Below are 72089 nucleotides of genomic sequence, written 5' to 3' on the forward strand. Positions count from 1 at the left end.
GAAATGAGCATACTTATGTTTTTCCTTCTTTATTCTGTTATTATTCTGAATTGCATTGATTCTGTTCCTTTCTGTTTTTCTTCTTGAAGTATAATTTACATTCAGTAAATTTAACCATTTCAGTGTAGAGTTCTATTATTTTTGATGAATGGTTCTAGTCATCTAACTATCACTATAATAAAAAAAAGAAAAATTGCATTAGCTAAATTATCTTCGCAGACTTTTTAGCAATACCTCTCACAGTCCCAGGTCCTGGCAGATGCTATTGTATTAGTTACTATGATTTTTTTTTTTTTGACTATATCATCTAAATGAAAGCATATAGAATGTAGTCATATGAGACTGGTATTTTTCACTTAGCATAATTCATTTATGATTCCTCTATGTTGCTGTGTATAACAGTATGGTTTCTTCTTTTCTTTTTCCTCCTTATTGCCAAGTAGTGTTTCCATGAATGGACATGCCAGAGATTTTTTATGCATTCAGCAGTTGAAGGAATTAAGGGTTCTGTCTAGTTTTTTATGCTTATGAATAAAGCTCCTAAAAACTTTTGCAAACTTTTTTGCATGAACTTAAGTTTTCATTTCTCTTGGGCACATACCTAGAAGTCTAATTGCTAAACCTAAGTTGTATACTAAGGATTTTCCAACTTTTCAAGAAACCTCCAAACTGTTTTTCAAAGTCTCTGCATCATTTCGAATTCCAATCAGCATTGATTGAAAGGTCCGGATGCTCTGTATCCTTGTCAGCACATGGTACTGTAAGGTAAGGTTTTTGCAATTTGTTTGTTTGCTTGTTTTGTGATCTTTCCTAATAGGTGTGTAGCAGTAGTTTTAATTTCTATTTTCAGAATTAATCATGAAGCTCATTGTGATTTGAATTTCTGTTTTAATAATTACTCATGGAGTTGAGCATTTTTTCATGTGCTTATTTGCTATCTATGGCTCTACTTTGATGAAGTATCTGAAACTTTGTTTTCACACTTTAGATACAAATCTTTTTAGATATATATTTGCAAATATTTTGTCTGTCAGTTCATGGACTTTTCATTTTCTTAAAGTATCTTTTGAAGGGCAGAAGTTTTAATTTTAATGACCTACAATTTATTATATTTTACTTGTATGGATTGTCATTTTGTGTCATTTCTAAGAAATTTTTGCCTGGATGTTCTGCTATGATTTCTTCTAAAATATTTATGGATTTAAGTCTATGATCCATTACTGAGTAACTGTTTGCATGTGGTGCAAGGTATGGGTTACTATGTTATTATTTGTTTCTGTTTTTGTTTTGCATATGGAGATCCAATTCTTCCAGCACAATGATTGGATTATCCATTCTCAAGTGAGTTGTCTTTATAAATTTGTCAAAAGTCATTTGACTAAAACTTCCAGTTCTCTCTCTGGCCCCATCCCAGATTTCAGGTTTCAGTGAATAGACTCCACATTTTGGTTGGAAGAACTACAAAGTGACATAGAACAATGGTACGCCCACAGGAATGGGAGGAAATTTTGGCCATTTCGGCACTCTACCATATATACATCTATACACACATACGTATATAGCCTTGCATACACATCTTCACACTATGTGCATTCATATGTATGCTTACACTGATGATATATTAAATGTGTGTTTTCTTCCTTCAAATTAATGCCTCTATTATCAAATTGTTGCAACTTAAAAACTTTATTTCCTAGACTTTTATGCCACTTTCTAGATATGGATTGTCCATTCATTACTTCACAAGTTAATTTAAAAGTTAAACTTATTGAAATGCAACATGTCTTCCAAATCCAAATGTATATTTTCCTCTAATTTTAGCACCCTATTTTGTCTGTGTTGTTCAACAATCATAAACTTAGGAAGATGTAAGATTTTGTGAGACTTTTAAAATAATAAAAATTGAATTTTTAAAAACTGTGATCTTTAGTTGGAAAACATTATTCTCTAATAGTTATATAGATCTGACTATCTGAAGGATTTCTATTTATTTTCATTATCATTAATGAGGTCTTATATTTTGTATTATTGAGTTTGTGTTTATTTTTAATTTTGAAAATTACCCATTCAACAAGCAAACTCGAATAGATGAAAGTATAAAAAGATCACCAATGGCTAAGAAATACAAAGACACTTCAATTTCTAAGCAACAAAATCTTATATTTCTCTCAGTTAATACCCTGCAACCCTTGTTTCCTATTGGTATGGTTATATTCATAACACATTTTAACCAGAATTATTGAAAAGCTCTTTATTTACAGCTAGCCTTGAAAGCCATTTTAAAGCTTCTGCTGTTAAGAATATTCCATAAAGAAGTTAGCTAAGAAAATTTGGAAAGAAAGAAAGTGGAAATTAGCAGTGTTTTAGATTTTTTAAACCAAAATGCATACAATAAATAGCTCTTCTAAGCACATAAATAAATGATGCTATATGGATACTGAGAGTACGCATCATCTACTGAAAATTATGTGTTCTCAAATGTATGTGACCAGATATAATTATGTAGCATAATGCTTTTGACTGAACTATGTTTAAATGAAAGCTCCTGAATGGCCATATGTTTATAGACAGTTCTAGCTAGCTATAGTTATGAATTCGTACCATGAAATAAGTATTAAAACAACCACAGTCACACATAAATACATTGCCTAAGGAGTGTGGCTATGAAAAGGAATTCAATCCTGCAAAACAAAGGAAATACTCTGAAATGTTTTCTTTTATCAAAATTTTTAATACTAGGATCTGATTTCCAATAAATTTAGGTAACATCAGAAAAAGGGAATTGTACTTCCTGTGCTATGTTCACTTACAAATCATCAAACAATTTCTTAAATTTTAAAATATTTTGTTACAGTTTATAGAAATGGAATGGAATGTAGTATGAGAGTTTAGCAGTACTCCAGAAATTAAAGCAGGGGGCTGGCCCCGAGACCCAGTGGTTAAGTTTTCACGCTCCAATTTGGCGGCGCAGGGTTGGCCGGTTCAGATCCTGGGCACAGACCTAGCACCACACACCAGGCTGTGCTGAGGCAGTGTCCCACACAGCAGAAGGAGAAGGACCTACAACTAGAATACACCACTATGTACTGGGGGGCTTTGGGAGAAGAAGAAAAAGAAGAAAATTGGCAACAGATGTTAACTCAGGTGCCAATCTTTAAAAGAAAAAATTAAAGCTAAGGCTCAAATTTGAGGTGGAGTAAAAGGCTGAATGCTTCATATTCTAAGTTCAGAGTGTGTCTTTTGTGTTTTTATTAATTAACAGGTTAATTTATTTAGGTGATAATTAAGAAAAAAGATGTTCACATCTTGTTCAAATTGGTGCTCAACAAGGACAAAATATATAGATTAGCAAGTTCTGCAATGGAAGTGCTGTCTTCTAGTTGGGTTAACAATGAGTACTCTGACTTCTATAAGAAATTTGAAGAAATCATGGAGAAATCTTTGAAAGTTCCATAAGTCAAGCATTACTTGTATTAAGGATTCTGTGGCATCTGGGCCACATAAATTTATATATTTTTTAAAAAATTAGAATTATACTGCACACTCTAATTTAATTTGCTTTCTTGTAGTCAAATATGTATTTTTCACATATTATTAACAATCATAGTAGATGATTTTGGTAGCAGAATTGGAGCCTTTTCTGAAATTCTGTACAAATCAACATTTGTTTGTGCATTTATGTGATGTAATTATTTTGCTGTTGTTATAACTTCCTTAAAGAAAAACTTTTATTTTTTTTCTTAGGAAGTAATAGAAGTAAAAATAATTTTTAAAGAATATAAATTGTCTTCATATTCTTAAACAGGATGAAAATATAAATATGGGTTAATGAATGAGCCATAAATCAAAAGACAGTAGAAATTAAGGAATAGATTTCATTGAATATTATATGTCTGCTTTTACTGGCCATCATTGACTTTTGCCATAATTTTAAGATTTCCAAGATTATTTGTTAATAAATAAACTTCGTTTCAGAATGTATTTATATAAATATATTTTAGATGTTTCTCTTTTCTTCAGAGTAGTCTTACCACTCAATGTTTAAATAGCCCAAATGGATCATGAGTACATTTAGAAGAACAGACGCAATGTTGAAAATCTCATCTTCTTTGGGAAAAAATGGTCAAAAATCTAAAGAAATGAGGGCCATATCAGCAAAATTTCTATAATTTGTCAAAGTTTTTAAAATGATAATTTGTATTTTATTGGGTGGTTATTACTTTTGCTTAATATCATTAATTTTTAAAAGGTAAAATGTTCCAGACAGATAAAAAAGACAAGTTTCATACCATCCAATTGACCATCCATCCTCTGTGAATGCCTATTATTGTTTCTTCTCTGCTTTCCCTGGAATTTTCTATTAATTTTGAAGTGTGTGTATGTTTGTGGTTAATTAGGATTATATCCTGAATATTTTGCTACAGCTTAGAAAGCTTTCTTTGACTTTAGCAAACTTTGTTTACTAAATTTCCATTTGTATTTGTGGTCTGGAGCAGGATTTAATTCCATTTGTTAGACCTCTGCCTATCCCCAATTCATCCTAAACACTTTGATGAGAGCAGTTTTATAATAATTTGATATCTTACCATGATAATATTTTAACTACTTCCCAAGACAAGTCAACACTTCTTTTCCTTTCCCAAATCTTAATTACTTAATCCAATCTTTTAAAAATAGAAGCATATTCAAGTATTTGAAAAAAAAAACAGTAGAATAGTTACTGTTTTTCCTGTATAGTTTTTTCCACAAACTGTTATCTTACATAGTGTATTTGGCACTCTGCTTATGTGACTTCAAAACCCTGAGGACAATATATCTTTTTTTCTCTTCCTCTTTTATTTTTTTCCAGTCTCCAAGCAGTTTTATGCTTCCCACTTTCGGTAGGGAATGGCATGGGAGATTCTACCTGTTACAAAGTGGCTGATTTATACCACCTGCAAAAGATGATTGGCAGTGTCGTGTCAGGGCGGGGAAAATCCCCTTTCTTCCCTCCTTGTGTTGTTATGGCTGAAACTAATAATAAAATTCACACAAGACTAGATTATCAGGAGAAAAATCCAATGTAATTACACACACTTGGGAGAATCGTGAAGATGATGCTCAGAAAGTGAACAAAGCAGGCACTATATATATCTTTTACATAAAGAAAGAATAAATGTGAGAAAAATTGACAGGGTAAAGAAACTTAGATTTGGGGTATGTAATTAGTGAGAAATTTAGAAGAGTTTAGGCTCGGGGTAGTTAATTAGAAGGTTTGTTTATTCAGGTTTCTTGGCCCTGAATTCCCCCGCTCTGGTGATAATGATGCAAGGAGAGCATCTTCCCCATGGCAGATTATTTTCTGCTTTCAGTGGAACAGAGACAGGAGGGGCAGAATGGTTGTTATCCTTCTCAAGAAACTTCAGTTCAAAATAACCAATATGCTATTGTGGGATATTTGGGGATGGCCTTTCCTGGGCCCCAACATTTGCAACTCAGTCTTCAATTACCTTCTTTGACATGGTTCCATACTCAAGTTCATCTCTATTCTTTATTGGCAACAGTAAATATCAATAAGCAAAATATTGGACTGTTAGAAATTATTTTTAACTGAAGGTTTTTGGGCATCTATAAAGCAAATGTAAAATCCTGGAAAAAGTGCCCATAGATCATGCAGAACTTTTGTGGAAATTGTCAACCATTTTATTCCCCTGAGAAAGAATATCTCCCTGTGAGAAGTGTCACAGGGCTTCTACTGTCCTCCCCTGCTCACTGAAAAGTGTGACTAAGGGGGTCTTAGCAAAGGAAGAGAAACAATTTCTCATGGTTTTTCAAAAACTTCCTAAAATTTTATGCAACCACATTTCTGAATTCTTTAATTGTTTTTAAAATATTTTCTGTTTTTTGGTTAATTTTTCAATACTTATTTTTTGCAAATGATGAAAACATTGTCTCCTCTCCTTTTATGTTTGCAACTCATGTCTTTTCTTGTCTAATTGCGGTGTCCACAACTTCTAGAACAATGCGAAATAGCAGTGATAGTAGACACTCATATTAGTCAGTTTAGATTAAGTTGTGCTGTGATAACAACAACAAAACTTTAGTGGTCTGTGTGTTTACTTCTTATATTCGTGTCCATCTTATTTCAGCTGAGCATCCTCTATATCTGCTGGGACAAAGCTAAAGCTACAGGAATACCCCCTGTCTGGGTAAAATTGGGCTCATGGAAGAGCGAAAATTACAATAACAGAGCCACAGGATAAGTGTAAAAACTACATTCTACTTGGAAATGGCACAATCATTGCCACTCACATATCATTAGTAATAGCAAGTTACTTGGCCAAATTAGTGGTGGGGCGGAGTGGGGGGGTGGCTGGAAAGAGGGGAAGCAAATATTTTGACAATAATGCAACCTGTCACATCATTCTTTCTTCTATATTTAAAGAAATTATACTGTATCTTTCAATATTAAGGACGATGGCTACTGGTTTGACACACTCACATATGAACATGCACACATGCACACACACATATTATCTATTGATATAGAGTAAAATATAAGTATATCCACTGATATAAATATAGATATGTATTTATATATACATATGCGAAATGGTACGCTACCTCTTCTTTTTTATTAAGAGTTTTGATTTTTTAATATAGGAATCAAAATGAACATCTCTAACCTCTATTCATAATCCAGTCATATGGTAATGCATTTTCTCTTATTTCACATGATCTAAGTTCTATTACTATATTTCTCAATTGTAATTATTTGCGTTCTTGGAATAATGTTTCATCGGCTCCCTCTCACTATTCTTTTTTATTGTTTATTTTTACTAGATTATATTTGTGAATATTTTACTTAAGATATTTTCTTGATATAAATGAGGCTAAACTATATTTTGAAGTGTTTATTTTCTTAAGAAGCATTTTACTTTCTCAGGCTTTCTCTGACAGATTTTGGTACTCATGCTGCTTTGATTAAAGATTTTGGAAACTTTACAAGAACAGATAAAATAGCTGTTAAATTATCTTTTTTTAGAAGTAAAAAATAATTCACTGTGAATCTATGTAGGTTAACAACTTTTGTGTAGAGTGTGGAGACTTCTCAACATTTCTAATATGACTTCTGTAGTAGTGTATTTGTTTTATATATTTTTAAAAATAATTTATCCATGTTTTCTAATTTCTTTAAAGTTAAAGAAAATATAGCATTATGGTTTTTCTAATTTCTTCTGTACTTGTCTTTATATCTCCATTATTATTTTTGGCATTATAAGTTGTGTCAATTTTTTTTCATTAGTTTAGCTAGTTATTTATTAAACTTCCAAAAGGCCCAAATTTTTAATTCATTATCTAGGAGTTCATTTTTTCCAGGTGTTAATCAGTTATTCTCCTTATTTATTAGCATTGAAAATAATTTTATATGGGTTAGTTCGGTTATACTGTTGAGTTACAAACTTACTAAGCAAGATTCTTTGTCTTTCTTTTGTATTTTAGTGTATTTTTACATTAAATATATGCTGTAGCTCAGAGTAGTTTTAGTATGTTTATTTAGGATGTGATTCTAATTTCCTGATTCTAGACCTACCAGTTATTAACTGGAATGTCGGGCGTTTTCCCAAGCTCCAATTACTTATGTATTATTTGTTTTTTAACAGATGAGGATAAAACCACTTCATCATGAAGATTAAATGACATATTGTGATATTGTAGAGCAATCATTTGATACTGTGTTTTTGGAACACAATAAACACTCTTAAATGACTGCTATTATATTTTTATACCTACAAATACAGATTTTGCATAAGGTATGTAATGCTATCATTTAAACGTCTTTAATAAACAGGTGAGAAATAGTAGACTCTCCTCCATTTTCAATCAGAACTAAGGCCCAAATCACCAAATACAAGAATTTAGATTTATTTGTTTGTAGTCATTGATTCAACTGTTTATTTACACTACATCAGGTGCATGCATTTTGTTCTCAATTCTCATATCAGCAGGGCATTGATGGCATGTGTGTTTGTCTAACAGCAAAGCTGAGGATTAGCTTTTGATAACATCTTAACTAACTTGGCATTTCTATGTACGTTTAAGTGTGTAGACCAACACTTTCCAATACAACTTCTTCGGATGCTGGAAATGCTTTTCATCTATGCTATGAAATACGCTAACCATAATCCACATGTGGCTTTTGAGAACCTGAAATGTGACTACTGTAACTGAACAACTGAATTTTTTATTTTATTTCATCATAATTAATTTAAATATAAATGTAAATAGCCACAGGTGGCTAGTGGCTACTGTATCAGACAATGTAAATCTAGGCTAAAATCATTGGTATCTAGGTAGATCAAACAATTCACAGAAGTTTCCCAATTGCTCCTATTCTTTTTAACCAACGTCAATGCGTAGGCTCTGCCACTTTATCACTCTAAACTTTTGAGTTGTTATGCATTTTTTAAGGGTTTTTTGTTTGTTTGTTTTTGGTGAAGAAGATTGGCCCTGAGCTAACATCTCTTGCCAATCTTCTTCTTCCTTTTTTTTTTCTTTTTTCTCCCCACAGCCCCAGCACATAGTTGCATATCCTAGTTGTAAGTCCCTCTAGTTCTATGTGGGACACCACCACAGCATGGCTGGATGAGCAGTGTGTAGGTCGGTGCCCAAGATTCGAACTGGCAAACGCTGGGCCACCAAAGCAGCGTGCAAACTTAACTACTATGCCTCCTGGCCAGCCCCAAGTTGTCACTCATTTTTTACTCTAAAATTTATCTTCGCATATAACATTGTGCCAAAAAAATTCACCTAAAGCTAATGGTAAAATCATTGTCATTTTAAAGTTTTTCTTAAACTCTTTGATATAGTTCAATAAATAATGTGTTTTTAGTGTAATCTCCATGTCTTGATTTTATTATCTGTAAGATGCTGATAACACTAGGAAGACCTACTTCATATGATTTTGAATTAGCCAACTGAAGTAACGCATACATCATATCATATCATGCTTTATAAAGCATGAAGTCTGGATAATGAGGTGGCTAAGAGCATGAGCTTGGAGGTCAAACCAGTCTGGGCTCAATGATAGCCCTGCCATTTAATAATTGTATTACACTGAACACACTGTTTAACTGCTCTAACTTTCAGATTCATCATCTGTAAAATATCGGTAATAATGCCGAACTTCAAAGATGTTTGTGTAGATTAAGCAAGACAATGTTGATAAAGCCCTTGGCACAGAGAGCAGACAGCTTGGCAAGAAGCAATAGCTCAATGAAGTGGCTGTGTTAGTGTGATTGCTATTGTTCTTATAAAAACATTATAAACACATCGTCTTTCTCCAAGGATATTTTTGAGGGACTGTTTGCAAGTTAAAACACATATTCTCCAATATGTGAATTAAAAACAATTTGAGTATGCTTTGCTTGAATTATAAAACAAGTACAAAACTCAGCAGTGATTGGGTGTCAGAATTGGATGACTTCTGGCTGCATCGAGGCATTCATGCAGTGCATTTTGTAGCAATCTGCAGGTTCAGAGCCCCCCTTAGGCAATGAGAGTAAGGACTACAGTCTGCTGATCCTAGAAATTATGATTAGTGGCCTGACATCACGATCATTTCTGTAGCCTGCTGTTTGTCCAAATTGCACATGGCAAGGGTCCTAAATAGGCAAACTTTGGTGAATGCTCTAATGACAATTAACTAAGTGGCTGGCTAAGTCACTTGGAACTTTGTGCAAGGAACAGACACGTTCTCAGATGACTTCGATTTTTAGAGTTGCTCTAAGGATATATGGGAAAGTAAAAGAATACAAAGTTTTCTCACTTGGAATAGTTTTAATCACTGCTTAGCCAGACATAAAATGCTCTGGCGTTTTCCAGGAACTTGAAGGTTATTGAAAAAAAAAACCAAACGCAGCTCTAGGTAACCTCCAGACTCCAGTCTGTGGTTGCTTCCCTGAGCATCCACAGTGAAGTTGACTCAGCTTTCAGTCCCTCCAAAGTTCTCCTTACATTTCTCTTTATTTCATGGAGTCTGATGAGTAATGGCTTCCGCTAACTTTCTTCTCTCCACGGCTGCATTACCGTGTCATCTACTTTCTTCCCTGTCTGAGATTTAAGCTCCTTTATGATCTGGTTATTTTTTATATAGCGTAGGATGATTTTATAATCGAATATATACAAGAAATTGATTAGACCACTTCTTAGCCGTAGATCAGTTGCTTTGGAATGTCCTTGCCACTCTTTGCTGGTTCAGCTATGGCTAAAGTGACAGGGTTACATGCTAGAAAGAATATTTTAGGAATGAAGATGCCTCCAGAGCAATACAATTAGCTAGCATTGTTCATGCCCTTTGCAGTTCAAATACCTTTTTCTTTTTGATAGGACAAAATATCACAGTTTATTTATAGTTTGCTTAGACTCCAGTCTAAGAATTTGTTTGTTACATATCTAAAAACATGTACCTATTTGGTGATATAAACTCCTATGTGTGTGTTAACGATATGTCAAATATTACCCGTAATTCTGTTAAACCAACTCTTTAATTTTTAATCTACTATTTTAAGAAAAGTATGTAAAAGATGAATAGTTATTTTTATAAAGAATTAACTGGTGGGGCTGGACTGGTGGCATAGTGGTTAAGTTCGCACATTCTGCTTTGGCGGCCTGAGGTTGGCCAGTTCAGATCCTGAGCGCGGACCTAGCAATGCTTGTCAAGCCATGCTGAGGTGGTGTCCCACTCAGAAGAAATAGAAGGACCTACAACTCGGATATACAACTATGTAATGGGGCTTTGGGGAGAAAAAGAAAAAGAAAAAAAAAAGAGGAAGATTGGCAACAGATGTTAGCTCAGGGCCAATCTTCCTTGCCAGAAAGCATACCTTTACAATAACCAAAAACTAGAAACAGTCCAAGCAAATATCAATATATAAAAGGATAAATAAGTTGTGGTATATCCATATTCAGCAGTACAATGGGATGAACTATTCATTTGTGCAGTTTGGATGAATGACAAGATAATTATGCTCAGTGAAGGAAGCCAGGTAAAAAAAGAATACGTATGGTATGATGCCATTTATACAAAATTATAGAAAATGCAAACAAACTTGCAGTGACAGAAAGTGGAACAGTGATCACCTGGGATGTGGGAGAGAGGTAGGGAGAGATGAGAGGAAGGAATTGCTAAGGGTCCTGGGGATATGTAGTGGGTGATGGATATATTCGTTTACTTGATTGTGGTTTTTCTTCCATGGAGCAGACATTCTGAAACATATATACTTTAAATTTGTGCACTTCAATTTCTGCCATTTCATACAAAACATGTTTTTTTTTTTGAGAAAGATTAGCCCTGAGCTAACATCTGCTGCCAATCCTCCTCTTTTTGCTGAGGAAGACTGCCCCTGAGCTAACATCTCTGCCCATCTTCCTCTACTTTATATGTGTACGCCTACCACAACATGGCTTGCCAAGCGGTGCCATGTCCACACCCCAAACTGGCGAACCCGGGGCCGCCAAAGTGGAACATGCGCACTTAACCGCTGCGCCACTGGGCAGGCCCCAAAACATAGGTATTTTGATCCTAATCTCTTTTTTTTTTTGGTTTCTGCCCAATAACCCTTTTGGAAAGAAACTCATTTGAAGTGTTATCTAGACCCCCTGTTTCAACTTCCTCTTTTCCCACAAACCCCTTTAATCAATTTCAACATTCTCTCATAGCCTTCAATCAAAACTTCACTCTTCAAAATCACCAATGACATCATAGACTAAATACAAGAATTCCTAGTTCTCATCTTACTTGACCTAACGGTAGGATTTAATGCAGTTGATAATACCCTTTTCCAAAGGCATATTTTCCCTTTGAGTTTGGCACACCATGCTCAACTGATTTTCCTCACAAGTCTCTTCTCAGTTTTTCACAGCCTCATTTTCTAATTACTTCTTATTACTAAGACCTTGAAACACTGGAGAGCCCCAGAGTTCAGGCAGGACATCATCACTTATATATCTACATTCACTTAATTGGCACATGGCTTTCAATGCCATCTGTGACCTACTGTCTCCCAAACTCATTTCTCCACTCCAGATTCTCTCTCCTGGGCTTCAGGCTTCAAGGCACAACCCCCTAGTTGGCATCTCAAACTCAACGTTTACAAACTGATCTTCTGCTCTGCTTGACAGCCTTAAGGCTGCTCATCCACATCGTCTCCATCAGGAAATGAAAACTTCATTGTTTCATTTACTCAGGCCCAAAATCTCTGGTGTCATGCCTAACTTCTCTTCTCCCTTACCTCCAGCCACTCAGTAATCTGCATCAGCTCTAGTTTCAATGCATGTGTAGAATCTGACCAGCCCCCTTACCTTCACTGGCTTCACTTTGGTGAAAGTCAAAATCATTTGTCCTTGCAATATTACAAAAACTTCCTAACTGTTTTTCACAACCTTTTTTCTTATCACTCTATAGTTTGTTTTCCACTGAGGAATACTTTAGAAACCTAATCCAGCTATTAAAATATCCTTTGTTCAAATCCTTGGATGGCATTTTCCTTTTTCTCTCACAGAGAACAAATGTCAAGGCACCTTGTAATGCCCTTGAACTCCCATGTAACCCAGACCCTGTTATCTTTCTTACCTCTTCTCGCTGTCCCCAGCCTACTGGCTTGCTGGTTTGTTCCTGATAATATCATGTCCAATTCTGCCTCAGAGCCTTTGCACATGCTATTCCTTCTCCTTGCATTTAATGTGAATCAAAAACGGGATAATTTAAAAAGAATTATTTTTAAATGATATAGAAATATTTATTGCACTACTTTTAGATTGTTAAAAGATTACATTAAAATTTTTGAATTTAAAAATATTTAAATTATTCAAATTGTCATTCAAAATATGATAATGAGATACGGAGTTGAAAAATGGACATTATGCTATAGGTTCTATGTCCTGCTCTGAGAATATATAGTTTAATATGAAGAAAGTCAATTAATTTCCTTAGTACTTTCTTTCCTTATCTATAAATACCATTTCCTTTCATTCTGTTATTCATCACATATGGTAAATTAATGACCCACACAGAGTCGGTAAATCAGATGCATTCTTTCAGTATGACATAACACAAATGATTAATAAAATACATATCGAGACATATTATACTCTATTTTACAAACTAAAATTCAAATATATATGGATATATTATCTTTCATGACAAGGGGCTCAATTATATATAGAAAGATAAAATTAAGTTTATATTCCCTTTTAAAGTGGCAGTCAATGTAAGTTTTAATTATGAGGACATTTATATTATTCATTTACCTATTTCACTATTTTAAGACATCTTGAAACAAAGAGAAAAAGAAAAAAGAAACCATATTTATTAAAATATATTGTCTTACAAAAAATATTTCGACTCTACTGCTGCCCTTTATCAGGACCTATGCTATTTAAATATTATTTTAAAGGATTTATAAATGAAGATTAAATACTTTTCAAGTATAGTTTGTAAAGAAAATAAAAAGTCACACCTTGTTCTTGCTGTTCCTTTCATACCCTGAATTTATAGCTAATTTTCACGAGTTATAAAGTTCTGGATTACACATCCCCCCACCCACAACACCTCCCAGCTTTTAAAAGAGCTTAACAATTTATTATAGCAATTTAGCAAAAGCACTGCTGCTGCTGCTTGCTGTCAGAATTTACTGGCATCTTTGCTCACAAACTGGGCGTAAAGTACGTCAATGTGACCCTGATCAGTATCCCCAATGCATGACATTGGTGGCACATTGCCTCTGGTCTGATTTTACCTGCTTCTTTGCTAGATCAGACACACCTGCAACACCTTTACATTTCCAGAATAAAATCTTAGAACTTGCAGAAAACAAATTCCTATTAGAAGAATAATACAGAGAAACAAACAGAAAATCTTAGGGACAATTTATATAACCTGGTAAAAGACAGCAAATATTAACCTGCATTTAATGATCACAGCCCACTTTAAACTCAAGTTATTTATTATTACAGTAAAGTATACAACAGAACGAGTCAGATTGCTTCTTCAAAGAAAAATGATTCGTGTGCTCTCGTTCTCTAGTCGGCCTTGTATTTCTGTAGCTAAATTCTCTATGAATAAGATCAGTACTTTCTCTTCATTCCTCCCTTTCATCTCTTTTTCACATGCAAAGATGTGGGCCCCAATGGGAAATAATGTTTAAGTCCACCAACACCTTAATAATTTGTTCCCAATACTGTAAATGAAAACTGTTTTCCAGATAACATTAACATCTGTGCCCATCACCTTTGTGTCATCATTTGCACGATCTTTATAAGATTTAGAAGGTCCAGAAGGTGGCTGTTACTTTATTTCTCTGTGTAAGAGCCTCATGTGATATTAATATCAATGGTCTTCACTATTTGCATGCCAATAAAACCCATATATCAGGAAGTTTATGCTCTCAATAAAATATTGTGACAAATAAAATTGATTTGATAGAATGGAAAGCAAAATTTTTAAAGTAATGAGGAATGTATCTTAACCATTTATTCTTTATTTTGAAAGCAAACATTTTTACAGGGATTCGATATTTTTATCTGAAAATTTTTAAATAAACTTTATTAAAATAAAAGTGTTAAATTTTTCTTATATCGTTTAGTTGTGTAGGCTAATGTCAGGGGTGAAAGCTTAAACTAATACAGAACAAATGCAGTTCAAATATGATAAGAATGCCAGCTTGTCTGAGGGAAGCATCTATACAAAAGAAATATCTATACCAGGGCATACGTTTACACACATACATGTATTCATATACATATTCATATGCACACATATGTGCATATATATGCATGACAGTGTGCCTTGAAACACATTTCTCCTAGAGACTGATTTTATTTAAAATCTGAAATTATTTGAGTCATAAATGTGACAAAGTTTAAACCTTGTAGAGTGCTGATAAAATTGCACGTTATAAAAGGCATGCAGTATATTATATGACGAGTCAATCGTTCCATCGTGAGGTTGGCAGTATTTATTTTTCTTACTGAGACTTGCGTTCTCATTAAATAGGAATCTCATTTCTACAGAGGGGCAATGCCCTGCCAAGAGCACACACACGGAGGATGCTCTCAGACTGTGAGGCCCTGTTCACTCTAAGCAGGGAGGAGGGCTTTGTTCCTCACACGTCGTTGTCTTGTTCTTGTTTGTATTCCATACTATCCCCCAAAGTGACTATGAGAAGTTCACTTTTCATGCTCTTCCTTGGTTCTCACATATATGTATCAAAAAGTGACTTTAGTTTTTAAAGTATAATTGCATGCTATCTTTCTATCTTGACTCCTACAGGACCACCTTGGTCCATGTGCTTGTCCTGTTGCAGACAGAATGGGATAAACATCCTCTCTCTGGACTAAATGCTCATCACCACTGCTCTTCAAGCATTATTTTTCTTAAATAATTTTCCTTAATTAGAAGCTATCTAACTTACATTAACTATGTATCTTGTCAACTTAACTGCATCTCTTTCAAGTGAAAAATTAAGTATTTGCCTTCTGTTATCAAGAATTATATGAAAGAAAGGCATATTTTTTAAAAAACTTAGAAGAAATTGGAAACATCCTAAAGTTACTACTTTAACAAAATAGACTCTGTCCATATTGTGTGAAGATTTCTTCCAAATTTCACAGAATATGTATTTAAATGTCAGCAATTTTACTTTAGAACTGAGAAAATATTTGAGGCCTCCAACATCAAAATATATAGTAGCAGAGCTAAACTATTGAATAAACAGCAGAATCAAACAGAAAAAAAGGATTCTATGGACCAATCTAACCAAGAGCAGAGGTACAAATTCCTGATTCAATGATCAGCAAGTCAAATTCGATAATATAGAGTATGAAAACCCAGAAAGGTCAAGTAAGATTTCTTATGCTTGACTGAAATCATGAATTGAGAGTAAGAAATCTAGAAATTTAACATATCAAAGACTTTATGAGGAAATTATACTGCTAATGTTGCATTATTTGGCAAGCTATTCAATGGAACACAAGGGTATTTTAAAAGCAGTTGCTAGGGAGCTGGCCCAGTGGTGTAGTTGTTAAGTTCATGTGCTCTCCTTGGTGGCCCAGGGTTTGTAGCTTTGGATGCTGGGCAGGGACCTACACACCTCTCATCAGGCCTTGCTGTGGTGGTGTCCCACATACAAAACAGAGGAATCTTGGCACAGATGTTAGCTCAGGGACAATCTTCCTCACCAAAAACAATACAAAAACAGGTGCTAGTACATTTTAAAATTTTATCATTGAAGTGGATTCGTTAAAAAAAATTGAGAAAATCAAGAATGGCTTTAAAAAGGATTTTTCTTCAATATTCACGGGAAGTACTGGTCTGTCATTTATTTTTACATGATTTGCATTTGAAGGTGAAGTTATTTCATGTGGAAGGGTAAATTCAGTTACTATTATTCCAATTTGGCCAGAAGCAGAAGTCAGTATGATGTGTTGATGACATTAAGATTTCAAATTTTAAATCATAGTAAGATAAAAAAAATGGGAAATACTATTTACATTTTACTTTGCTATTTTTTGGGAAAATTAATCTTCTAAATTGAATTAAACAGGTTAATTTTTAGGATAATAAGCAACCCATACAAATGATGTCATCTGCTCCTATATAGGAAGCAAGGACATTCTTGGTAACTAAAATATATTGTATTGTAAAATTCACCTAAAAAGTATGAAAATGCCCAAAGTGTGCCTGTAAAATATACCTAGATTAGTATTTAGAAAAGAAAATCCTTATACCTAACATTTTTTCTGGCAATATATATCTTTATTTTGACCTTGATCTGAATATACATTACACATTTTATTCAAAAAAGTTGTTATAATAAATGTGATAGGTTACTATAATTTTATTCCATTGAGGCCTTCAGAAACTATATGAGAATAGCACATTTAATTGTTAAACTTATAATAACAATAAAATTAGAATGAGAGAAATATAAGTGAAAATAAAGGATCAAAACATGTAAGGAAAAAGGCAATGTGGGCATCTAGCTATCTAATCTTGAGGACCAACATCATTGTTATAGTTGATCATCCAATTTTGCTCTCCTTCTGCTGTCAGCAAAAATGAACAAATATATTCACTTAGTTCAACAATTCATAAAAAAAGAGAAAAGAAAATGAAAATTCAAGGTCAATGTCCCAATGTACAGATTATTTTTTGATGTTAGGTATCCATTTCAGAGCCACCAGTAGGGTTTAATAAATGTGAACAGATATGATAGGCAGTTTCAAGCACAAGGCAGAAGAGTAGGAAAAATAAAAGGAAATATTGGGAAAAGGCAAAGTTGAAAGTCAGAAGTAAAAAAAAAAGAGAAAATATATGATTATCAGAAAAACCTGTTTTTCACAACATTTGTGTCATGTGTCTTAAATTGACCATGTTAATATAAAGCTTACTCTATGATAATGGAAGCAAATCCATATGTATGGTGTCCCAAATTAATTAATTTTACAGTGTATATTTAGTGCTTACTATGTGCTAGACATTATATTTAGTGCAGAACATAGAACAATAAAGAAGGAAGGCATAATGCTATCTATCCTCATGGAGCTTCCAGTCCATTGAGGAAGACCGGCATTGAGCAGGTGACTAGAATAAATGAGAATGAGTACCGAGAGAGGAGCATAACGCTGTGAGAGAAAGTTGTATGTGCTGATTTTAGTGAATATTTTTATTGCCACTCCAGATCCTTCTCCAACAGACTTCAGAGCTTCCTTTAGAAAAGCACTTCCGTAGCAAACCACATCCAGCTTTTCGGGTTGATTCCAGTTCATGTGGGTCAATTAGCATGGGGCACTTCTGGGCCCCAGCCATTGGACCCACTTTCAGCCAGAGCACTATAGAGGCGCTGTCTAAGATTCCCGGGTTCTAGGGTTCCAATGAATTGGATGATTTGCAGCTGCTAAAGGAGGACCTGGAGCAGCCACAGAGTATAAACCTATGGATGAAGACAGTACCAAAGAGAAAGAAAGTGAGAAAGAGAGAAAACGAATCTTGGTCTTAAGGCCCTTGTTTTAGTTTCTGGAACTCTACAGCGTTAACTGCACATTTCTTAATTTTGTGATATGAGTAACATTTATTAAAACATTTATTTGTTTTCGGCTTTTGAATTAGGTTTCTTATAGCTCACCACAGAAAGCCTCGCTAAGTCAGATGGGTGGTTAACAGGACATTTCAGGGAGAACGTCCTGTGTGAGAGAAAGCTCAGCAGAAAGGAAAAGATTTGCTCCCTCAAGGAACAGAAGTGCACAGTGTGGCATCTTTAATAATTCCTCCTCCCTATCATACTTTACAGATTGCACATTATTTATTCACTAATTGAACGGAAAGCTGAGTATTATTATTTCCTTTTGCAGAAAGAAACATGAGTATTTTGAGCTTAAGTGACTTGGTTATGATCATACCTGAGAAAATGGCAGGTTAAGGCAAGGGGACAGGTGTTCTTCTCAATCCAGGCCCTCTTTCTCTACCATTCCCCCCCACTAGGTTTGCCTTCTTGTTTTTGCTTTATTCTGCTATAGTACTTTGTGTTTACATAATTACATATATAAATATCATCTTATCACATATGCTAATATTACCTATGAAATGCAAAATATTGGAAACTAAATTCTGACCAAACATAAACCCCTAAAATTCTCATTTTTCACCTGAGAAATAGCTGGGATGAAATGCCCTCAATGTAGTTTGAGTGACCATCATACCTACTTACCAAACTTATTTTATATTGTCTATTTCATTAGACCAAAATGAATTATTCTTCATTTGTCTTTCCTTTTCCAGAACTTACCTATTAATTCCTTCAACATCTAGTCTTTGAGAGCAGGACTGGCCTTCAATATGCATTTTTAAAATGTATGTGATTGGAAAGCTGCCATACTAAGCCATTCACCCAAAATAACAGAGGACAAGCATTTGGCTAGTAGACTAAACTTATCACACATCCTCATTACTAAGAATATTTTAAAAATTTGTTTAATTCTTTCTGATATGAAAAAACTGGGTGGAGTTAGAAAGGATCTCATGAGGTTATTTTCAAAAGATGATCACTTTCCTAAATTACAATTTCTATATAGGAACCATTACTAATCCTTAGAGTAGAATTAGATGAATTATGAACAACGCTAACAATCATGTAATCACCACTCCAATTAAGATACAGAGTATTTTCATTATGAGAAAAGTTCCCAAGTGGTATTTTGTGTTAATCCCCACTCCATATACTGAGCTTCCACTCTCTATGAGTATATTTTTGCCTTTTTTTATAATTTCATATAAATGAAGTCATATAATATAATGAAAATAATTTTTCTGCTTTCTTTTAATTAACATACTACTTTTACCAGTCATCCATATTTTGCATATCTTAGCCATTGGCTCCTTTCTTTACTAAGAATGTACCATTTAAGGATGAACTACAAGTTTATCTATTCACCACTTGATAGACATTCAGGTTCCTTCTAGATTTTTGGGTCCTACAGATTAAGCTGTTATGAGTATTCAAGTCTCTGTGGGTGGATATCGCAAGTCTCTCCATGGATAAGTGTTTCCATTTCTTCTGAATAATGACCTAGGAGTGGGATTCTATGGTCCTATTACTTGGCTTTGTAAGAAACGGCCAAACTGTTCCCCAAAGGGCTTGTGCCACATTACATTCTCATAAACAAAATATGAGAGTTCCAGTTGTGTCCCCTCCTTGCCAATATTGGTATTGCCACTCTCACTTCAGCTGTTCTATTGGTGTGTCATAGTAAGTTATTGGGGGTTTAGTTTGCATTTCCCTAATGACTAATGACATGGAGCATCCTTTTCCTGTGCTTAATTGCATTTAAAGGTATTTTTCGGTGAAGTGCCTTCAAGTCTTTTGCCCCCTTTTTTAAAGGTTTGTTTGAAACATTTATTTGTGGAACATAGACAAATTTTTCTGTGGCACTATTTCAGTGATTTAATATGCTAATGAAAGGTTAATTGATGAGATATCATATACAAATACTTTATAGCTGCTCAATGTTTTAAAGCATGGGATTTCTTTATTCCCCTTTTATTTTGTATCTATTTCTCCCTCTCTCTTCCCCTCTCCTCTCTCTCCTCTCCTCCTCTTTCCCCTCCTCCCTCCCATCTTCTACTTCCCCCTTTTCTTCTAAAAGATCATCCTGCAAGAATGTCTCCTACAGAACATGCTTTGGGTTTCTTTGGATTCTGACAGAATTCTCTGCTTCCAAAAATACTATTCTATAGCAGCTGAGGGAAGTGAACTGCCAAATCTTAAAAATAATTCACTTTTTAACTATTCCTGGATAAAATGATCTCCCTCATAATCTCAAAGTCAAACGGGAAAATTTTGTGTCTTAAAGGAAGATTGGGGAAACTAAAAACATTGCCCTTCACCGGCAATTATTACTGAAGCTTCTTTCTGAGATTTTTTTTAAACCAAACTTTACCACATCATAAATTCTCCTTACTCTCTTGCAACTCTTCGTGTTTGATATCACGTCTACAAAGGCTACACGTGGGAATCTTGTAAATAACTTTCACGTTTTAAATCTTAGATTGTGAAGCGAAACGTCAACATTTCTTTCAATTTCAGAAAAAAAATATTTTCCAAGAATTGAGATATAATAAGCTTTGGTTAAAATTATATTGTAACTTTAATCAAAAGTTGCATTTGTGGGGCCTGCCCTGTGGCACACCGTTGAGTTCTCACTTTCTGCTTTGGAGGCCCGGGTTTGCTGGGGTTCAGATCCTGGGTGTAGACATACACACCGTCATCAAGCCATGCTGTGGGAGGCGTCCCACATATAAAGTAGAGGAGGATGGGCACAGATGTTAGCTCAGGGCCAATCTTCCTCAGCAAAAAGAGGAGGATTGGTGGCGGATATTAGCTCAGAGTTAATCTTCCTCAAAAAAAAAAAACAAAACCCTGCATTTGTTTTGTAAGGTATAAATAATCCTTGGTAACTAAACCTATTCCTGATTCAATCATTAGTGTTGAATTATTTGGCCTTAATATTTTATGTATTTTTCCAATTCTCTGAAGTATTAATGAAAACTGATTCTTGCAGAGAATTTTTTCATTCTATAAAGATATTCCTCCTCAACAAGTACAACACAGAGAAATTTTAAAGGGCTGTGAACGTTTCACAGAATTTATATTGGACTTTAGGCAACCCAAATTATATGAGTAATATAAAATAATACATCCTTAGTTACATGAAGTTAAAAATTGTTCTTTTATTTTGAGGAACATTAGCCCTGAGCTAACTACTACCAATCCTCCTCTTTTTGCTGAGGAAGACTGGCCCTGAGCTAACATCTGTGCCCATCTTCCTCTACTTTATATGTGGGACGCCTACCACAGCATGGCTTGCCAAGTGGTGCCGTGTCCACACCCGGGATCCGAACCCGGGAACCCCAGGCCATCCACCGAAGTGGAATGTGGGCACTTAACCGTTGTGTCACTGGGCTGGCCCTAAATTGTTCTTTTATATTTATGAAAGTGATAGTGTTACAAAAATAATGACATAGTTGTGCTCTCTTTAACACAATGCTATTCAGGAACAGAGAATATTTGCTATACAGGTTTATGTTCCTACTCATTAGGTACTGGTTGCTTGTAATTTATTTCGCCTGACATTTTCTACACTTCACATCTCATTAAAATGCATTTGTTACTGTGTATAAATAGTATGATAATGGAAAACAAAATCTGTATTGCATATCACAGAAGAGAGAAATTTATACTTGGCATGATATTCCTCAAACCTAAAGGAAAATAGTTCTTTGTCTATGAGTATCAGCAATGACCAGTTTTGGTGAATTAACGCTCATGTCTTAGGTACCACGCCACAGCCATTTCCCTGTGTTTCCCTTTATCTTAATAACCTTATGAGATTTTTCCATTGCATCCTTTGCTTTGCATATATTTCTTTTCATTTGCATAATATATTTTAATGTGTTTTATGGACTAAAACATTGAAATATTATCAGTTCTCAAGACTGTATTTCACTGACCTACAATGTGAATGTCTCCTGTCAATTAAATTAAAATAAATAGCTCATATGAGCTTTCTTTTCCCCAGTTTAATAACAGTTGCTTTGTTTCCAAGCTGATGACATCCTAGGATCAAATAACAAATATCTCAGCAGTAAGACAATTTCATGCCTAGTCTTAGTTAATACTACCAGACTGAGATAGAAGCAGGTTCTTCAAGAGAAAGCTCTGTTTTCAATGAATTACTGGATATATAAAGAAAATATTCACTTGCATTTTGAAAGTAGTTTTGCTGATTTCCTAGTCACATTTCTTCAAAACATAGTGTATTCAAAAACTTGAAATATAGGCAGAACTCCACATATAAGCAATCTTTATATATATCATTGAAATATGCAATATACAATTGAAACAAAGATTTCTCAGTTTTGAATCATTTCTATTATTTTTCTTATCTTATATTAATATGGCAATGAGCTGTTACTAATGGGATGGATATCTAGGGGTCATAAAATGAAAAGTATAGTTTATTAACAATAGGTTGGAAATATTCAGTTACAAAAATCAAATCAATGATGATTTAAATTTGACAATAAGTTTAAAGTACTTTGTAAAATCTAAAGGATCATATAAATGAATACACTGTATTTCATGATAGCTCTATTGTCAGAAACCTCCTAGGATTAGCTAGCTAGTGTACTGCCAAGAAATAATATATTGTTTTTTAGACTGGCCCTGAGCTAACACCTATGGCCAGTCTTCCACTTTTTGCTTTAGGAAGATTGTTGCTGAGCTAACATCTGTGCCAATCTTTCTCTATTTTATGTGGGATGCTGCCACAGTGTCGCCTGACGAGCAGTGCTAGGGGTACACCCCTGATCTGACCCTGTGAACTTTTGGCTCCCAAAGGAGAGCTTGCAAACTTAACAACTATGCCACTGGGCCAGTCTCCAAGAAGTAAAATTGTAAGCTCTCATCTCTTGCGAGCTCTCTTTCACAAACCCTCAACACACACACACACAACACACACACACACCCCCCTAACTGCCCTGGCTTGATTGGTCAACAGATATTGCTTTGGAACTAGAGTGATCATGAAAAATAATGTCAAAGAAATAGCAAAGATAATAAGAAAAACCCAATGAAGATATTTGACAGTGAATGGATAATTTTTAAAGTTTTTTCACATTTGCTGGTAATTATGTATGCCCTAGTGTACCAGAAAATGTAAAAGTAAAGTACAAATTTTGGAGGGTTTACAAATATATATATGAGGTTCCTGAAGATGTGACCTACAGCAGAGGGCTTTGTCCTCAACGGAAGTACTTTGTAGCCATCTTGTTTTCTATTAGTTTCATGGTAGCCTGATCCGGGATGGGATAAAATAATTTAGCAGCAATAAAAGTCTCCTTCCTTGAAAAATGGTTCTATTCTTGCCTGTTTAACACTATGCAGCAAAATAGACTACACTGTTCTTTTCCTTTAAATTAATGCCGGCACTACATCCTGTGAAAACTTATATTATTAGCTTTCTTACAAATATCATTTGTGCTTATAATTTAGATACAATCGAATATATGTACAAAACTATGCCACTTTCTTTCCCTTTTGTTCTCTTTCTACCAGACAGTAATCGGTTTTGCTTTCTCCACAACTCTTTTCTTCCACGCTTCTGTAGATTTTTTCTATTATATCTGCACATTTACAGTCTTATTATTCAGGAGACCAATATGCCAAACTATACATATAGGAAGAATGTTATACACCAATGTTACCTCATTAGAAAATAAGTAAAGCAAAATAAAATATATCCAAATATTTTTAATAAATAATTTCTCCTTGCTTCATTTATATAATCTTATATAATCAAATTTCTTCCACATATGTATCAAAAACCAATGATAACATACTCTGCTTCTTTGTCTAATTATATCAGAATCATACAAAATTCTTATAATAAATGCAGGTAAATTGACACAAATTCAGACTATGGAATCAAAATTTCCAAGAGAAGAAAACCAGGAATATGCATTGAAAATGTCTCCCTCAGGTGATTCCAATGTGACATGTGAGACAGATTTAGGATCCATAGGAAAACTGCCTCACTTTTCTCAGAACAAGCACGGGAAATATTGCAGTAAAAGCGATTATAACGAAAGAGTCTGAATGTTTGGCTGACAAAAGTGGTGGAATGTTGTAAGATTTTGCCTAACAGAAGAAAACAACCCAAGGTAATATGGCGGGCAGGTGCTGAGAAAATTAGCTTCTCTGTCGGGGCTGAGCACCATTTTCATAGTCAGGAGAAAGAAAAATACAGTCACTTCAGCGACTGGCATTGAGTGGCTGACCCTCATTTGTCACCTCTCCCAAACTTACATTTTACAGTTCAATTTGGCTGAGCTGTCTTTATTTATTACCTTCATGATTTACTCTGAAGTATTTTTTTTTCATGATCTTTCTGTCTGGAATACCATTTTCGACTTTCTTAGCCTGCTGAGTCATCCTTGTCACGAAAGACTAGATTGAGTTACTTCTCTTACAACGCTTCCTGACTAGCCAAGCTGGCCCGTTCCTCCTCAATGCTGCCTCTGCTTTGATCATTATACTCATTACTTTCCATGGAAGCTGCTATGTGCGTATCCCTCTCAATATCAAATAAACTCCTCAAGGTACAGGTGGTATTCTTTTCATCTTTGTAGACCTCACTGAAGCTGAATATATTGTCTCATGTGTAATAAGCCTCAGTGAATGTTTGCCTAACCACGGAACGACGCAAGATAACAGGGACAATTAATTTTCATGGAACAATCCTACTGACAGACTAAAGAGACCAAAGAGATGGAGGTGAAGGCAATTTGAGAGCCAAGAAAACATCATTACCATAATGAACATTGTTGTCAAAAACTAATAGGTTGGCCATCAATCTTAATTATTGCGATTGTTTATTTTATTAGCGTTGTCATTCATCGCTAAACGTAAAATATTTTCCTAGTCCATGCTGCAACCAAAAAAATGTGACAAATGCATTTTTGCCTCTATTTTCCTTGTCTCTATGCAGATGGTGCCTTTGCTGTAAGATGTTATGTTTCAAGTGATCAGATACCCTTTGATCTTGCGTTGCTTCTAGGTTAGTCTTTTCAGTGGAATTTGAAGCTAGTCTCATTGATGAGATTTGGGACTTGGTTTAGTTGAATTAGTGACTCATTTACATACTATCTCTAGTGGGGGGAAGCTGCTACACGTAGCCAATCACATATGTTGTGCTGGTTTTATTAGCTTCAATTTCAGATCTTATCCTTAATTTTTGAGCAGAAACCATGAAGTACATTCTATTAATAAGATCCGTCACGGTAAGATTGCGTAGTTACGTCCTTTGTTGAGTAGAGTTAAAGGTAAAAAATAGTAAAATATAATTACTCTTAAATTTCACGGACAGAATAAACCTCCAAAACTAACATTTATTATATCATTAACTTTTCTGAAGCTGTTAATGGCTCTCTATTATCTGTGTGTCTATATTAAGGCAACTTGTCTTCAATTTAATAAAATTATATTCCTTGTTTACAAAAATGCTTTCATCCAGTGAGATTAGTCCTGATGGCTCTTCCCACACCCAGGCTATTTATGTTATACTTATTCCTCCCTCCAAATCTTGGCAGCCTTTGCTTTTTGTCGTGTCCTACCCGATCTTCTTTGATGATTCAAATCCACCCCCAAATTTTTATGTTCAGTTTCCACTTCCATCGTTTCTAAGATGGCTTTACATGTAAAATGCCAAGAGAAAAAGAAAAAGAGAGAGAGACAAGAGAGAGTTATCACAAAGCAGAATAAATATTTAGTCGATTTTGAATGTTCCTACACTCAATGCAAAATCACAACAAATGCTTTAAAAATTATGATGGATGCAGATTGAGTATTTTAAAATGTATTTTTATTGCTAAAGGGTTTAGGATTAAAACTTATAAGAGCAATCTGTGTTGTTTATAGAAAACTTATAAATCCAGAAAATCAGAGGGAAAAAATGCCGTACATGCTTTAATACTTTGAGATAGTCACGGCTATGCACATTTCATTCCACTATTATTGCCATGGATTTTTTTTAAACTTAATGTTGATTTTATGCCCCACATTACATTGCATATGCAATGGAGCATTATATTATTCACTTCTAAATTACGAAGAATTTGATTATGTGTATTAGATAAAATTAAAAAAGGTAGAGGGGAGAGAGAGAGAGTAATTTTCATACTGCAGGCTTTTCCACTTCTCCTTTTATCAATAATCTTATACCCCTGAATGAATACAGATGAGAGAGATTGTTCTGCAACTCCTTCAGATACTCTCATGTCCCGTAAGCTTATCATTGAATATGATTCTGGTGTTAAACTATATGCGTTTATTGTAAAACACATCCTTAAGGCAAAACTATAGACGTGGGATGTTCAGTCAAATAGACAGCAATCTGTTCCAATGCCAGAGGAACACCAGACTGTATGGAACCGATTAAGACATTATATGTACGAATACAGTATTTTATGGGCTATTTAAATTTTTTTCAAGAGGATATTTGGCTATAGATCACTTAAATTTTGCATAATGATTTTAGGATTTAAAGCCTTGGAAAGCATATGTTTTCACAGTATTGAATATTTAGAAATATTATTTTATAATATTACAAAGTGATTCTGGAAATTTGAAGATTACCTTATCTTTTAAAGATAATTAATATTCTACAATAAGCTGATACTAAAAGTGAAATTGTTGGTGCAATTCTTTCCAGTATCTGTTGTATATATTACACATTTGACTTTTCTGTTTTGGTGAGGAAGATTCACCCTGAGCTAACATCTGTGGTCAATCTTCCTGTATTTCATAAGTGAGCTGCCACAGCATGGCTGACAAGTGGTGTAGGTCTGTGCCCAGGTGCTGAACCCACTGAACTTAACAACTAGGCCACTGAGGCTGGCCCTGAACTTTTTTTTTATTTGGCTAATAATTTGTGTGTATCTACTAAGTGCTGGGTTCTGTATCAGGAATGGAATTCAAGGAGTAGATAAAATAGATGTGGTCTCAGACCTCAAGAAATCAATGTTAGGTCACCTATACGTATACCTAAGAATGATAATTGTGAGAACTTTTGAGGTTCTCAGATGATGACTAAAAAAAGAAAGGATTGTTTAATTCATTCAATGTACACTTTAAAGTTTCAGAAAATAATCAAGGGGCCGGCCCCATGGCCCAGTGGTTAAGTTCTCGTGCTCCGCTATGGCAGCCTGGGGTTTTACTCGTTCCAATCCTGGGAACACACATGGTACTGCTCATCAGGCCACGTTGACTATAAAGTCCACAAATTTCCAAGTTGGGTGGCTTACAATATGGAGGGAAAATCAATTTATGTTACTTTTTATTTCTTGAGTTCTCTCAAGGTAAAAAGTTTATAAAGAGTAATATAATTAACAACATGTTGGGAAATAAATCATTATAACCAGTCTGCTTTGTAGGTTACCACAGATGTTCTGTGTACATCTCAGATAGGTTTCCTTAGAGTTCAGGGCATCCATGGTTTCACACTGTCCTGGATGGTAGCAGTAGACATCTACTGACTGCCAGGATATTGATGATCTTGAATTTAATTAAATCCTCAGAACAGTTCTTGGAGATGATTAAAGCAATTTTCATTTTTCAAAATTAGTAGAAATAGGGGCCGTTCTGGTGGCATAGTGGTTAGGTTCATGTGCTCTACTTTGGCAACCCAGGGTTGGAGGGTTCAGATCCTGGTGGCATAATGCCCTAAATGCCATAGAGATAGTTAATTGTAACACAAGTAGTTAAGTTCAAATCTATCTGGATCCAAGTTCATATTTGCCTTCCTACACTGAAATCGCAGTAGTTTTTTTCATGTGTGAGGAAGATTGGCCCTGAGCTAACATCTGTGCCAATCTTCCTCTATTTTATGTGGGTTGCCACCACAGCATGGCTTCACAAGCAATGGTAAGTCCAGGCCCAGGATCAGAACCTGCAAACCCTGGGCTGCTAAAGTGGAGTGTGTGAATTTAACCACTATGCCACCAGGCAGCTCTGGCAATGCTTTTTTAGGAAGGATTCTCTTTTACTCTCTTATTAATACCATGTTAGCAGTATTTATTTCCTCTAGAAATAATAGATGAGAAAAACATAAATGTGTGAGTAATTAGCTTAATTTCTTTAAAGAAATTAATGAGGCCACAGGCTAATTATGTATGGATCACTAACCTTTGAGTGCCAACAATAATATTCTTTGTAAGTCACAAAGAAGATCTATTTGAAAAAGAGGTATATGAACTAGACATTAATTGTCACTCGGATTAATGAACATTATCAGAAACAATGAACAAGATACATTTATAATTAAATTTGAGAAACAAAATGTTTAAAATATATGAGAACAAATAGTACATCACCATGTTAATTAAATGAAAACCTTTTTAAGATTCAAAACAGAAGCAAAAATACCTAGAGATAATACTGTACTTAAACAGGATTTAAAAATTAAAGGACATTTTCGGTGCTATATGTTAAGAATAAGGGCTTATTACCCAAAGAATAGGGGAGAATTCATTGCTGTCTACATCATTGAATATTCTATGGAAAAAACAGAACCATAACGTAGGTAATTAGAAAGTTTCATTTTACTTAAAAGTCTTTTTTCCTCCATCAAACTCAAGAGTTAGCTCCCAGAAATATTTTAAGATTGTAGTACCCCAGCTTTGTTGGCAAGTATAGAAAGGATGGTATGGTAGAAATGCAGTCATTTAAATGTTATTATTTAAATAATTTCATATCTTTTCATTTGCCTTTACATATTTAAAAATGTAAATGTATTTCTCATATTAGAAAATATCTCTTTCTGAAACCCAGATACACATAGTACATTCCAAGAGAAGGACTGTTTCCCTTAGAAACTCTGGCTGTTAATTCCAAAAGACATAGAAATTCTTGTATGTTAATACCTACTAACATTTTGTTCATTAAAATTAAAAACTTTTGAGGCCGTCCTGGTGGCATAGTAGTTACGTTCAAGCTCTCTGCTTTGGCAGCTCATGGTTTGCAGGCGCAGATCCCAGGTATGGACCTACACAAGGCTCACCAAGCCAAGCTGTGGCAGCATCCCACATACAAAATAGAGGAAGATTGCCACAGATGTCAGCTCAGCAACAATTTTCCTCACCCCCCTCTGAAAATTCAAAAATTACAAAGACAGCTAATTTTTAAATGGCTTACAACATTTTAATTTTTTTCTTTTTTTGGAGACAATATTTGAATCCTAATCCTAAAAACACTAATATTTAGAAGCAATATTAACAGCATATAAAATTGAAGTATTAAAAACTATTAGAATATGGAGAGTGTGTAAAACTGAAGAAGCATTTAGCTGCACAGAACAGCATATGCAAAATTAAGAAAGCTGCTGAGAATGTTTAAAGCACATGTTCAACTACAGTCGAATGCCTGCTGTAAATAATGTCCTTTTTCATTAAAACACAAACTGTTCATGGAAAAAAAAATGCGTGTTGTATTAGCAAATAATCAACATAATTTTTCTCCTTGAGTACTTACTTGTGCCTGGAAATTTTACTGGTTCTCCTTTTATGTCCATATGCCCTTGATAATTTCATAGGTTTTTATTTTCCTAAAATTATTTCCCTAGGGAATTAGAAATGGTTACACTTCATGTATCATTCAATGTCAAACCTCACAGTGCAGTGAATGTTACATCTACAATATATTTAGAGTCTCAAGAACATTAGATAATAGGAAAAAATAGGTCAAATATGTTTTTTATGAGGTGAAATTATTGCTACGACTTTTTTAATATGCCGATGAAAATGCCTTGTCTTCTCACTATAATAAAATCCATTGCGACACAGCTACAGACAAATAAGTATGAGAAGAAAAGAAAACTCACAAATTAGAGCAATATTCCTTTTCCAATATTTGTGCACAAGAAAGCGAATAATCTATTATTCAAGGTCCAGTGTGGCGCGTTCCGAGAATTAGTGTCATGCAAGTGTCTGAAAGGTGTTCTGTTCCCGTCTCCAGCTACAAAACCTGTGGCAGTCATGGATTCATCTGAAAAACAGTGGAAAATAGGGCACAGGCAGGAGAAGCCCTCAGGATTTGTCCCCACAGTACAAAGCAAGAGATTTGATATTTCTCCTCTGGCTTATTTTAGAGTCCCTAACGAGTTAACAGCCGTTAAAAATTATCCATTTTGGCTATCTTTGCTTACCAAATTAGCAAATCTTCACTTCATTTAAGGTTTGAAGACCGTCTTATACTGAGCACAAAGTCTTAAAATTTTCAACATTAACATCGCGGAAAGTCATACGTCTACCTCCTTTGTGTGTTTACTACAGAAAATTTCTTTCCAGGAAATTATGGCAGGGATTGGCAGAGGAAAGTATCAAGAGAGTTTTAAAATAGCAATTACAGCTTAACTACATAGGCTGACGATGGCAGCGCCGCATTTACATCAGCTGTTATAATGTCTTCATGGCGATACTTTGCTCGTCTCCCAACTTCACCATCTGCCTCCTGGTTGTAGTTAGACTTTTTTCTCATACAATTTTATGCCATGAATTCAATGTTTAGGACATAACACTGAACACAGTTTCCTAACAATTCTTTTCACACTCTTTTCCGATATGTCTTTCAAAATTCAATACCTTCTAATGTGTATCCTTCTGGCAAGGTATCTGCAACTGATGGAAAATTCCAGTTGATGGATTTAAATCTGCCACAGTATCCTTAAATTCTACTGAAATTGAAAAGATACAAAAGTATCTTTTGTAGAAACAATCACAGTAAATTGGGCAAACTTATGCAAAGTCCAAAACAATGTGTGTGTATGAATTTTTTTAGTCCTTTACAATTAATTGTGGAATCAAATTCCCTTTTATCATTTTAATCTTGTCAAACAACTCTAAAACCTTGGAGATAAGTAGCAGGTGACTGATAACTCGAATCATCAGCTGAGTTGAATTTAACTTTTGAAATCACTTAAATTCCCTTTAGATAGTTAGGTTTGTTAACATGTCAAGAGGAACCAGAAGCCCACATCTGTTTGGTACCGGTGGTTTGGGAAAAAGTACATAAAATTTTTATGTCTGTGTGTGAGAGTTTCCTGTGGAGAGAGAGGAAGTGATAACAGATCACAGAAACAGGTTGTGAGAAGTACTGAATATCACGATTCATTTTATTTTGAAATCCAGAAAACAGTTTGAAATTCTCTAGCAAGGAACTAGAAGAATTGAGGGGGATGATGGTGTTAGGAGAGCAGCCGTCCTCAAGGTGGGTGTGATTCTCGATGACAGATTTGATGCCAGGGCTTCTAACAGTGATGCTGGAACAGGTAACCTCATTTCCTCATCCTTGCTCCAGCAAGGGTGTGAACTCAGCTGCCGTCCATCCCAGGGAAGAGGTATATGCATGAAGCCGCCAGCTCTGCTTCCAGGCAGACCAGGCAGAAACATAAATCTCTCGCTGTCAAGGCCCATTTGTTGTGAATCAGTTCCCACATTGAAAATCTTACCGACCTTCTACAACTGAGTTCTGACCCCTTCCCGGGGAGACGACCTCCTCCTAGTGCTCCTGATGTCTACTTTTACCCCTGAATTACCTCATTACCAGGGACGTCAGACTTTTTTTCATTCGTGAAGCTTTACCGAATGTGTGTCATGCACCCTGCAATTTTACAGGAGCTGGGGTACAAGAATGAATGAAGAGAAAGGTTCCCCCTCAGGGAGCTTCCATCCAAGGGACGGGTGATAGAGAGCAAAAGAAAAGCAAACAGCTGGATGTGTTATGTCAGATGGTGCTAAGAGCCGCGACGTAGAATAAACTCGTAAACGGGATAGAGGATATGGTGGGGGTTGTCGTTTGATGTACGGTGATCGTGAAAGACCTGCCCATCGGATGTGAAAATATTTGAGCAAAGAGCTGAAGGAAGCCACAGAGCCAGTAAATCGGACATTTATAGAAGCACATTCCAGGCAAAGGCAGAGAAAGCTTAAAGGAGCTGTGGGAGTGTGTTTGGTGTGTTTAAGGAACAATGAGGAGGTGAGAGGGGTCGTGTGTAATAGGTCGCGAGGGAGGAGATTAAGTCGTAGAAGTAACAGGGGGAGATTCATAAGGGGCCGTGTCGTGGAGGATTGTATTCTCACTTTGGGTCTGCATGGACTCTTTTCACATTCTTGATCAAGGTTTCATGTTGTGCCTGTCTCTTTAGTTTTTAGACTTCCAAACTCTGCCTGCTCCTCTCACTAATTCAGTTTTCTGAGCCTAAAGTCTCATTCTCCCATTTTTTTATGCACTGATCGTAATTTTTGTTAGATTAAATGAAAACTTTTCTTTGTAAGTGGAGGGAATATAAGTATATATTGAAAGGAGGAAAAGTAAAACCTGGCCGGTTATGTAGGTTAATTTTGTTAATTATTAATAAATTATGAGGAGGAAGGAGAGATTGCCTACTCAAAAGGAGTTAAAGCCATGAAACTGATGACTGAAACAGGAGAGAGCTTAGAGTTTTTGCTGTGGGCTATTTGCTAAGGAATTGAGAGAAACAATAAAAGTCTTTCCAAGTAACAGTAATGCCCCACTGAAGTCTCAAAGCATAACATTTAAGGAGGCCATGCATTTGTACGCATATTCCTTTTTTTTTCCTTCGGTGAGGAAGATTGGCCCTGAGCTAACATCTGTTGCTAATCATCCATATTTTGCTTGAGGAAGACGGTCCCTGAGCTAACGTCTATGCCAATCTTCCTCTGTTTTTTTTTCTTTTTTGTGTCTTTTTTATTTCTCTCTCACTGCACCAAGAGAAGCACATCTTGAGATTCAATGATCTAACTGCAGGCACTCACTAACAATTTCAAAGCACCTATGGGTATTTGTAGTATTTTATTCATCTTAGTGACTTAGTTGCCGGCTATTACTACTTTGATTACACATACGTAGGCTAGGTGGTATTAATGCCAATGAAGTGGATGAGGGTATTAAAGGATTATTGTATATTAAGACAGCAGGATACCTAGGGCAGAGGTATGAGTCATAATGGCATTTAAGAAACAAAGAGAGGAGAAGGTGAATAAGAGGCAGGGTAAGAGAGAATCAGAGCGTTCAGTGTCATAGAAGAACAAAGGGTCCCAATTTAAATAGAAGAGAGTTGTCAGACATATGAAGCATTGATGAGAGTCAAGCAAAAGGAAGTTTTGAATGTTCCTATTGAAGTTAATGTTATGAAGGTCATTCGGGACTTCAAAGAGAATTCCTCCAGTGGATTGGCAGGGTTGTATCTCTGACTGCATGAGTTGTGTACCAAGTGAGAGAGAAGGAAAAGGAGGGGATAGGTTTAAACACAGAGCCCTTTAAGAAATTGTTCTGCGAAGAAGGGAAGAACGGGGAGGATGCAAACAGGGAAATTTTGTTGCTTTGTCTATAAACAAAGACATCAATATCTAAGGGAGACAGGATAGATTTAAAAATTTGGGGATTAAAGTTGTTACTGGTTCGTGGATTTTAATTTTCTATATGAAGTAGGAGATTAAGTCATACACTAAGAGCAAAGAAAGAAGTAGGGGATTAGAGACGCGAGAAGTCAAGGAGTTTTGAAATAGTAAGTTTGGAAATTTGCAGAAGATGATGACTAGGAAAAGTGAACAGCGGAACGGTATTGAGAGCCCAGTGTGCATCTGCCCCGTTATGTGGTACTCGGGAAATGCTGAGCATCTGGATCAATTTTGAAAGGACTATACATTATTGCTGGGAACACAGGGACTATAAGGGTCATTTCTATTGCTTATAACATAAGGCATAAAGATAGCACTTATGGCCACTTAATGCCTTATCATTGTCCCTAATGCAATTTTGCACTTGAATGATCTTGAGAGAATAGCTGTTCTTTCCACTAGAGTCTGATGCTTTCCTAATGAACACCTGTGCAGGATATAATAAATGATTCATTGAATTGCCCACACCAGAAATCAAATTCTGATCTATGGGAACTATTTCACAATCAACCAACCTCTACTAAAATATGCGTTGTTGCCTGTCTTGTGGAACTAAAATAAAACAGAAAGAGAAACTGATTTTTTGTGAAGTAATGAGAATGAAACATGAATATGCTGTGTAAGGAATACACTTGCTACATTATTGCTTGTCCCTTCTCCGGTTGTCATGGTGATCTGAGGTAAAAGTTGATACATAATTAAGCACAAATATTTGTGTATATATATATATACACACACACACACATATATATGTATATATAATAAAGTGTGTATATAACGTACATATAAATATGTAAAATATGTATTCCTTCTTTCTTTTTTCTTTTGTGAGGAAGATTGGCCCTAAACAAACATCTATTGCCAATCCTTCTCTTTTTGCTTGAGGAAGATTGCCGCTGAGCTAACTTCTGTGCCAATCTTCCTCTACTTTATGTGGGATGCTGCCACAGTGTGGCTTGATGAGAGATGGTGGGTCCTTGCCCAGGATCAGAACCTGTGAACCCTGGGCCGCAGAAGCAAAGCACGCAAACTTAACCACTATGCCACCGGGCTGGCCCCTGTATTATTTATTTAAACTACATAAAATGTCATAAATATTTAGCAACTGTAATGAGATCTGTTAGAATAAAGATTTTTAGAAATATTCTTAGAAAATACATAATTTTATAATTATTTTTGTTTTTTAAATAATATACAAAATACTTTGATATATTTACTAATTTATTTTTCACAATCAGAGAAGTGTATGCAGAATATCTCAATGTTTTCATCTTTAAAGTGAAGATATCAGAACCCAGTGTTTTACAGACCAGGAAAAAGGGGCTCAGAAAATCAAAGTACTTGACTGAAGTTACAAAAATTAATTGACAATCATGAAGTTGACATGACAAGAGAAAAATCTCTATCCTTAGCCTATGTCCATGGCTTGCTCTCTCTATTGCTCCTTGCTTTAGTAAAAGATCATAGCACTAGCTTATCCCTCTCATTTCAGAAGAATTCAGCACATATGTAGTCTGATAATTTTGAAAAGCAAAAGTTAGGATCAAAACAAAACTTTTGATTTATCATAATTATTTCTAATGTTTGTAAATAAGGATCTCTTTATTCAGAGTCATAACTTTTAAGTATTTGCAAGTGGTCTAGCTACAATTTCATCTTCAAAATATATCTGTGTTCTAGTTACTTTTAATATTTTCAAAAGTTCTTAAGTACCATAAGATTTCTCAACTATCAAAAATGATATCATTTTAAAATCTCATTTGGATTTTTCTTATTGTAATCAGTGTGATAAAATTTTATATTTCTATTAAAAACTACCGAAACATCAATTCATTTTTGTCATTCAAACATATTTGTTTTTATACATAAGTGCTGTATTGAATCTAATCAGTGATTTAATTTATTTCAGCAGCATATACAGTAGTCCCCTTTCATTTGTGGTTTTGCTTTCCACAGTTTCGGTTACCTACGGTCAACCATGGTCTGAAAATATTAAATGGAAAATTCCAGAAGTAAACTATTCTATTCGTAAGTTTTTTTTTTTTTTTACACACTGTTCTGAGTAGCGTGATAAAATTTCATACTGTCCTGCTCCATCCCACCAGGGTCTGAATCATCCCTTTGTGCAGTGTATCCAGACTGTATACACTACCCACTTGTCATTTAGTGGTCGTCTCCATTATCAAATCAACTGTCACAGGATAGCAGTGCTTGTGTTCAAGTAACTCGTATTTTACTTAATAACGGCCCCAAAGTGCAACAGTAGTGATGCTGGCAATTCAGGTATGCCAAAGAAAAGCTATAAAGTGCTTCCTCTTAAAATGAAGAGGTGAAAGTTCTCGACCTAAGGAAAGAAAAAAATTCTGTACAGAGGTTGCTAATATCTATGGTAATTTTTATTACAGTATATTGTTATAACTGCCCTATTTTTATTAGTTATTGTTGTTAACCTCTTAATGAGCCTAACTTATAAATTAAGCTTTTTCATAGTTCTGTACGCATAGGGAAAAACAGTCTGTGTAGGGTTCTATACTACTTGTGGTTTCAGGCATAAGCTAGGGGTCTTGGAGCTTATCCCTTATCAATAGGGGGTAACTACTGTATGTGATATGTGATATGTAGACACTGATGAGAGAATCTTTTTTCTAATTTTCACATTTCTGTTTAGTGTTATGTTAATTACATTATTGTAAAACATCTCATTAAATGTTTTGACAGTATGTTTACACATTTTGAAATAAGCCATTGAAAATTTAACATCATTAAAATCTTTATAAATGTAATTCTCCCAAAGCCTTTCTCAAACATCTGCCCTGAGAAATATCTGGCAAAATGTAAGTTATTCATATTTACGATACTTTACAAAAGGTCTGCTTTTGGAAGAAGTAACAAAGTTTAAAGCAAATATCAATAAAAACATCTTATGATCAGTTGTAATAATTAAAGTGATTATGCTGATCTTCCACTTCTTAAAATCTATATGGAAAAGAAGAAATAGTAATTCTGTGTATTAAGATGGACATATTTAACAATGGTGGTAATTGTCCCATTTTAGAGAATTTAAAATCTACATTAATATGATTATCAATGAAAGGTACTGCCTGTTGGTCTTCATTCCACTGAGATAGTAAATGCAAACTGTCTTAATAGTTAAAAGGATGATTTATACTAGTGAGGATTTTGTTAATGCGCTACAGGCAACAAACTTTTTTTTGGCTTCTGTTCATTATATTATGTGCTTTACAGGTTATAAAACTTACCATAGGAGTGCAAATTAAGAAAGTAGAACAACTAAAAAATATTCAAAGTGAAAACAGTTTAAAAGGATAAGATATCTGATTAGAGAAGACAAAATAGGCACTATAACACTATTTAGACAGCTTTAATGCTTTCTATTATGAGTACAGTTTTCTAAAATTTGCATTTTCAGACTGCAGGGTACAAGTGAAGTTTCCGTGACCCTCTCTAGTTGCCATAAACAGTGTTACTTTTTCTGAATTACGGCATTTCTTCATTTTCATTCAATTCACTATCTAATACGCAAAAACTAAAATTATAGCCATTCCCAAACCTCTGTGTACCCATAATTCCCTTTTTATTAGTTTATTTGTTTATTTATTTATTTATTTAAAGTTCATCCTAGAGAAAAACAAGCTTGTTTTGTTTTTCTTGCTGGGAAAGACTCGTCCTGAGCTAGCATTTGTTGCCAATCTTCCTCTCTTTTTTTTTCCTCCCCTCAAAGCCCCAGTACATAGTTGTACATCCTAGTTGTATGTCCTTCTAGTTCTGTGTGAGCCACTGCCACAGCATGGCTACTGACATATGGGTGGTGTGGTTCCGTGACCAGGAACCCAATCCTGACTGCCAAAGCAGAACGCACTGAACTTTAACCACTAGGCCATCAGGGCTGGCTCTCATAATTCCCTTTTTAAATGCCTCCCTCAAGGTGCTAAACTTTGTCTTTTAGTTTATAAAGTTTCCAGTAAACTTGCATTATATTTCCTTTCTATGCATACTTTTATTTTGTATTCCTATTGGTCCTTTTTTTGGCATAAAAATCTAGCCTCCTACTGTATCACCACTGTTTCTGGAAATTAGATTGTTTTGAGAAGATTTTCATAACCCTCTAAACGGAATTTAAGGGCTGAATGGCAGTTATGTCAGCGAATGGAGACAGGAAAATGGAAGATATTCTATGTAGAGAGATGAATGTGACTAGGAGCCTGGGTACAGGTATTATATGGCAAGCTTCCTTCACATTGGATTAGCACCTGGTGGAGTGACGGGCATTTTGGATGTTCAAAATTATTTGTTTAATATATAATTAAGAGAATAGAATTTAAATTTCAGGTGCGGTGGCCTTCAAAGTTGTATTTGGAAAGCTAAGCAAGGAATCAATCTTTGAAGACCTAAAAACTGCATACCACACTAAGATTTTTTTTTCATGTCTATGAAAGCGAGGGACTATTAAAGATGGTCAATTATGGCAGAAAAATAGAGAAAACATAACCTGGTAGAACACAGAAATTTAAAGAAAAAAACCCAGGTTAAAAAAATAATCAAAATGGAGCAACTTATGAAACATAGAGAAAACTAAGAGGACACAAGTCAGAAACTAGAGAAAGAGAGAGAGAGGGAAATTCAAACGGCAAGTAGACACTGGATTGCTATTTTATTGAGGCAGAACTCATGTACTTATATGCAAATAAAAAAATCAGTTAGGATGTTAGAAATTCCAAGAGTGAATGAAGAGTGCGACAAAATAATATATTACAAGAGTTTGTATCAACCTTACTGAAGAAAGTAGGAGTAAAGGTGTAGACCTAACTTAACTTTGGAAATGAATATAGTCTTTAAGACTCAATGGAAAAGAAATTGCACAGAATTTCTGTACTCTAGTTAATAGAGCTGTTTCTCAAAGGGGTGTTGATTAACAGTTCTGACATAGCTCTACTTGTATACTGGAACTCAACAATTAAGTAAATAGTAGGAACTAGATTTCTTACTCATTAAGTGGAAATTTACAGATCAGCGAAGGGAGAAGGCTTGAACCATTTGATAATGGAATAGATTTGGAGAATCCACTAAGAACTCAGGTTTACCATATTATAGACAAAATGAATACAGATAGAAACATTTATAGATATGTGTATATTCATAGGCTTGTATGCATACATATATTTCTTTGCTCTGTCAGCTGAGAAAACCTAAAAGAAATGATGCCATTTGCAATGAGCACACTGAGCTCTCAGATCTTTGTTTCTAACACCATTTTCCAAGAGAATGAACAAAGCGTTCTTAGAGAAATGGTTGGCTTTAGGACTGAAGCAGAAAATCTGCAAGATGAGCCTAGAGTCTCTTCTGTCAGAAATTAACGAAGTGTACTGCCCCCCAAACAAACAACACATTGCTGAGGATATGTCAAAAGCGTAGAGGATCAAGGAGCAACATGAAGAAGCTCCCAATGGCCAAAGTTGGAAGAATATGAACATCAAAATAACATAGTATTGCATTACAACGCAAGCATAAAACAAGTATCCTTGATTCCATACTGCTGCAGGTAAGTTATTGAAAAATTAATAAACTGAGAAGATACAAATCTCTCCTGCAGAAGATTACAAAAGAGGTTACGTACATATCTACCCCCAAAGAAGGGGAAGACTGGACAGTGACTTCTTTCCAAATATTACAGTATGAAAAGGGGGAAAAAAGAGTGTTTACACTGTAGAAATCTGAAAACACTAGGTCAGTCAGGTGATCAAGATCAATATTGCCAGTGATGAATCATGTTGACTGCATGTACACTTGATGTGATGCGATGAAATGGCACTTTAACCCAATGATCTCCCTCTCTAAAACCAGTAACTCCTGTCTAATCGTGAGAAAAACATCAGACAAATCCCAGTTGAGAGATATTCGACAAAATACCTGACCAGTTCTCTCCAAAATGTGCGAGGTTATCAAAAACAAGGAAAGTCTGAGAAACTGTCATGGCCAAGAGCCATGACAAATGTAATCTGGTACTCTGGATAAGATCCTGAAACAGAAAAGAAAACAAACATTAAGTAAAGACTAAGGAAATCTAAATAAAGCAGGACTTCAGTTGATAATAATGTATCAACATTGGTTCGCTAATTTTAATAAATACGCCACATTGATGTAAGATATTAAAAATAGGCAAAACTATGTGTAGAGGGTGGGTGCATGTCAACTCTTTATACTATCTACTCAGTTTTTCTGTGCTTCTAAAACTATTCTGAAAAACTAAAGTTTATTAATAAACAGAAAAACATGGAGTCGTCAGAAGAGGGCTCTTGTAATCTCCCACCACCACATCAACACACCTGCCTGCGTCTGTGTTTATTAGCCCTACTTTCTCTCTCAACACCATAGAGAAACAGTCAGTGCTCATCGCTATGGACAAAACGAGTTTACACGAGCAGTAAATCTCACCCATATCTCATCGATTCAAGGACACTGTTCCAAGAATTCTCTTCTCTCTCATGTACTCTCGAATATTCGCTCTCTACTGGCTAGACCATTCAAACATAATATTGATTCTCTTCCACCTGAAAACAAACACACATACACAAAAAAAATGTTAATCCTAATAACCTGCTTACTATTACCACACGTTTTTGCTCCGTACTTGGCAAATCTCCTTAAGACTTGTCTAGACATACTGTTGCCAATTCCTCTTCTTGCATTCAGTCTGAAACAACACATTCTGGCTTTTGCCTTTACCACTACACCAAACCTATTCTTAGCAAGATCCGCAATAACTTCCACAATGTTACCTCTGGTACACAGTACTCAGCCCTCATCTTAACTGTCCTATTAATACTTAATTTGACACATTTGGTCATTCCTTCTTCCTTGCTGCACCTTCATCACTTAAACCCTATTGCACAACACGGATCTGATATCTTACTTTTCATTCCTTTTCAGCCCTCACTACTGTTTCTTCTTCCAGTTCTCTTAATCCTGGAGAACACAAGATATCAGCCATAAGTCCTCTGTAAACATCTCCCCTTTGATGATCTCAAACCTTCTTGTAGCTCCAAATATAGTCTCTATTCTGTCTACTTATAACTTCTGCTTTGTTTCGTTTTGGTTTTGTGAGGAAGATTGGCCCTGAGTTAACATTTGTTGCCAATCCTCCTGTTTTACTGGAGGAAGACTGTCACTGAGCTAACATCTGTGCCCATCTTCCTCTACTTTATGTGAGATGCTACCACAGTGTGGCTTGATGCGCAGAGCTAGGTCCGCACCCAGGATCGGAACCTGCAAACCCAGGGCCACTGAAGCGGAGTTGAGCATACGAACTAAACCACTATGGCACCAGGCCAGCCCTATCTTGCAAATTTTTATCTACAGGTTAGACCACTCATCTGAAAACCAGGTACCTACTCAACTTCTGTCTTGGATCTCTAGTACTCTGCTACTCAATATCTGCTACACACGAGTGGTGTAACATTGCTTGGAAGTATGTTAGAAATGCATTTTCTCAAGCCCTGCTCCGATCTACTGAATTGAAATCTGCATTTCACCAATATCAAGGGTGATTGCACACAATAATATTTAAGAGAGATTCACTTGATAGCTCAAATTTAATAAATCCAAACAGAAGCCCCGATCTTCCACCCCCAGTGGTTCCACCTACTGTCTTCCCATTTTATTTGGAAAAAAAATTCCTTGATTACAATTGCTAAGGCCAAATAAGTTAAAATCATTCATATCCCTTCTACGTTTTCTGACATACCTTATTCCAGCAGTTAGAAAATCCTCGATTCCTTCATCAGAATATATTCAAAATTTGTCCTCTTACGTCACCTTCACAGCTTCTACTCTGTTCAGAGTCCCTATAATCTCTCCCTGGGATTATCAATCTCTTAACTGATCTGTCTTTTTACTCCCTACGGTACGGTCAGCATAGGAATGCAATTCCTTTTAAACTATAAGTCAGTTTACACCACTCGTCTGTCCAGAATCCTCAAATGCGTGTCCATTGGACTCAGTAAAATCCACGCTCATTACAATGGCCTTCCAGTCTGAGTATGCCGGGGCCTGAACTCTGACCTAAAGTTTTTCTACACTTTAAAGAGGTGACATCACCCCAACCACACCAGCCTCCCTGCTGTTCGTTATCTACTCCAGGCATTTCATCCCCACAGGTTGTTGGTGCCAACTCTTTCCACTGCCTGGAGTCCTGTACCTTCACTTAGCCACTTGGCAAACTCCCTCACCTCCTTCAATCCCTTTTTCAAAGGTCTTCTTCTCAGTGGGGCCTACTCTCATATCCTACATGCTTTATACTTCTGTTAATTTAGAATGTCTAACGCTTGTTTTGTCCCTTCCTCCAGATGACAGCTCCGTTCGGACAAAAACCCTTGTCTATTGTCTTTATTGAATCCATATAATGTGTATATTAACAGTGACAGGGACAGAGGGTGCTTTAATATTTGCTGAATAAATGCATGATAACAAAGAAGTGAGCATTAGTCAAATGTGATTTGGATAGAGAAAGTTCAATGAATTGATGAAGTTAAAAACTAGAGTGCATTTTTGTTAGGTGGAAATGAGACGGAAATTGAGCAAAGTGGCCAACTTATTCAAGATGGCTAACTAGCCTCGTAAGTAATTGTCCTTTGTCTCCACAACATCTATAACCCATTATTTAATCAAGAGCGCAATACTTTTTCTTCATGGGATTTACATTTCTTGCATTCTCAGCAATGTTTATCTCATTTCAGTTCTAGGGTTTGTCTCCAGCTAGGAAGTCAGTCAGCATAACCCACACCCATGATCAGATGACGGATTCAAGAGTGGGCAAGTAACCAATCAGAGCCAATACATGTGATTGATCTATGTTGGACTTTTAAAGATACAGATGCATATTGTCTTCCCCAAAATGATGGTTGGGGACGTGAGATTTATAGCTCTTGTAACCATTTGCCATCATGTGGGAGGCTGGCTTGTGGAAACGACTGAAGCATGGGCATTGACATTTCCTAGCAAGCCAGGCCTAAAATAGGACCTACATCTTTGTTTAAGGTGCATGAGATAGAGATTTCATTTTTTGTTTAAAACTATTTGATTTTGGATTTTTGTTACTTGTTAACAAAGATTCTCAGCTTTGATATGGTTATGACAAGAAGGAAAAGCATTCTGGGAAGCTAGAGGGAGCACACATTCTAGGGTCTTTTTGTTTGTTTGGTTTGTTTCCTTAGGTGGGAGATAGTTGAGACTCTTTAAGCATAAGTGAAAATGAGCAAAGAGAAAGAGAAAGATTGAACATATGGACCGTTGGTGGGATTCTTAATGTAGTTGAATACACAACTTTCTAAACTTCCATGGCACTGTCAGTTCAAATAAATTCCCACTCACTTTTTTATCCTTCCATTTTTTTTTTCCTAGTACTTTTGAAAATGTTATTCCCACTCCCACCTGAGGCCAATCCTAATACGGTCATCTTCATCCTCTCAGGTGGGAGTAGGAATAACATTTTCAAAAGTACTAGAAAAAAAATGGAAGGATAAAAAAGTGAGTGGGAATTTATTTGAGTTGACAGTGCCATGAAAGTTCAGAAAGTATCTACAATGACTTCATTTGATAGCTATTGCAAATTATTCAGTGGTTTTATTTTTTTATTTTTTATTTTAAAGATTGGCACCTGAGCTAACAACTGTTGCCAGTCTTTTTCTTTTTTTTTTTAATAAATTCTTCTCCTCAAAACCCCCCAGTACATAGTTGTAGATTCTAGTCATGAGTAGCTCTGGTTGTGCTATGTGGGACGCCACCTCGGCGTGGCCTGACAAACGGTGCCATGTCTGTGCCAAGGATCTGAACTTGTGAAACCCTGGGCCGCCAAAGTGGACAGCTTGAACTTAACCACTTGGCCATGGGGTTGGCCCCAAGTGTTTTTATTTATTTATTTATTTATTTATTTTGAGGGTGATGAGCCCTGAGCTAACATCTGCTGCTGGTCATCCTCTTTTTGCTGAGGAAGGCTGGCCCTGAGCTAACATCCGGGCCCATCTTCCTCTATTTTATATGTGGGATGCCTACCACAGCATAGCTTGCCAAGCAGTGCCAGGTCTGCACCCAGGATCTGAACAGTGTACCCTGGGCTGCCAAAGTTGAACATGGGCACTGAACCACTGCACCAACAGGCCAGCCCCTCAAGTCTTTTTAAATAGAGGAGGATCTTAACGAAAATAATACTTTATTTACCTGAAATTTGGGAAGGACAATCATGGAGGTATAAGTTATTGATAGGGAAACTAGTTTAGAAGCCGTGGTAATTGACCAGACAAGAGAAAACAGAATCAAAACTAGAGAATAAAAGGGGCTGGTCCCATGGCCTTGTGGCTAAGTTCAGCACTCTTTGCTTCAGTGACCCAGGTTTGGTTCCCAGTCACGGACTTACACCACTCATCAGCAGCCATGTGGTAGTGGTGACCCACATACAAAATAGAGGAAGATTGGCACAGACGTTATCTCAGGGTGAATCTTCCTCAAGCAAAAAACAACTAGAGAAAAAGTAGAATGGAAAGTAAATTGATAATGAAGATATTACTTTAGCCTGTTATTCATAACCATTTTGGCCCCATTTTTTTTTTTTTTTTTGAGGAAGATTAGCCCTGAGCTAACTGCCAGCAATCTACCTCTTTTTGCTGAGGAAGGCTGGCCCTGAGAAAACATCCTTGCCCATCTTCCTCTACTTTATATATGGGGCACCTAGCACAGCATGGCTTGTCAAGCAGTGCCATGTCCGCTCCCGGGATTTGAACTGGTGAACCCTGGGCCATCAAAGTGGAACATATGCACTTAACCACTGTGCCACTGGGCCGGCCCCATGGCCCCATTTTTATTATGAGTATTTCAAGCTCATTGAACAGAAATCATGCCTAACTGTTGAGTTGTGTGCAGTGCCAATCACATTTCCTGTGCTCAATAAATGTTAAACCATAACATCACTGAAGAAGGACATAAAATAAGGAAGGAGACTCTATCTAGGAGGAAAACCAAGCATTTGTAGTGTTATGAATTAACTCCTTCTTTTGAATAATTTCTGTGTTATTTCCCACTTTTACTGTTAGGTAAATAGCATCTTCATTTGTCAAATATATATTCGATGTCAGGAAGCCACATTTCTAGGAGCCAGGGTAATACAAATAGTTCTCTAAAATCAATCCAGGAAATTAGACATGTGAAATGCCTTTCTCAGTTCTGTGGACTAGTGAATAATACATTCATAAGTGTAGACAGATGTTGAATTATATAGGCATTTAGAGTAGAAACAATAACGCTTTTGCCTGGAGTCCTTAAAAATGGATTTTTGGAATAAGCAAGATTTAAGCTAGTTAGAGCTTGAAGGGTAGGGTAAAATTTAGAGAGGGGAAAATGTGGGGGAAAAAAAGCAGTTTAACATTAAAGGGTAATGGTGTGATAAAAGAATAGTAGTGGGAAATGCAATGAAAATTTTATGTGGAAGCAGCATAGTTTCACTGAAGTACGTTCTCTATGTAGCTGAATAATGGAAGGTAAGCCTGGAGAGACAGCATTTTTATAGGGCCTTGAATTCAGGGGTGAACTATTTAACATTTTCTTTGGCACTAGGGATCCACTGAAGATTTTGAGAGGAAAAGCTATAATGTGGTTTTAGAAAAAAAATGAGATTGGTCGTTAAGTTCAGGAAAGATTAAAATGCGGTGAAACCTCAACTGTTGGAATAGTCTGGACATGAGAAAATGGATTAAAATAAACTGCAGACTTGGTGAGAATTGATTTTAGTAAACAAATGAGGGGTCTAAGGGAATGGGCGACTGATGATGTGTAGACAGAGTGAGTGCGTCAGGACAGGAAAATGGAGATGACCCTCAGAAAATAGTGGCTCTCTTAGCACAGCACTATTTTAGCACAAGTGTTCAACAATTAGCTTTTTCACTTCTGCATTTTTAACTGATTAAAAATGCATATGAGGCCCGTTCAGTGGCATAGTATTTAAGTTCGCATGCTCCACTTTGGCAGCATGGGCTTTGCGGGTTTAGATCTCAGATGAGGACCTATGCAACTCTCATCAAGCCATGCTGTGGCAGCATCCCACATAAAATAGAGAAAGACTGGCACAGATGTTAGCTCAGTGACAATCTTTCTCACCAAAAAAACAAAAAAAGAATATTGACTAACAGTTGCATACTTTATTAAAAGAGCAGTATCCTGTAAAGAAATATTTGACTAAGGCTTAAGAAAGAAAAGGGAGGAGAAAATCAACAACTCTCAGTGGCCTTCACACATCTATAATTTTGAAACTTAGGAGATCAGTTTCACATTCAGGTAGATTTATTTATCTAAAATTTTGAAACAAACCCCATAGAGAAACATAGTAGTGGGGACATAATACACCATTTTTGCAGTTTTTAGCACTATAATGAAATACACTAAACTTTTTAAAGCTCTTTTATATATTAAAAATTAATCTCTATAGATGACAACTCTGTATATTCAAGTAAGAAAAGGGGAATTTAATCGTATCATTTCAGAAAAGATTAATCAATTTTGATGAGTAATCTTTGAGAATGGGGCTAGGTCATAGGTATAATCTAAAACGTGGTTTTGATAAAAAATTATTACAGCCTGGAAATAAACGTAGTATTTTGTTTATTATCATAGAGAAAAATACAGGAAAATCCCTCAGGTAAGTGAGACAATGATAATAAAGATTTATATGTAACCATGGTAGACAGGGCCTGAAGCAACATTTGGCTACAAAGTCAAAATTAAATTATACTGGAGGCTGTAGAATGTATAACTAAATTGAACAAAATAATACAATGCTTTTTGCTTTTTGTAGTCATTCCACATTTCAAGAAACCTCATCTCTATAAGCATTTTCCTTTGATTTTTACTCAGAACAACTGTATTCTGATGGGAAATCTGGTGTTAATTTCATGTGATATGAAAACAATTTCATCCAAGATACAAATTCATTAAACAAAGAATGATACTAAGTACAATACAAATATTTCTGTCTTCAAAGCGATTATCATTCAGAAATTGATGCTTAGTTTATCGTTATATTTATTGCCAATGTGATCCTGACTCAAATGAATACCAGGAACAGGTTTGTGAGCTGCAAACATTTATTTTTTATGTTGATTTCAGTTCAATAACACTGGGATTAAAAAGCATCGATCGTAAGTCAAAGAAGCATAGGGTCAGTCTTTAATTTCCCATCTTCCAGCTGTGTGACCTTGGACAACTATTTGAATAGCCAGAACTCTGTTTCTTCATTTATTTAAAAAAAGGGTAATTCTGATATTTCTTATAGGGTTAAAATTAGTTTTAGAGAATACCCATATGTAATAATTAGGATAGTATTTTTACATATAAAATATAAACACAATATATGTAATATTTTACATATATTCTTATTAACTTCATGTTAGAATTAGCAAATCTTAGAAATAAAAGAGAACATTTCATAATAATAAATACAAAAAATCTCCCAAAGAATAAATTCATGAGGACTATACCTTAAATTAGTAATACTCTCTTAGGAGATATCTGTATATATTTATTTTTATTTATTTGTTTTTTTGAGGAAGATTAGCCCTGAGCTAACATCTGCTGCCAATCCTCCCCTTTTTGCGGAGGAAGACTGGCCCTGAGCTAACATCCGTGCCCATCTTCCTCTACTTTATATGTGGGACGCCTGCCACAGCATGGCTTGACAAGCAGTGCCAGGTCTGCACCCGGGGTCTGAACCAGTGAACTCTGGGCTGCCCAAGTGGAATGGGCAAACTTAACTGCTGCACCACCAGATAGTCCCCTTCTTGTGAATTTTTATTCATTCATTCCCAAATTATTTATTGAGACTAAAATGAATAGCATTGACGCTGTCAATGTGGTGCTTGTGGACAGATCCTGGAAGAGGGACACATACTGAAGACACTACAATTAGTTGTAATACAGTAAATGACACATACAATTATGTACACACATATATATATCACACAATGGAGTCAACAGGTGGACACATTTTAGTTCTGCCTCTGAAAATCACAGACTGCATTTAATAAGCTTATTCAAAGTTGAAAAGTAGTTTAACAAATAAAGAGCAATAAAAATGTGCCATATCTTAACTATCCATGAAATGTTTACTTTACGTACAAGATAGTTTTGTATAAGAATGAGAATATCATTTAATTTTGCTTAACCCTATTCTTACCATACTCTTTCAGCAGTATTTTATTCCATATTATTTCCATAGTCTTTGAGTAAAAATCTGAGCACAGAATGACCCAATATGTTTATCCTTCTACTCACTACTCCATAAGCATTCTACTTTGCTGCTTAGTAGAAACATAAACCTCAATTTAAGAATCATAGCCATGTACTATATTGTCTGTTGAAGCCACTAATTGCAAATAATAATAGAAATTTGGTGATTTGTGACTGTTCAAAACTCCTGATAAAGAAAATATTTTTGTAGTCTTGAGCATCAAACCATACTCAGTTAGCCACTTTGATTTATGTCTTATTAGGAAGCTTTGATAAGATACCCTTCAATTTCGCATGCTTGTTCCAGACGTTAGAATACATTATTTTGTACATTTTACCCCATCACCCATTGGAACAAATAAACTCTCATCAAATATTTAACATGGTGGAGATAGAACACATCATACGAATGGGACTGAATTTTACCCATGATTAATCCTTCCTGTCAAATCTAGTCTATTTGTTGTTTTTTCTCTATGGATATATCAATGTTTTCTGATTCTCTTTCTTATGTCTGCGCAGACTGAATCTTTGTTGCGATGTTCGACTGGTATTTAGCCTCGTCTTTCCACCTACTTCGCTTTTCCTTCACTTTTGGTAGCTATCCTCTACTTAATCCAGTATCTCTTTTGTAATGCTAATTGAAGAATTTACAGTAACCACTGTGCTATTTCACCTTATTCTTTTAACCCATCCCATTTGGGATACTATAAATATTATTTGTTTCATAGTGCATCAGCTCTATTACTGAGTACTGTTTATCCCCAATTTAATTACCTCTTTGTATATCTTTATCAAAATCATTGGAAGAAATATCGATTGAGTTTGCTAAATTACTATTTGGTTCTGCCATATGCCAGTAAGAGTTTTTCCTCCAAAATAGCATTGGAACAGTAATCAATAGTCTTTGCATAAATTACACATATAGGTCTATAGAAACCAAACTTAATAATGTCTCAGTCCATACTTTTCCACTTTGTTAAAAATAATATTATGGAATGTTTAGTTAAATTATTACATTTTCCTTAAGTGGTAGTCTGAAAGTATATTTATCCAGAAAGAAAACGTTACATTGGATGTCTTATTCTTAGCAAAGCCATCTTAACATCTGAGAATCAATTTCCTTTTCTAAGTGCTCTCTTATCACTTGTCACTAGTAATTAAAGAGTTATTTTGTGGTTCAATGTGGCAAGCTTTGTATTATAAATTACAAACTCTAACTTTTTAAATACTTTGAGCAATTCTATTTCAAATTCGTGGAAGAGTAGCAACAATATCAAATTTTGACACGTTGTTGCAACCAGCGAGTTGAGATAAAATTGACAAGCGCTTCCAAGTCATTTATTAGAACTGTTCCAATTCGACAGCATGCATGGTCAGAGTAGTGCCAGATGTCAACACCTTTCATTTATTTTCAGAACAATAAACACAGTTTCGAGAAAAGTCATAAATATAGCAGACTCTAAAGAAATATAAGAGAACAACATGAGTTTTTGGAGAAGATTAGTTTCAAACATAAATTAACTTTCTTATTAGTTTTTTTTTTCCTCCAGGAACTTACATATTAGGAGCAGCCTCAAAGGTCTTTCTGAACTCAGTGTTCTCTGGAAATTTGTAGTGGCAGCTTTACCTTTAATTGACATTTAACATTGCAACATTTAATTTTGGAAGAGAACTTACTTTAGAGTAGAAAGGACAGCAAATTCATTTTCAAAGAATATTAGCTTTAACTGATTTCTTTGAGTGGATTAAATCCTCTCTAGACATTTTTTTTTTTTTAGATTTCAATATTCTCTATACAACTGTTATTTCCTATTTTCTCCCCTCCGCTATTTTTTCTTTCTTTCCTTTCTCGTCTCTTTCATTTTATGGGTTGGGTGAACTGTTCTTTCTTCTAGGCAAGGTGGTCTGCTTGGATGTGAAGACTGAAGAAAAATATTTTGTTTCTCCAACAAGAAGTTATAAAAGTTATTGAAACTTTCATTAGACATTTAGGAACTAATTTTCTGTATTCTTAACCATGGCAAACAAAAACCCAAAATTGTGCTTATTGTAGTATAATCTATACACCCTCTTGAATATAACATCTTGGACGACAGTAGCAGGCATCATTATGAACGTTTTCTCACTCACTCGCAAACGCACACACAGCCCATCACCCCTAACACATACATTTGCATGCATATGTACAAGTATTTATTACCCTGCTCTGATTTGCATTTTTATATTTTGAATCTGGAAAGAGTTAGTGATAACATGAACAGAACAGTTCAAAAAGATGCAACAAAAATTAAAGATACTCAAGGAAGAAGAGATAATCAGTGTAACAGAGATATGAATATTAGTTGGTAGAAATAGAGTGAGCATATTGTGGTTTGTGATTTCACAGGAGAACCAATTTGGAATAATAATGAGCATAAGTTAATTTCATGTTTGTAGAAAGCTAAAACAGAGCGCAAATGAACGTCATTACAGTTGAGAAAAAGAAATTATATTCTGGTTAATTAAAGTATCTAATGTTTGATTTATGCAACGTTTAAAATCTCTTTTGAGATGGAGTTGCATTGTGTCAGTTCAGAAAACTACATTTCCCAGAATTCCCTTCTTCACATAGGCCTAGGTTGTTGTGAGAAATAGGTCACAAAAGACATTTTATGTGAGAATTTCAAGGCATAAGCTAAGCAGCAGCTGGCTTCTGTTTGGACTGGAAGGTATGTGCAGGACATGAGGGGCTGTTGCAACTCACACATGATGTCGTTATTTATGTGCTACTTCGGTTGGTTGTCGTGGACAGCAACAGGACCCACAGCTCCTCCACCTCTTCCAGAATCTCCTGCTTCAATCTCTTGAGGAAATTGTCCAGTCCAGCTTGGTGATGAAGAGCTCCATGTGGTGCTGGAGGACACCTCCATTGGAAGTAGGAGGCTCAGAGGCAGTGAGAAATTGATTCAGAGATTGATCAGTCCTTCTGTGGATTCCACTCTGACAGGTTCCCACTTTTCCTTGCTTTTCACACTTATGTCCACATTTCTTTATCACCTGTGTGTCCTGCACTGAAACAACAGCTTCATAAAAACTGTGTATTCAGTCCTATAGTTGTGTTGGAAAAAAATTCATGTAACACATCTTACATATTTATACATATGTGTAGACAAACACACATATACATGCACGTCATCTGGTGGTTCTCCTTGTCTGATTAAACTTTGACTGGATGCCTTCTTAGCAAAAGATTCTATGATTTCAATACATCTGTGTGTCTTCAATAAATTTGTGAAGACTTTGTGCCCTAGATTCTCTATTGTTTTTTTCCCTTGCTGGCCATAAAGTACATTTGAAGGCAGAAATTTAGAATTAATGTGAATAGTCTTAAAACCTGGCATAACCAAAAGAATAATCGTAATTTGAGAACTATGCTACCTGACCAACTAAATGTTTGCATATGAATATGATGAGGGCCACCAGTCATAGTTGAATACTGTCTCAGATTCATTAAATACAGCATGGAGTAGTTCAAAGACAGTAAAATACGGAACTCAAATGCGCTGGATCTAAACTCAAAATCCAGCACCTATCAACCTATCGTGATCATTAACTACATATACTATTCATGGATCCTGACTTCCTCCCTGTATAGAGGAAAAAGAAAAACAACCTACTCTCAAGTGTGTGTGTGTCCCCCACATTGGTATCTCCTTAAGGATAAGCATCTTTCCTTAGGCTAGGAACTGATTGCTGCGCTCACCTGTGACCACCCTGCTCACCTGTGACCACCCAGCTACAGACAACAGACCAGCCACCCTGCTGTGTCCACAGAGACAGCAGACCTACCTGCTGTGTTCATCAATTGCTGTGCCAACGGAGCAGTCTAGTGACTATTGTAAAAAGAACATTTCAATTATATGTGAAACATCCTCTTTGGGGGTATATAACCACTCTGTATACCCCACTTCTTTGGTGCCCTTTCTTCCTTCAGGAAGAAAGGCCCTGGGCCATGGTCCTCACATTTTAGCCTTGAATAAACTCACCCAAATTTTCACTTATAGATTGGTTATGGATTATTTTTGTCAACAACTCTTTGAAACTTTGATCAGAACTTATAAGAACATCCTAACAATAAAAGTCTTAGCAAAATTGATTAGACTCTAGTGTCAATTTCAATGGTCAAGAATAATGTGTAATAAAAAATATCCTTTGTTGTGTCTATTCATTTAATTTCAATTTAACTTTACTTATATTTAAGTTCATTAAATGTCCTTTAGTGCAAGAACAATGTCTTACCCTGGAATAGTAGATCCAAAGTACTTATCCATAGTATTTATTTGCAACATGTTGACAATTAATAAAGGCATGATATTAATTTGCTAATAACTCATTCTCCTGTGCACAGTACATTCAAATTAAAGTGCCTTAATTTACACCAACACACATTTACATATAAGCTAGTTTCTATTAATTAATTATGTAAATTAATATTTCAATTATCTTTGGAGTTTTCCTGTATGGGATTCTCTGGAATAGTTAGATATCATAACTTTTGATCTTCAATTCTTTTTTTTATGATAATTCCATTTTTTTACCCTTCTATTGCTTAACTGATAAAAACTAAGATGATTGAAAATAAAATAAATATATCCCAGTTGATATTGGTACATTCTTTCACTGAAATTGGCAATATCCTTAAATTTCATTTCCCATGATGCCAGACCCTTGTTCAACACAAAATTCAAAGAATCAAATAGATCCTAACACTGCCATTGTTTACTTTTCCTTCAGCCTAAATTATTTATCTTATTTTTAAAAAATATAACATTAAATATCATCTCTCAACTCAAAACCAGATAAGTAAAGCAATAAAGAAAATATTAAAGGAAAAAAATGTCTCCATATTACTGTAAATTTGATTTTTGTAAACAAGATCAATCATGCATGGTGGAAGATAATCACTTAGGTTAACTGGTGGTGGTGTATATGCCTATATGTGCTGTTAACCTTAATAATCTTATCCAAGAAGGGGAGGGTATGCTGATCTCTAAGATCCAATTTATTACTTATAAGTAAATGAAAAATAAGTTTATCAACTAGTAAATATTGCCTAATAAACTGAAAAACAAAAACAAATTGATATTATCTATATTTTATTAAAATTTTAAATATTTTCCATTTGTACTGACTAAAACTTGTATATGTTGGCAAAACATTTCCTAATTTTTAAACTTATAGAGAATTATGATTTGAATTTCATATTCCCACAATCTATGAGCAGATATTGTTGGCTCATTTTCACAGGTGAAAGATATACATTGTGAGATATAAAATGGAAAAAAATATAAAGATTTATGTGGTTTGGCTGAATCATTGAATCAAAAATGTAGACGGAATGGAAAATAATTAAATAAGTAATGTCCCAATCACAGAAGTACTCTTTAATAAAATCAATAATTTTTGAGAGACGATCAGATGACACTTAAAGTATAGTTTAAAATTTTGGTAACTGCACAAGAAGAGGACGATTGAGAACCCAGAGTGGGTGAAGCATACTGTCCAGAACTAGGGATTTCAGCCTGGACTCTAATTTCAACAATAACTACGGAAAATGGAAAAGAGGAGACATTGGGGTGATAGGGTTTACTTCATATATTTGAATATCTGTCATGCTGAAAATTGATTAGAATATTTGTTTTGATCTTAGATAGGTCTGAGAACAAAGATGACGGTCACTTTAGTGCTTGAAATGCAGGCAAAGGCCACTGGCCTTCATTTAATGTTCTTTAATCCCTTTTGAACCTGAAGAAGCAAGAGGGCACAGAGAGAGGTATGCGAGGTTTTTCCCATCAGAGACAACAAATACATTAAATTGGGAAATTATTTATGTCTCTGAGCAGCTTTCTTTAACAACATATGGTTTATTCATAGATTATTAAGAAGTTTGGATTAAATAATGTAAATGAAGTGGTTGACACGTATTAGTCATTCTTACTAATATTATTGTATTTTAGTCATTCTTACTAATATTATTGTATTTATACAATCCAACATTTTAATGGGTACTTGATATTAATGAAAGTGATGCTTTAATATTTTAAGAAAATAATTTTATTACAGTTAAAATACTGTTACTTAAATTGCATTCATATATTCCCAAAATGTCATTGCAGTGTGAATTCAGATGGTTGACATGGAAAAAAAATTGCGAGCCTCTCTAGTTGAGTAAATTTTCTGTAAATGTCCATCTCCTTTAATTGATGCTCATTCATGCAAGAAAATATATCACACCAATCAAATCGCAGATGTAATAATGAAAAAGCAAAACTGTGCTGTGAGTTTTGAAGCCCTCTTTAATTTGACAGCAGTTACCTGACTAGAGATGAAACAGACAGAATTATTTACAACTGCAGAAGTCGCTGCTGGGTTAAAATTGACATTGAAGGAGCCTACCCTTTGGCAACCCCCCTTTGGCAATGGTGTCATCATGTCACTGTAAACAACCCTGCTGGGATCAATTGTCATGCCCCCAAGGGACACTGTTGTCTATAATATCACAGAAAAGTAATGAGAGGAAAAGATTTCCTGCTAGAACTTGAGTCATCTCTAAGCATTAAACTAACAAAGCTTGAACGAAGTCAGCCCAGAAGTACATTGTGGGGAATTGCACAGACGCTGAACATCCGCAAAACGTCTTGGCAGGAAATGGCTGGACATGGAGAAGTGCAATCACTGTCTTATTTATCCACCACTCTTGGGAACGCTAATATGAAAGAGACTAATATGGCATAATAGTTCCCAGAACCAATTAATTAATCATAGCATGCCATTAATAGATACAGTCCTTGGGGAAAATATTTCATGCTCAGGGAAATTAAACCATTTTATTATGATAAAGTTTTTTCCTTGTCAAAAGTGCTTTAAATTTATATTCTCACACTGTTAACAAGGCAGGAATTTCTTAAATGAAGGGATTACTTTCAGATAGTCTGCAGGTGATTTCTGGAGAACATTCAGCGCTCTTGTGGAGTGTAACTGGATTAAGGTTTTTTTTGCTCTTTTTCTTGCACTGTGCATTAATTGAAAATATTTAGTGCATGGATTCCGTTTTTCAAAAGGCAAATTGTGACCAATTGAACTTTTAAAAAATTTGGTCCAATACCTGCTTTGCATTTCAAATAAATGGGACAGAGGCCCAGTCTCTTGGTTGAAAAGTTAGAAGTTTGGTTGGCTGGTGTAGGGGTTCAGAATGAGTCACACCACGATGCTCCACTCTGGTATGCAGATTATTTCGAGCTAAAAACAATCAAAGCTCAAAAGAGGAAGAAACTGTGAACTTCCCCCTAACAACCTAAAAAGAATTTAGATAGAGGACCTGTTCGCAGAAGGAGGTATCACCATAGATAACTGCAGTGTAATATGAACTAGGCGTGGTAGACAGAGAGGGAACTAGCAAGGTCTGTTTGATCAGAGTCCTCTCTGTACCCCATTGTTTCTGGATAGCTCAGCAAATATCTGTTTACCAAATATTAACTCTTTTTTCTTCCTGTAAATTGCTTCCTTTCAATTTGAGGTCCCAGACCCCTGCCCCTTTCTCCTTAATCCAGAATGACATACACGCTTCATTTTGCCCGACTTTGGAATTTTTCTTGCTTTTGAAAATTCCCAGGGCTGGCCCCATGGCCGAGTGGTTAAGTTCGTGCACTCTGCTGCAGGCGGCCCAGTGTTTTGTTGGTTCGAATCCTGGGCGCGGACATGGCACTGCTCATCAAACCACGCTGAGGCAGCGTCCCACATGCCACAACTAGAAGGACCCACAATGAAGAGTATACAACTATGTACTGGGGGGCTTTGGGGAGAAAAAGGAAAAAAAAATTAAAAAATAAATAAAATCTTTAAAAAAAGAAAGAAAGAAAATTCCCTGTGTGCATGTATTAAATTTGATTTTCTCCTGTTAATCTGTAGTATGTCATTTTAGTTATTCGACCAGAGAAAAGAATCAAAGAGGGAACGGGGGAATTGTCCCCTTCCTGACACTAGTTTACAACTTTTTTCTTTATTACAAAAAACTAGTTTACAACTTTTTTCTTTATTACAAAAATGTTAATCATTTTTTTACCTTAAATTTGTGAATCAACTTACACTCTTTCCTTAAAATCATGTAGACACAGTTAATATTTTTCAAGCCTTTGGCTTTGTTCATATCATTGCAAAATTCCATTGTTTTTGTAAAGTACACTCAGTTTGCTTTCTTTGTTTCCTGTTCCCAGGTACATGTGTTCTTATGATACAATCAATTTTTCACTATCCCCAGTGTGATATGTCACCGACCTAAGATCAGCAGAGAGGAGAAATTGGAAGCTCTTAAAGAGGTGAGTTGAAACTTTTAGTCATATAGTTAGATAAGGCACCCCTTTGAGGACATTTGAGCAAACTGATGAAGAATGTGAATTGGTGAGCCATATGACTATCTGCAGAAAGTATGTTCCATTCATAGAAAATGGGTACAAGGCTGGGAGTCTGCAGTTTGAAAACAAACAAACGAAAAACAGAGCTTGGAACGGGACAAATTAGGGGAAAACCCTAAAAGTGAGGGCAGCAAGGTAATGGGATGTGGACTACGTTAGATTGTAAAGAGTCTTCTGGGTCATTGCAAGGATCTTAGATTTTACTTTGAGTGAGGTGGAAAACCAAGTGGGACAGACAAGGGCAAATAAGTTGAAGTTGCCTAAGATCTAGTACTTTCAGTGGATAGCCATTAACTTTAATTTGTGTGAGGAAGATAGTGGGCTGCTGAAGGGATTCTGGGCAGTGAAAAGCTGATAAAAACAATAGATCATTGTTCCTGTTACAGCTAATGGTTTGTTGGATTTAGAGAGGTAAGGGGAACTAGAAAAAGTGATGATCGGGAAGAGGGCACCAAGAAATTGAGGTTAGAGAGAGGTCAAGCTGAGTATCTCATATAATTCTTGTCTGTTTCTTTGAAATCATGTAAAATAAATTTTAAACTATCTTTAATATTTATGTAGACATTAATATCAGATATCCAAAATAAAAATATTTATATAATATACATTTTTTTAGAATTTATAAAGCAAATTGCAAGCCTTTTAAACATAGAAAAAGGAAGCCCTATTTTTCTAGATATGTTATTTTGGGGGAAGATGGAAACATTCCCATAACAAATTGAACATGATTATTATCAAACAGCAGTATATTTACTGATTAAAATCAAAAAAGTATATTTAGAGCTGTCATTTCATATAACAAAAAAATTTTAAAAACGTAATTAAATTGTAAGTAATTGTACCTAAATTTACAGAAAATGATTTTATAACCATTCCCTACCACTTACATTTATATAACATTTAAACATGTTTTTGAACATTTATCTAACAATAATTATGCTCACAGAAAGGATTTTGCGGTTGATGGAATAGAGATTTACAAGTAAGAAAACTGAGAAACAATTAAATTTCCCAGAGTCACTCAAGTGGAAGAAGTATACAACTTCATCGTGACAGGGATGTAAGATAATTTTACTTAACGTCCTGAATTTACAGAGAAATACCTGAGACACAGAATGGTTAGTGACTTAGACAGGTTGTTTCCTGACCTTACTTAAGCTCAGGAAACTTGCCTTTGTAAAAGTCAGTTTTCCAGCCTGAAATGTTACATGGGAATTCTCAGTAGGATATCAGTTTGTTTGGGAGAAAAACAGGATTGGATCCATATAATACAAGTCAATCCAGAAATTTGTCTAAAATTTTATTTTTCTAAGTTACTTATTTTTAAAGAGAGCTGAGGGGGGTGATGAAATCAAGATGAAATGAGAATGGACGATCTGAGTTTCCATCTCTACTGTAGCAGAATGCATGCTTCATCTTGACTTTGTCAAGACTATATGAAAATAAAAATTTCAAAAAGAAAAGTTATTTTAAGCATTAGGGCAAGACAATTTGAACTATAATATGTGATCCACCAAATAAACTCATTTTCTTCTCTCCCAAATGTTTTAGCTGTCTTTGATTTTTGCTTTTTGTTTTTGTTTTTGCAATGCTACCAAATCAGGTGTGTTTGCTTTTTATTTGCATGATATTATGTCAAGAAAGAAAGGTCAATGCACTTTGGAAGTCTGGGGTCTAGTTGATCTTTATAATCCTTTTTCTCACCGCTGAAATGCAATTATATATTAACCAAGGCTTGCAAAATTTTTGGCTTCACATAAAGCAAAATGCAGTAATCGACTTTTAGGGTGTTCTCCACTTCAGTTTAATGAGTTTACCATCATGCCACCATAACTTCGAGAAAAATAAGGGCTTGAAAATATTTTGAAATGACTCTAGATTTAGATAGAATTATTTAATATTCATGATGAGAAATCAAACAGTTGAAATTCACTCAATTAGTAACTGTATGGATATAGATATAGACAGAGAGCTGAGAGAGAGTGATTATTGAAGATTGATTTGCTGGTCACAGTATTGCTTAAGCATTGTTACTTATCTCCCTAAAGACCCTATTTCAGTAAATGACCCTATGGAATTCCTATGGAGTGCTGGTCATTCTGTGCTCTCAGATATTCTGCCAAGTTCATATAACATTAGACTAAAGGGGTCTATTCTCAATAAAAGAAAAAAATAAAAGATCTAACTGTAGTCTATCTTTTCAACTACGAACTTGAAAAATATGAAAGCAAGAGCTGCAACTTCCCAAAACACAGATTGTTATCAAGTAGGGAAAAAAAGCCAATTAGTATAAAACTCTATCTGGGGGAAAAAAATGAAAAGCCTAATTTAGCTATCTTCAAAGATGTTTTTCAACAGGTCTCTAATTAATCACTGCAAACTTCTCATTAATGAGCTCCTATTTCAGTTCAGGGGGAGGTAATAAAACCTACTTAACTACAGAAATAATTATAGTTGTAAGTACAAGATGGAATTTTCTGCAAGAATTTTGTTGTTACTATTGTAATTGCTATAGTGGCAAGCTATCAACCGTGCTTACTAAAACGATAGTTAAAAATATAATTATTTTAACTTTTCACCTGAAGTTCTAGTAAAATATTAATAGTGTATTATGACACACATCAATTCTATCAAATACTTATTTGAAAAAAAGTAAAGCTCATATAACTAACCCCTTTTATTGAGAAGGTTCATTATTTTCTCAAAATAAGACAGAATTAGGATTTACAAATTTTATCTAATGACTCAAAGGTTCAGAGATTAACTGAGCACAAAATGTGGACCTAGCCTAGTACTTAAATACAAGGTTTAGAATAAAAATAATAACTTCTATTACTTTTTGTATAGGTGTATGAAAATTTTACAAAATATAAAAAGATTTTCTAGTTTGATAGTAAGTGATACTGGTTCTTGCTCATTTCACAAACATTATTATAAGAGGATTACTAAAAAATATTTCTTTTGGTTTAAAAAATAAAACTAAGAATGTCATTTATTTTAGGAATAATTTGTTTCTGTCGGTGCACAAGATATATCTACGTATTTCAGCGGTTCTCAATTATAATTTAAATCATATGTAAAATGATATAAACTATTACTCAAAGAAGTAGAACTGTATAATACTTGTATGCTAGACAAATTACAGCGTGTATCAGAAAGAATTTTAATCGAACCTCAAGAAAATAGTAGGAGAGTGCACTAGATGTTACTAATATTTGAATTAATATGCCAGTTTCCCCCCCATTTTGGACAGATTTTTCAGCTTTATATGCATATTGTTATAAAATATGATTCATTTCCTTTTCAGAGTTATTCCCACCCTAATTCAGTAATTATGCGATTTCCTGCCTGTGGACCATCCCTGTAGTTAGGATGTCTTTTCAGGTATCTCTGCAAACACGGCCTCCAGGAGCTCTCTAAACCATCCTTTTCATTGAGAGAGCCCACTAGCTTCTATTAATACTTTCCTGGCTAACTTCTCACTGTGACTAATCATAGTTATTATCTTCCAAAGGTAACTTTGATGAGATTGTCCTCAAGTATCTGAACTGGAAAATGCCCAGTGCCTTTGTACAAATGCAGCAAAAAAATACTAAATTGAGACTACACAGTATCCTACGTCTAATTAAAGGTTATGATTTTCTGGATGTATAATCATACCAAGACTAAAAACTGTATTCTCTGATATCTGATAATTACTGATTTCTGAAAGAGAACAAAGGGATATGCACTCAACACTGATTTTGATTTAAGTGAATTATAAGCTCAGGTTTGCTGGAAAAACCAATAGGTTAATGTCTAATATCAGTAAGGGAATTTAAAATTTTTTCTTTTTTTTGAGGAAGATTAGCCCTGAGCTAATATCTACTGCTAATCCTCTTCTTTTTGCTGAGGAAGACTGGCCCTGAGCTAACATCCGTGCCCATCTTCCTCTACTTTATATGTTGGATGTCTACCACAGCATGGCGTCCCAAGCAGTGCCATGTCGGCACCCGGGATCTGAACTGGCCAACCCTGGGCTGCTGAAGCAGAACGTGAGAACTTAACCGCTGCAACACCGGGCTAGCCCAGGGATTTACAATTTTATAAATAAGGCTTCAAAGACAAACATTCTCAGGGAAACTGTTCAGTAAGTAATTATGAATACTGTGTTCCACAAATGCAGTGGCACATCACATACATTTATCTACGATGACAAAATTTAAACAGAAGCCCCTTCGGAAACATGGCATCCAATTTTCCTGATTCAAAGTTACATATCTGTTAGTATTGTCTGAGTATTTTACTTTTTATTTTAGTTCAGAGAATTCACTTTTTCTGCCATAAAAACAGAATTTGGGATTTGTTTAAATTTTTAGATAAGTACTCCTTGGCATGATAATGTACTTGTGTGTTGCAGAGGATAAAGTTTACTAAAGTTTATAAATTAGAAGTCAAAAATTTAAATTGTATACAGAATTAATAATTTTTTGATTTGTAGAAGGTGTTATAATATTCTAAATAATTTTATAAATATTTAATTTTATTTGAGCTTTGCCTGGACCAAAGTTTCAATATTATAGACACTACTCACCTACATTAAAATATCCATATCATTATATTCATTTTTGTAAACTATAAAACTGAAAATTAAATATCTACACTTTTAAAATGATTTTTATGTAGATTAAATAGATTTTTAGTATTTTCCTGCATTAGCTAGTCAGAAATTTTCAGTTTTTAAACTATGGTTATAGAAAACACAAAATTTAACCAATATTGTTTCATTAGATCTTTGTTAAAATATTGTTGAGAATATGCATCCTCCGTATTTAACACCAATTGATCTCAAATAACTTCACACAGAAAGTAGATTGAACATTGCAGGATCAAGAGTTGATATAGTAATGCACTAATAGAGATCAAAGGAAATAGTGGCTAGCTCTTTATTATCAATTAATTACCAGATATCTATATGATTTAATAGAACAGAGAACGATTAGACATTTAATGGATTAGAGAATTTATTTTTTACAAGAAAATTGATAATAAAAACATGATAACCCTGTGGTCAAATTCAGTGCTTCAATCAATTTAAAAGAATTACAAAAATATTTCATAAATTGAAAATTGCTGTTTAAGTTAAAAAAGACAAATTTATGTGTAAGATGATAATAATATAAAATACTTGAAAAATAACACTTGATTAAAATATCCCAAAATATCCCAGAGATGTTTATCTTTGGATGAGGGACATATGAATAAATGTTCCAACATATTTCCATCTATTGACATGTATTCCATGTATTGCAGCAGGCAGAATTCTGAGATGGCTCCTAACATAGTCTGCCCTCTCCTGACATTTACTTCCTGCATAATCTCTGGGACTCTGAATATGATTGATTTCAGCCCTATGATTAGGTTATTTTAAATGGCACAGTTGGTCTTAAGAAAAGATAATTTCTACAAGGGTTTTTTAAAATAGACAGGTTTTTTTTTTTTTTTTTTTCCGGTTGGCCACAGAAGGGAAGTCAAAGATTCAAAGCACTAGCAAGTGTTTGACACATCATGGTTGACTTGAAGATGGAAGGAGCCATGTGGCAAGGAATGCAGATGACCTTTAGGAATCGAGAGTAGTCCTTGACAGAGAACCAGGAAAAACATGAGGACTCCATTCGTACAAACACAAAGAACTGAATTCTCTAAACAAGGATGAGTTTGGAACAGTTTTTCTTTCTTTTCTTGGGCCCTCAAGACAAAAACATAGCCATACCAACACCTTGATTTCAGCCTTGTGATATCTTACGCAGGTAACCCAACCATGCTATGCTAGACTCCTGATACATAAAAATTGTCTAGTGATTAATTTGTGCGTAGTTAAGTAGCTAAGTTTGTGGTAATTTGTTCAGCAGTACCAAACAATTCATATATTTTCAAAAGTATATAGGTAATTTTCTTATAATTGAAAAAAATTAAAAAGGGAATGGTTGCTAACATCATTCAACATTAATATCTAATACATAAAATTACCTTTTCCTAAAATAAAATGGTCACTTTCTAGTACACTAGGAAACTATTCTGAGTTTCTCTAATGCCCTGCAAAACAGCAGAACACACTTATTTACCATTTTTCATCCTCACAGAATGAGCAAGAAAAGTTTTTCTCAGCTCTAATATAACATGAAACTTTATACATGGTACAATAAGCAACGTAAATAGATATAAACTAAAAAGTACTTTCAACAGAAAAGGAAACAAATAATTAAAGAAAATTTTCTTGTAAGAGTTGAAAAGATGATTACCAAGGTAACATTCAAGTATTAAAATCTTATCATTCTCCAGCAGGAATACAAAAAGAAAAGAAATCACAATAGTCTTTCTAAAGGATGAGTACGACTTATTATAGCTTTAAATAAGGATATTATAGTGCACCCATTAGAAATAAACAAGAAGATAGAAGAAATTCCAGTTACGCATCTCAGGTGTCTGTATAATAAATGCTATCAAAAGAGAAAGACTTTGATAGCCCAAGAAATAATTTCCCACTGCAAACTTGTGAGAGAGGTTTCAAAAGACAGAGAATTTATTATAAGCAACTGTTTTCATCATACTATACAAATTCTCATCATCCCTGCCTTCAAAAACTTATACTATACTATCATTTCAACCACAAAATATGTCCTAAGAAAGCATAATGCTCTGAGTGGAGAGTGAAACGGTTATCTCAATTAGAGCAGACAAAAGTGTGCATGAAGTAGGGATGCAAATTCACTAATGGTAAAAAGTAAATTAGCATCCACATAAAAACTGATAAATTAATTGAGATTCTAGAGTAAACATTAAGTACTAAAGAGATTGTTTCATACTTAATGTCACACAGGTGTATGTGTGTGCATGTGCCCACACTCATATGATTACTTTTGGGTGGCGGGGGAGGGAGGAAGATTGGCTCTGAGCCAAAAGATCATGAGCAAAGGATTCGCTCTTTTCGATTGAGGAAGATTGTCACTGAGTTAACATCTGTGCCAATCTTCCTCTATTTTATGTGGGATGCCACCACAGTGTGGCTTGACAAGCAATGCTAGGTGTTTGCCCAGGATCAGAACCTGTGCATCCTGGGCCTCCGAAATGGAGCCCATGAACTTAACGACTATGCCACCGGCCCAGCCCCATTGTGTGGTTACTTTTTATTGTAACATCTAAACCTGGTATTGGTAATTGTTTCCTGTGGCTGCTAATGTAGCACCTCCTGCGAAATCTCACTAACAGTATATTGTAAGACCATTCTGTATATGTCTCCCACGTTTCCACATGTCTGGGGAACAGAGGCACGGACTGCCCTTTCATTTCAAACTGTATTTTCCTGGTTGTGTGTACAGCAAACAGCCTTGGAAGACAGATAATCTCTTCTGCTGCAGCAAAGGGCAAGTTTGTTTACCATCCAATATAATACAGATAATGTCTCTTTATGGGGGAAGATTGGACAGGTTTGCTTGTAGTTCAGTATGAAAGAATCAGGATTCTTAAGTTCAGGATTCCTTTTCTGTAACAAAACTCAATGCATGCAAAAACAATTACTAGCTCTTGATTCATTGTCCTGTGGGAATTGGGTTTTGGAAAACTGACACAAGAATAAGATGATACCCTAACTAGTGCTGTCGCTATGAGTAAGAAATCACCCTTTGTGTCTGACCCAGGAGTCTTGTGTCTTCTGCTGGCATTCCTGAAATGGGAATCTTTTACGTTCTGGACCTAATCCACTTTTGGGGGTGGTTCCCCACAGCAATGAGCAATTGTCTAGACACCAAATGGGTGTCCTACAATTCAACTCAGTTCTGACCCTATCTGCCTGGAGATTGCATCAGATCCCACAGGTTAAAGGTTCAGTCCTGCAAGACTGCACCACTCAATTTCAGATGCCAGCCACTAGCCCAGGTTGCTACTGTGCTTCTGAACAATTGGCTATAAATCAGAGGTTCCCCTGACCTCCTTCTTGGGTCAATTAATTTGCTGCAGCAGCTCACAAGACTCAGAGAAACATTTTACCTACTAGATTACTGGTTTATTAGAAAAGAACATAATTTAAGAATAGCCAGTTGGCAGAGATTCACAGGGCAAGGTACCGGGAAAGGGTGGGTAGCTTCCATGCCATCTCCAGGTATGCCATTGTCCAGGTTTCTCTATGCCTTTGCCCACCCAGAAACTCTCTGAATCCTCTCCTTTTGGGTTTTTGTGGAGGCTTCATTACATAGATGTGATTGGTTAAATCATTGGCCATTGGCCATCCATTCAATCTCTAACCTCTCTTCCCTCTTTGTAGGTCTGGGGACTGGACTAAACATTCCAACCCTCGAATCACGTGGTTGGCTCTTCTGGCAGCCAGCCCCCATCCTTAGGTGCTTTCCAAAAGTCACCTAATTAACGTAACAAAAGACACCTTTATTACTGTCGTCACTTAGGAATTTCCGATGGTTTTCCTAGCTCTGTTCCAGAAACAGGGATGAAGACCAAATATATATTTCTAATGATAAGTCACAGGATCACAGGGATAAAGCCAGCTTGCTAATGTGAGAGTAGGGTAAAATCACAAGGCCTTCACAATTACCGAAGTTCTGGCAAAGAGGAAGAGTTGTTAACAAAGACACTCATTTCTGAAAAAAAGCTAGATGAGGATCTTGTGGGTCATTTAGGGGATCTGAGAAGACTTTCTGGCATCCTCTAGTAAGTGTCTCAGCCAAGTTGTGGGTGAGAGGGAAGAGTAAGGGTTTACCACTGTGCAACAGCCATATCTGTTGATGACTGTTTTGAGGCTGCTTGGTTGAGGTAGGATGGGAACAAGCTGCTTAAATGATGCAAAGGTGATTTGGTTTTTCCTCAGTCTCCTCTGGCAGGAGAAGGAAGGAATGTCATCATATCAGTAAGGCAGCAAGTCTTAGAACTCCAGCCAAAAAGCAATGTGGCTGTAGCTGCTGAGTCTAGAGTTCCCAAAACTAAAATTAAAAGTGTCAGTGCTGGTAATGATGACATAGAGATTTGGGTGGATTGAAAACTTTACAAATTTTTTGGTTGAATCACAAGAAGCCACTCATTCCCCCAAAAGGAAGTAAATGGGATAGAGCCATTCTCTCTCGTTATGTCCCCAAATCCCTTCCTCCCCCTCTCCCATAATGTCAGTGCTGCAAGGAGAAATATGATCGAAAGTGGGACTGATGTCTTCCTCTCCCTACTGGAGGAAGAGGTGTGCATCTGTCCAAATTGGAGAATTTGCATAGGAGAGAGACTCTCAAGTGGATGGTTTTTTTGGGCACAGGATTCCAAATTGCAATCTAAGCTGGTTCTATGGCATAGATTTCGCATTCTCAGTTTGATTAATGAAGTTTGGGTAAGGTTCTCAGTGAAGAAGGGAAGCTAATGTGACCTTATCGGTGCAGCCCTTTGGGCCATTTTAATGTATTTTGTTATTTCTAAGATTTAAGTAAAGGTCAAGTGAAAATGTATGTTATATGTTTGTACTTCCCTGTCCCACAATTGTCAGAGGACATTCTCCTGATGAAAAGAGCCAAATGTGGAGGCACATGAGGGAGACAAACCCCCGCCATTTGTCACCAGTGAGTTCTTCCAGTTTACCGAGAAAGCCTTTACCCTCCAATGTCCAAAGCTTCCTCTGTATAATGTTCTGTTTATTGGGAATTCAAAACTTCAATCTCAATGGCCCTCACTGTGGTATTATTACACCACCCACGGTAGAAATGGCTAAAAATGCAGGGGATTGCTTGCCAAGCAAAGGTTCTTGAAACTCTACGGGAGGATTTGCAACAAATACTCCCTCTGAATGTCAAGGAAAAACTGTTCTCTCTTTGTCCTCCTGGACCAAAAAGGAGCCCTAAGCCTTATTTGCATATTGGAACAAGAGTGTGCCAGGTGTTAGAGACACATGTCCATCACTGGACAATGTAATATTCTAATCAACATTCTTTGATTGGGACCCAAATCAATAGGCTGTGTTGGCATTTGACCTGCAAAAAAAATGATTTTACTTCAGATCAATATGCTCTGTTGCCCTTATAATTTACCATGAACTAGGTAATGTTTTATGTAATAATATGGTATTGCTATTTTGACTTAATCTTTTTACTTATTAGGAAAAACATAGGAACATAATTCAGAACATGGGTTCAGATTATAGATATTTCACTGATTAGGAGTCTTTGGGCAACTTACTTAACCTTTCTGAGACTGTTTACATGCTGCTTTAAGTGGTATGTATGTACAACTGCTTTGGAAATTGAAAGCACTATAAGGATATTAGCTGAACTGTTATGTCAAAAGCATTAAACATTTTGTACTTACACACATGTTTCCATATGTATTATTGCAAAAAAAATTCAAATATGAGCGACGCTTGATCATTTCCCAGAGTGTTAAATAATATTTTTAAAGATCATCATTCTCTCCAGTCTTGTTATATAGCCAACGCTACTGTGTACATAGTTTCACTTTTCCAGGTTTATGAGCAGGACACTGATGTAAAGTTAGTTCTCCTAACATCCTGCTCTCTGTGGATGCTGCTCTATTCTCTCTTCCCAGAATACTCGACTTGAGAAAGGTTATAGAAAATTGAACTACAGACACTTCAATGAAGCTGATCTTGCAGGTTAGCCTCTTAAAACATGTCTTAGCAGTGTACTTTATGCCACAATAAATTTACTTTCCTCCTTTAAAAATAACAGCAACAATATAATCCATGGTGCTCTATTCTATACTAAAGACAAAATATTATCAAATGGAATTGAAACTGTTTCATTTTTTTAACTTCAAGGTGGTTCAGAATGTCATGCTCTTGCTGCTAGCAAATGGATTATATACTTCTATTTTAATATTCTAAAATAAGTAGAAAAGTTCTCACACCTTGGACATGCCAGGGACCTAGTCCAATGTTGTAATCTTGTTTACTTCTTGAAGGCAATGGGAGTTGTTAGTCTAGGTGACTGTAGAGGCAAAGAGGGTAGTGGAAAATGACAACATGGTTCTATTTGTCAATTTTTTCTCCAGCAAGTGACTCTAAATGATAAAAATGAAGTGTCTTGAAAATATTAAAATGGTCAATTTAAATGCCTTGTGTATATTACTTTGGCAAGTAGTTTATATAAAAACAACACATTATAAAATTTAAAATGATTTGCAATTTTCACCCCAATCTGTACTTTGTAAAAAAGGATCATGTTTTTTTATTGTGCTTATTCAGGATGCTGACTATCTCTCTATGTTGATTGCAGACTGTTTTCATCGTGAATTCATTAGAAAGAAAAGATGTAAGGGGGCCAGCCCTATGGCCTAGCAGTTAAGTTTGCATGCTCCACTTCGGTGGCCTACGTTTTTGCTGGTTCCGATTCTGGGCGTGGATCTAGAAACACTCATCAGGCCATGCTGAAGCGGTGTCCCACACAGCACAGCCAGAAGGACCTACAAGAATATACAACTACATACTGGGGGGCTTTGGGGAGAAGAAGGAAAAAAAAACAAAAGGAAGATTGGCAACAGATGTCAACTCATGGTCAATCTTTAAAAAAGGAAAAAAGAATAGATAACATGCCAGTGGGGCAGTGTATATAGAACCCTAAACATGTATGTGGTCAAATTTTATTTATCTTTATTGTAAGATCAGATGATTTACACTCTTCCAGAGATGGTTCACAATGAAACGTGGAGTTGAGTAGGTCTTGAGATGTGTCACATAGATGGTGTAATTTATACCAAGAGGCTCCATTTAATATTAAACTATTCCCATAAAAGAATGTATATGGGAAAACCTTTGCTCCTGCTTAGAAGAAAGTATTACTATAATAATATATGGTTTTACTAAATTAGCAAAACAATATTGAAGTAAAACCTAGAAAATATAATTTATTTATCTGAAAAATATAATTAAATATAATTAGAGATCTTTCATAGACATTATAAAATATTATTTTACCATACTAGTGAATACATCAAATGGTGGCTGACCATTTAGTATTGGACTGATTATTTTAATCCTTTCAAATGCGACCTCTTTTCTAATCATGAATGTCTTGAACACAAAGTGTGCAAGAACATTCCCTTTAAAGGCACAAAGTTAAAATAATGGGAAGCAATGCACCATGAATAGATTAATAACAATAATCAAAAGGAATTGAAACATTTGGTGGGAAGTAGAAGGCTCTCCCATTTATACAATGAAGTCACCTAGTCTAATGAAGCATGTAGATTCTAACACAGAAGAGATTGGGCCTTGGCATACCATCAGATGAAACAATATCAGCCTATAAAGTATGCCCTCTCACTCCACCATCAACCAAACTCAATAGAAAATCAGTTTTGAGCAGAAGTAGGATAAAATTCCACTATGCCAAGAAGCCTTGTAATTAACAGGTATGCAAGAAATTACAGTCAAAAGACATACTGCTCTCTCTCCATCTGGAAGATGACTTTTGAAGAGATCTTTATATTTTACAAAGAGCATATCTTGAAGATAATCAGTGGACCACTATAGTATGAGATAATTTCTCTTCCCCACTTATATCTTTAAAATCAAAATTGTTATGCAGACATGACATACAATAGTTTGAGTCTTTCCTTAAAGTTTCTTTTGGTCTTTGGCACCTGACTTTTACATTTTTGACCACTAACTCAGAGACAGTCAAGGCTTTATTATGTCTTGGAATAAACCATACCCTTGGAGAATTTAAATAGATGGATAGAGGACGATTAGGTTGATTAGTGAAACTATATCGCATGTCTTTTTATGCTTGTATAATAGTGTTCAAACTCACTTATGTCTTTTAACTTCTCAGATAAGATTGCGACAGCAAATTACTTAGTCCAGCCATAGGTGTTTTGTTACCAACTTCATTAAAATGTAAATCAAGGAGGAAGCTTTTATACAATAAGATAAAGGATTATTGAATGCAAAAAATTTTCCCTTTTAACTTTTTCATGTTCTAGAAGTAAAAATAATATCTAGAAATCCTTTAAATAATAATTATAATCATTATAAAAGTTTTCTGCTTCAGCAATTATTTTTCTGTTTCCTTTTGAAAAATTATTAAATATTTTATGAAAATTAAACAATGGTAAAATTAGCATATCAGTAAACTTTGTATAGTTCATTATTAAGAAAAATACAATCCAAGACTATCTAGTATTTTAAAATATTGAGGGGAAACTACTTTGATATTTACACGGTAATTCAAACGAAATTTGTTTGAGCCATAGTTCAGTTACTATTTGTCATTTACTTGTTAAAAAAATGATTAAAGAAAACAAGAAGTGATGCAAACAAACTTTATTTAACACTTCATGAAGTGAAGTCACCTTTTGGAGAACTGCAAAATGGAGCAGAAGACAAGCTTTTATAGGATAAAGAATACAGAACAAGGAAGAGAGAGAGAGAAAACATCTGATTGCCTGGGGCCACATGGTCACCCTTGTTTAGGGTGAGAAGGCTCAGAGTTGACTTGGTGTTTGAGGATTGGCTGACTGAACATACTGCATTCTGGTTAAGGGGAAAATTTACAGGAACCTGAAAATTATCTGTTCTGGTTTGTTAATGTGGTGCCCTGGGAGGAGCTGCTCCATCTTGGGCCTAGAAAATTATTTCAACAGTCCCCCCTTTTGATCATCCTGTTGACCATTCAAGAGGTTTGATCAAAAATACTGGTCTTAGCATGACTCAGTTACCATTGCCTCTTTGGGTCTTAGTATAGTATTCACACGACAATGTCAGGCACATATTCTTGGTTATATTCTTCTGTTCCCTTTTGTTGTTCTAGTAAGAAAGAAACCATCTGTCAACTACTCAATGGCTGCCCACGTGTATTTAAAACTTTTGAGAGAACACAGCATATTAGGGAGGGAATAATAATTATTAGAAACAAAACAATGGCCATAGATGTGAAAAAAAAGATCAGGAAGGTGCTCCTGAGCCAGGGCTCCATGACCCAAACCAGCTAGAATCGTATAAGAAATGATCCCAAAGAGTGGAGATATTTCTTTCAGCCATGTGGTCTGTTTGTTTATGTATTTTGTGTAACTATGTCTCCATTTCCCAGAAGTGTTTATCCAGAGAGCTTGTTACAGAGAAACTGAGGCTTTGGAAATCAGAGAGAATTTTGTGACGGTCAGAAAGAACCATAGGATCACCAGCATCCTAGCAAATCAAAGGGTTGGAGGTTGGATTAGCCTCCTTTGAAATGACTTGAGATACGAGAACAATGGTATTATCTTTTCATGCCAGGACAATGCAAAGGTGGACAAAAGAATCATAAAGACTCTCCTGGTGTAAGAAATAGAAAAAGATGATCAGAGAGGGAAGGAATAATGGAAAGAAATGTTCTTAATCTGACATCGCGGGAGGAAGCAGTCTACATCCATGTCAGCTACTTCTCTTCCCAGTCAATTTGATTTTGAGATCTCCAGCATTTTCACAGGACCAGATGTTATGTGCAGATTTGTTCAGTCGTGAGATATGCACCCTGGATTCAACAGCCGGTGATGTAACATCAGTATCAGTGGTCAAGAGTATTTGGTGGGGTCCTTTCCATGTATCTCACATTTGCAAAAGCATCAGAGTAAAACAATAACTGTCTTTAAATGACAAAAGACTTGTAAATTCCCATGATTAAAGATAAGGCAATGTAGTTATTTCTGTAGCCTGCAATAGTTTGGGATAATAATTAGATACTGAGATCATTGGCAAATATCAAGAAAGTTTGAACAATTTCTGGAATATTTATTAATAACATACATCCATACATAAAATCTAAGAAGATTTATCATCACTTTTTATTTGACAATGCTTCTCACATAATTTAAAATACTAGGTAAACCTAATTAGTTTAACATCTTTCTTTGATAAAGTGAAAGATAAATCCTTTGAGATGTTCCAGGCACTCTCTGGAAAATGCCAAAGTTAGTTCAAGGTCAAAAAGACTTCATTTACAATTTGATTTTGGGCAAGTTTGTCAAAAATATCCGTTTAACCAAAGTGACAATTAAAGACCACAAAGCAAAAACAAAAAGTTACATAGTTGTGAAACCTTACCTCTTTTAATACTTAGAAGGCTAGATTTTCTTAAGTAATCAATGACCAGATAAAGACAATGTGAAGTACAGTAAATTATTTTGGTGAGACACAAAATCATTGCTTTTCAGTCAAATTTTTCCTAAAAGATGAAGAGAAACCTTTGTTTACAATTTCTTATTAAGAGTAGGCCAATAATTTAAGAAAATGTTGTCCTTTTAGTAAAAACAAAACCAAATTCTAATTTTGCACTAGTGTACTTTTGATATTAAACCTATTTTTTTTAAATTTAAATCCATTCCAATCTTAGCCAGCTTAACCACACATAAAATTCTTTTCCCAAGATTCCTTTTCCACAAACCTTCTACAACTTTTTTTATCCATTCAGATTTTGTCATATATTTATATATATATATATTTTTTGGTCAGTTTACCCAGAGATTTGGCTGAGTACAGCAAGACACATTTTCTGTCAAACCTCACAGATTTAATAGTCTGCTGATTCTGCTACTATATGCCCAAATTCCCCTTATTTACTTCTTACTCTTTCCCATAAGAGAAAAAACATATTTGAAAGTTGCCAAGAGAGTAGATCTTAAAAGTCCTCATACAAGAAAAAAGATTTTGGGGCCGGCCCAGTGGTGCAGCTAAGTGCACACGTTCTGCTTTGGCACCCCAGGGTTCACTGGTTCAGATCCCCAGTGTGGACATGGTACCACTTGGCATGCCATGATGTGGTAGG

Source organism: Equus asinus, chromosome 30, assembly GCF_041296235.1.
Source record: "Equus asinus isolate D_3611 breed Donkey chromosome 30, EquAss-T2T_v2, whole genome shotgun sequence".
NCBI lineage: Eukaryota > Metazoa > Chordata > Mammalia > Perissodactyla > Equidae > Equus > Equus asinus.